We start from the raw sequence: 72,089 nt of genomic DNA, 5'->3' as shown, positions 1-72,089 counted from the left end.
GCAAAGAAAATAATAAAGTTCTGAAGCTGGGAGATTGGGAAGATGATGGCACTATTATCAGTTACAGGGAAGTAAGGGAAAAGAGCAGATTTAGGGGAGAAGATGCAGAATTCCATTTGGAACACATTGATTTGGAGGTGCTGGTAGGACATTTAGATGAAGATATTGGTTAGGCAGTTGGAAATGTGAAACTATATAGATACATATGTATATATCATCTATGTATATATGTGTGTATCTATCTATTATCTATCTATGAAGAGAGAGAGAGATTAGTATTCATACATTCAAAGAGACCTTAATTGCACTAGGGTAAGAGGATAAAGTATGGAGAAAAAGAAATTTTCAGGCTGTGACGTTTAAAATCTAGATGTGTGGTTGCCTTAAATTAGAAGCTTTAGCACCAGTCTTTGGGCATTAAGCATTTATTAAAGCATACCAAGTATTCACGTGGAATTCAGAAAATTAAGAAAACGCCTATCTAGCCTAGAGTTCCAGCCTGGTCTGGTTCTTCCTCAAGTCTTCCACCAGAAGCCTGCTTCAATCATGAGCTCCCCCACAAACTGAGTGTGGAAGCTTTTTATAGGTCTGGAGCATGGGCGGTCCTTACATACTGCTTCAAGCTGATTGGTAGGCATTATCCAAATCCATTGGTTCACTGGACTTGAAGGTGGTCTTGAGTTGAGTTCAAAGTTCTTAGTTTCTGAGAACAATACCTTCTTAAGGGCTAGTCAGGTGTGCTTACAATCTAGTTAACTTGAAGTAGGCTAATCAGCAGTCAATCACTCTCATTTAATTCAATCAGTTTAGATTAATCTCCAGGTGGGCCTTTGAGTATCTGCTAAATCCCATTATTTCATCACAAGGCCTAGATTTTTATTGATTTTGGAGGTATTGGATCCATCCTTATCCTTTCTACCTCCAAATTTTCACTGTAAATTGATTTTGTAATCAAATTTGGTTGTCATATTTCCTTATACATTATATCATTGCCCTATTCCTCAAGTGGCTAATTAGATTTTCCAAAATTAAACAGGCTATTTAGACAAGCCTGAAAATGGAAATGGATAAAAGAAAAGAAAGACATTGCAATGGACTACTACTATTTCCTACTAAATTTTAGACCATGTAAAGTAAATGTCACCTAGAAACCACCTTGGCCAGCAAACACAACTTGATTGCTGAAGTGGTTAACAATAGGAGAAATAGCCAAAAAAGAAAACACTAGTTGCCCTATATATAAACTCATTTGCAAAACCTTACAGAGAGCAATTCTGAATTATGATTATTGACTCATAAAACAGCAGTAAATAGTGAGCGGAAAACAGGTTCAATGAACCTGTTGATTAGACCCAATTTAGTCAGTTCTTCCAAAAAGCACTTAAAGATGATAATGAAATTAGATCAACAAACCAATGAAAATTGGGGGGAAAGGAAACAACATTTTTACAATAAACTATCAATAAACAGAGCCACCACATTTGTATGTCAAGAAAAAGTGGAAATAGCACCAAAAAACAAAACAAACAAAAGATACAGATAAGAAACAAAACTGGACCAAACCAAAAATACATGGAAGAAACCCATGCTGGAGTTGACAAAATTTCAAGGGCATTGAAAGATTGACTTCCTTTGTATATGATAGGGTTGTGTTTTTCTTTTCTTCTATGGTAAAAATTTCTTTCCTTCATTTACTGAGAAAAATATTCAAAGACGGTATTGCTATCCAAAAAAAGTTGATTTATGGAACATCAAAATGCCAACTTTCTCACCTCTACAAAATATGCAAATGATTTATGCACACATTTGAGGACATCCTTGAAAAGATAAGAAAGGAACAGGCAGGCTTTTCTAAATAATATTCCACAGGTTTTGTTTTTTTTTATAGTCACTCAGTTTACTGAAAAGTACAGAAAATTCATTATACCACCGTTTTTTTTTTAATATTTCATTCAGTAGAACAAAATATATACCCTTAAAAGCTCTTCTCCAATAAGGTAGGTGTCATCTGTATGCATGATAAGATCATACAAGATTCTTTGATAAACTCAAAGAAAATGATAAGCTTAATGATATTCTCATTATCAATATCAAGTGAAGCATGAAACAGGGAGATTTTTGCTTGCCAAAAGCAGTTGTCATTGTCAATCTAGAAGACTCCCTATAGAAAATTGATTCCTCTAGATACCCTGGTTTTGGGATGGCACTGTATAGTTTACATGAAGTCCTGAAACATTGAAGAGCTCCCTAAATGTGATCCAAAATCAATAAAAAAGGAAAAGAAGAAAGGAGGGAAAGAAGAGAGAAAGAATGAAAGGAAGGAGGGAAGAGAAAAAGGAGTTCAGTTTATCTACACTGAAAATAAAAGTGGATGAAGCAAGGCTTTTGTCTGGGCTATTATATGAAATTAGATGAACGGCTCATGAAATTGTTGTCAGGATCATATAACTTGGACACATACTAAAGATGGAGAATGAACTGGGCCCAGAATTAAATTAGAGAGAGTAGGCTGCATTTCATTTGGGAGACTATACAGTGGTTTCGATGATCCCATACTTCTCCATGAAACAAAACTCCATATTTTATACTAATACTTTGATGAGAGACAGTCTGGCATAGTAGATATATATATAGAACGTTGGACTTGGAATCAGGAAGACCTGGGGCCAAATTTCCCCTTTGACACTTAATAGCCATGTGACCCTGAGCCACTGACTTTATGTTCCTCAGGCAAATACTTAGGATTTATCTACTAAATTATATATGAAACGTAATCTATATTGGTGGAAAGAATTCCCATGTTGAGAATTTCCACTCTAAGAAAAATCATAGATCCTTTGGGGGAATTCATGTTTTCTTCCAGTGATGCTCTGTGTCTATGAGTCATGGAATACCATAAACACAAAATAATCAAATATATATATATATATATATATATATATATATGTCAATCAAAGATTAAGGGAGAAATTATTGTGGGTGCCAATTTACTAAAATGTATTGCCAAGAAGTGATATGGAAGATATCATCAAAAAAGATGAATGACTGAGAAAAGAGCTAATAAGAATTTCCTTAAGTTGCGGTTCCCTTCCACTTACAACGCTTTAGTAGTTTTGTGACTTCAGCATCTCATTCCGGCAATGCAAATCACAAAGTATTCATACTTCAAAAACATAGAATCATTGAGTTTCAGAATTGGAAGGGTTGTTAGTGGTCATCTAGTCAATATATTCCTGAAAAATAATCCCTTTTATATTATACCTAACAAGTGGCTATCCATGAATGAGCCTTTGCCCAAAGATGTCCAGTGACATTTGCTGCTTGGGGTACCATATTCCACTTTAAGATAGTTCAAATGATTAAAAAGCATTTCCTTACATATAGCTTAAATTTGCCTTCTTGAAAGTACCACCTAGTTCTGTCCTCCAAGGCTGAGCAAAAAAAAAAAGGCCAATTCCTCTTCCAAATGATGGCTCTTTAAATTCTTGAAAACTGCTAAACTTCTTCAGGCTAATCAATCTTATTTCTTTCAACTGATCTTTTTATGACAAAACTTCCCATAAATCCTCTTAAACATGCCAGAAGTAGAATTCTTGCCTACTTTCAGCTCTAACATTCTACAAGCCTATGTTTGCATGAGCTCTTATTCAATTGTCTATATCTAGTTATTAGCTATTATTTAATTTCTATTTCCTTCTTACTCCCTTTTTCTTTTTTTTTTCCCTTTTTCTTTTAGAGACAAGTCTACTACTTCGTCTAGTAAGTTAGTCTTGTGTCTATAAATTTTTTTTTTATATCCTCTGGTCAATGAAGCAGTTTCTGAAATTTACTAAGTAATGCCATTAATAATAAGGAGAACTTGGGGACAGCTAGGTGGCGCAGTGAATAGAGCACCGGCCCTGGAATCAGGAGGACCTGAGTTCAAATCTGACCTCAGACACATGACACTTACTAGTTGTGTGACCCTGGGCAAGTCACTTAACCCCAATTGCCTCATCCAAAAAAAAAATAATAATAATGAAGAGAACTTTACTGATGATGTTATGAAGCCCAAAATGGAATGTTTCCTGTCCGGAAAAAAGGATACCAATGAGATAGTTCCAAGAAAAATTATTGCTTCAGACTTCCTGAGAAATGGGGCAATGATCGGTGCAGCAATTGTTACAGATGGCAATAAATATTAATAAGAATCTTTTCCTTGAATTTTTTTAAAGATGAAAACAAGAGTTTTGGATCTTCCCAATGCTATTTCAATTAATTAATTATTTAATAATCATAATAAACTGTTGATCTAAGTTTTTCTCTTTTCTGTGCACTCATTACTAGTGCTTTCTAGTGTCAAATAGAATAGGTTGAACTGTTTCATTTCTACTTTCATAAATACCATTTTGATAATAAGTGACCTTAACATTCCCAGAAAGTAGAATCTGAAAGTAAAAAGGGTTAACGGTTACTATAAAACTTCTTATTAACTGGAACTCATGTAACTGGAGTTTTGGGGGGAAATTTTTATAACAGAAGCAACTGTTTTATATTGCAGTTTTATTGAACAATATGTGATTGATAACAAATAGTGTCACAGCAAGATTCTGTAATAGTGAACTGGAAGATAAGTTAACATTTTTTGGATGATGGGCTACCAAAAAGGAATTTTCCCCCCAAGAAGAGGAATTTCTACTACAATAGACTTAGTTAGAAAAGGGAAGATAATGAGTCAAAGCTATGTTACCAGTATCTTTGCCAAGAAAACCCCAAATGGGGTCACGAAGAGTTGGACATGACTGAACAACAATACAAGAGAAGTTCTTTATAAATATTCTTGGCAAAGATACTGCATTGATTTGCTATTTCCTTCTCTAAGATTATTGTACAGAGGAGGAAATTGAAGATCTTAGTTCAGATCTTCAATCTGTTACTTACTGAGGGATCTTGGGTAAATCTATTTGGTAAATCTTGGGACTTCAGATTACACATCCATAAAATTGGGAGGGACAGACTAAAGATAGCTAAAGCCCTTTCTAACTCTAAATTTATGTCTATGTTCTAGGAATATAACAATAAAAACAGCTCACATTTATATAGAATTCTATAAAGCCCATTCCTCAAAACAATGCACACTGGCAAGTCGAGCTCCCAGAGAAGGATTTACCACCATGAAGTCACAATTCAAGTTCTCTCAGGTTACTAATAGTAACCTTTTGAGGAAAATCTCCTCCTCTTCCTCTTCTTCCTTCTCCTCACCATCATAGCTCTCAAGCCTCCTCAGCATGCTTCCATTTATACAAAAAGATCACTCACAATAATGATATCGTTATAACTTACACCTAATATATATTTGCCATATTTAACAAATGGCAAAATCAATAATAATCACAATACAACAGGTATAGGGGCAGATGCTTTTGAGATTTCTTGGCTTCTTTCAAGACTTGGCTTAAATGACATATTAATCTCTGTTAGACTATACACTCTCTGAAGCCAGGGCCTGTTTTTGCTTTTTTCTTTGAGTAGCAACTACTCTGGGGTACTTCTCCAACTACCCCTCAAATTGATGGTCAGTGGTCTCAGAGGGTGGCTGACTACTTTTCCCTTTAGGGTTCTAGAGGTAACTTTAAGGCTGGACTTTCTAATACTGTTGCTTATAAGCCCTTAACGTATGCATCCCATTGATTACCAGGTGACCAGATTTCAATAAGATTTCAGAAAAATGTACTTAATAAGGTGATTTTGGGTACAAAGCCTTCCTCTAGAAAGCCTGGGGTATATTCTCCCATAAGGTACATGGGAGAGTGTGATTTAGTACAATGATAGTGAGGCACATATATAGAAAATGGCAAAAGGTAAACTCATAAGTAGGTGGCACAGTGTGGTGGTGTTAGGCTTGGAGAAAAAAAAAAACACCTCTGAATTCAAATCTTCCCTTATACATTTACTAGCTGTGTGATCGTAGGTGACTTCCTTAACCTCTCAGCCTTAGTTTTTTCATCTATAAAGTGAGGGGGTTGGACTCAATGATCTCTGTGGTCCCTCCCATCTCTAAATCTATGATTGAATGGTAATTGGAAGGCATTCTTTTCTAGATGAAGAGGTCAAGTGCTTTGAAGCTGCTTCTTTCCTTGGGCAGCAATTTTTTCTGCCTTCCATCTGTGTACATGTTTGTCAATGTTTGCCCTAGCAATCCCATATACCTGGAATGCACACTGTCTTTACCTCCTCAGACTCCTTCTCTTCCTTTAAGACACAGTTCAAGCAACATCTGCATGAAGCCTTTCTTGACCCTCCTAACAACTAGTTTCATCCCTCCCAAGTTACTATTGTTTGACTATTTTGAATATGTTTGGATTAGATGAACACTATATTTGTGTGGTTATAAATTTACATGTGTACTTATTATCTCCCCCATTGGAATGTAAGCTCCTTAGAGTAAAGATTTTGTCATTTTCTGTACTTGTATCTAGTTCGTAGAACAGTACCTGGCACGTGATAGAGGCATCATATATGCTTGTTGACTGATTGATAGATGGCCCCCTGAGATCCTGTCCAACTCTGACACTCTATGGTTCAGAATATTTTCAAATAGTTAAGATATATGAAATCCTATGTCCTTGATGTGTTGACATGACCCTGGGCAAGTCAATTTCTCAGAGCCTCTGGACCCTTATCTGCATATTGGAGCAAACCTACTTCACAGGATGCCTGAGAGAAAAGCAATTTGAAAACCCTTACATGTTAAAGAAATGCAGGTTTTGATGCTGAGTTATATGAAATCTAAGTTTTGGGGGTTTTCCCCCCTCTAGCCCCTTCTACTGTTGAAGTTGGAAGAGACAGCAGCAGCAGTTTTTGGTGGAGTGTGAACCTTGCCACGACAGTTGTAGGGCTGCTCACACCCATTTTGTTTCTCAAGTAGTGATTAATTAAACTTTTGACTTAATTAAAGTGCCTGGTTGCTGTTTCACTTCTCAGAATTCTTGCATCAGTCAGGAAGTAGGGGCTGATTGTGTGTGTGCTCTTTGCTATGGGGGAAGGGAGGTTACAGTAAGGAGAATACTTCCTCTAAGCTGTCCATCTTCACCACTGGCCATAGACTTGCCTTAAGGGCAAGAGAAGGCTTTAGAGTGGTCTGATCTGGTTTAAAACTTAAGTACAGGTAGGTGGCAAAATGCTTCCCAACCACTCCTAGGCTCATAGCTCCTAACAAGTTTCCCTGGTAGGTGGTTGTGGGCTTGGGGAATTGTTAAATCCCTCTGCTGTACCACACCTCTTCCAGCTCATTGCTAAGCGCTGAATTGTTCCATTTCTATTGTTAACCACAGATCTAATTTCCCACTTTTGAGTAAGATGTGCTTTGTTACTACTGTATTTTGTAGTTTTCAAGTTGGGGAAAGGGCATTGGACTGGGTCCTTGTCTGGGTTCTATTGATTCCTGGCTGTGTCCTTGGTTAAGATGCATGACCTCTCTGGACCTTAGTTTAGGAACATAAATTTACCTCTGGAAAGGACCTTATAGGTTTTCTAATTTAATCTTAGTATTTGAAAGATGAGGAAACTGAGGGCTAAAGTGATTGAGTGACATATTCAAGGTCACATAGCTAGTAAGTAGCAGGGACAAGATTTGAACCCAGATTCTATTATGCTACATTCAGTGTTGAGTATGTTCCTATCATTCCCATACCTTCCTACTTTATCTACAAAATGAGGGAATTGGACCTGATAATATCTAAGATTCTTTCTACTTTCAGAATCCTTTTGTTGTTCAGTCGTGTCTGACTTGTCATGACCCCTTCTGGAGTTTTCTTGGCAAAGATACTGGAGTGGTTTGCTATTTCCTTCTCCAGGTCATATTGCAGATGAGGAAACTAAGAAAAATAGGTTGAAGAGACTTGCCCAGGGTCATATAGCTAGTAAGTGTCTGAGGCCAGATTCGAACTCAGGAACACGAGTCTTCCTGACTCAAGGCCAGGCGCTCTATCCACTGCTACCTAGCTGCCCAAGAATCCTAGGGGACTTAAAATGTTTTCTTTGGCAAGTAGGATTAATAGCCTTATATGTAAAATCACCATTAACTTAGACAAGGGTTTTCTTTTCAGTACTGTGGAAATGGATACCTTCATTTGAGTACCCCAATTATTCAGGTAACCAGAACAACTGTATTGGAACTGGCCTAAAAGTTTCCAAATTTGATTTTATAATAATAGGAAATAATGAGTAAGCTAACTTTCATTATCTGGCCTGGTTATTGGCGAAAAATTTAAAGTTGTGTTAAGATAAATTTTGTAGGAGATTTTTTTAACAGATGAAAAGGATCTCTACAAGTAACCTGAGTCTAAGTTGGGGAAGAACTTCTCTGAGACCACACCAGAACCACAGGACTGTATCAAATGTTTCCAGAGGAACAGGAGACACATCTATGAAATTTATTTTGCTTTTTACTTTTCCCTTTTGCACCTTTTATCTGTAAGGTCTACTTACTAAAGTTAGGACTGCCCCTTGGTGTTCTCAATGTGTCGATCAGTTTCTTCCCTTTCCCCCCTCACATTGTTACCCCTCATAAGCCCCATAATCAAGAACCCTTGGTGAAGAGTTTGTAGTATCAGTCATTCATTGACGGGGCCACCAATGGAACACTCCCAGTGTCAAACTGTCATCCACCAACCTCTGTAGGTGACCAGACCATCTTCTCTTTAAATTTAGACTTTTTTCAATTTGAATCTCTGGCACCTAGTTTTATCTGGTAGGGCCAGACAGAACAAGCTGAAACCCTCTTCCATGTGACCCCTACTTCAGACACTGAAAGTCAGGGATTGTATCTTTTTTCTCCAGGCCAAACATCTCCAGTTCCTTCAACTATTTTTCATTAGGCCAAAATTCATTACCCTGTGTCATTCTGGTTGCCTGCTTCTGGAAGGCAGAAATTCACTTCCATTTAAATTAAAAAGTGAAAAAAACCCCAAACTTCATTTAACAATGACAAGTCCTAAGAGAGAATAAAAGTTCCACAATGGCTGTGGTTTTCATTTAAGGAAGAGGTAAAATTTAGAGGAATGTGGAGAAGGAAAGAAAGGTCAGAAAAGAAATTATAAAGGGAAAAGGGAGGAAGGAGCAGCACTGGAAGATAGGAGAGGAGACAGGGACTGAGAAGTAGGGAGGAGCTAGGAAGCCAAGGGCATAAACAAAGGGGGTTAGTCATACACCAGGGGAAGATAGAAGGAAGAGTAACATAGATGGGAGAAACAACTGGAGATAGGGAAGAGAGAAACAGGGCTGGTGAGAGAAAAAGGCAGAGAGAGCAAATAGAGAGGGGGAAAATTTCGAGGCAGGAGAGAGAAGTAACAAGCTCGGTGGTTCTAAGGCAAGTGTTCAAAATAAACTGCCTTAGTCACTCTTAGTCACTTGAAACCCTGGACTCTAGAATAAAGTGATAACCTATTATGAATCAGTTGATCTAATTAAAGTGATAATTTCTTATCATTTAGTTGATTAACCAGTGAGTTCACAGGTCATTTGTTCTTTATCTTAAACCTCCAGAAGTTCTCCTGTGAGCAAGGTAATAATAGCAACATATTAATATAACATCTCTTACAATAACCCTGTGAAATAGGTCTTGGAAGTACTATTACCCCCACCTGAGAGATGAGGAAAGAAACAGGACACGTCAAGGTTAAGTGACATGCTCATTGTCAGAGAATTAGTAAGTATCATACAGAGCTGGGATTAAAAAACAGATCAGATCTCAAGTCCAGAGGGGTGATTCTGTTGTGTGTGGGGGTGTGTGTGTGTGTGTGTGTGTGTGTGTGTGTGGGTGTGTGTCTCCTCCAGATGTATGAAATTAAGTGGAAGGCTAGAGGTTCCCTTGTTCAGTGTCTAATAGGAAACTTAGGCTACTGATTCACTATCAGTAGGTCATTCACTTTGCACTTTGTTTAGTTGTGATGATTTATATGCATGCATTTATTATTATTCATTACCTATGAGCCCACCACCCTCAACGTGCCTCCAGTATAACTAAAGAGACCAGACTACAAACATGAAGCAATATAATGGGAAAAGTGGATATGTGTTTTCATGACATCAACAACCTTATAAAACCCAAAGTCTCACCATGAGGGCTGAGCCACACTAATTCCATTGGAGTGAGCTAAACCACTTACAGGACAGATCAAGAATCATAATAAAAACTATTTAAATTTATACAGTACTTTAAGGTTTGCAGAGTGCTTAAAGCATTTTATCATTTTGAACCTCACAATTACCCTACACCTACATATATTATTATCCCCATTCAGAGATAAACAAATTGAGGCTCACAGAGGTTGTGTTTGGCCCAAGGTCACACAGCCAGTTAAATGTCAGAGAATAGGATTTTGAAACCAAAGTCTTCCTTACTCCTAGTTTAGTTATCTAATGAGAGAGGAGCTAAATGAAATGACATTGTAGAAAGCAATGGAATGCCTCCCTCAACTGCCTCAGGGGGTGTGCTGGAACCAACTCTTACTGACTCAACAATTTTCCGTGTAAGCATTTACCCCTGGAAATTGGCAAACAGTTATAAATCATGGTTTGATTTATGGTTTTTGTTGATTGTCTAGAAGTAAAAAAAGCTATGGAGAAAATGTTAATCAGCAGATTAAAGTTAAAAGTGTGTCTTGTTTTCTGAGAGTCCATTGTTAAACATTACCAGCACATCACAGACCTGTTATCTTCCTTCATTGGCAGTCATACTGGTAGTGGTCAGCCTCTGGAGGTGGTATGAAAATGTATGCCATTATGCAGATGGAAAATCTCTGTACTTTCTTACTTGCAAATGAAATTTTCTTTTTTAGGAGTATGTATATTAGCTCTCAAGTAACAGAGACTCCACAATAGAATAAAATTCTATTTTTCTGTCTTGGCTACCGTCAAGGATGGCATTGAGCTAACCCTGGGTTCTACAGAGCTATGTAGGGTACTAGATCTGACAGATTTTCCAACCTATATAAACTGAGGACTTATTATGAATGTGCCTTCCTTGCACCAACATATCAAGTGTGAAAGGGCTGCTTGTCAAAAGATGATAAATATCTGGGCCCCAGCTATGACTATTGAGTCACTGTGTTCTCTGGAAATTTTGGAACTTTTCACTTTTTCTATTTTTTTTGGCTTTGATACCAAGGCCCCAGCCTAGGGGTCTTGAATCATCTTTATCATCCCCACCTAAGCTCCAGGGCTATAAAGAAAAGCAAAGACAGTTTCCTTCAAATTCTAATGGAGAAGACAATAAACAAACAACAGTGGAAATACAAGTGTAAATGAGTCTCTGAAGATTGGGTGGGTGGGGGAACTGGAAAGAGCTCTGGCTGGAGGTGCGATTTGAGTGGGTCCCCAAGGAAGCCAGGGAAGGTAGAAGGTGAATTGTGGGGCTGAAGAGAATTGGGGGACAGCCAGGCATAGGGGAGTTGTTGAGTGTAGTATGAGAGAGCAAGGTCAGTGTTGCTGGACATCACATGGAAGGAAATAGAGTGAAAGAAGACTTGAAAGGGAGGCAAAGAACAGATTGTGGACAATTTTTTAAGGCCGGAGGTTTTTGATTCAGTGATAACGGAGACAGTGGAGTTTATGGAGTGAGAGGGTGACATGGTCAGAACCTCACTTGATTTCTAAGTCTTGTTTTTTCTACTACCTCTGATCCTGGATAAAGCACTTTAACCCATGTTTCCTTCATTTGTAAATAATCGTCAAGATCTTTTCAGTTCTAACGTTCTATGAAAGAATGAATGAAAAGTCATTTAAGTTCTTGCTGGGCGCCAGGCCCCACGCTAAGGGCAGAGGATACAAATTCAAAGACAGTCCCTGACCCTATGAGCTTGCATGTTAGCCACTCCCTACCCCCACCCCCCTTTCCAAACGTACAATTGAGGTGGCGAGAGCATGACACTGACAGCTTACAGCACGCGGGATTTAAATCCCGGTTCTTTTGTTAGAGCCTGTGTGACTTCTAGCTCAAAACCTCTTGAGTCTGAGTATCCACTTTTCAACCCAATCACTGGGGCTGGCCCCCAATGAGAACTTTTTTTTTTTTTAAATCAAATCCCTTCCACAACTATGCAAGGTTTAGGGCTGGAAAGGTGAGTAGGTGGGGGAGGTGTGGATCTAGAAGAAGGTGAAGGAGGACTGGAGGAGGATTGGAGAAGGACGAGGAGGAGGAGAGGACCCGGAAGGAGGGGGAGGGGAAAGAGAGGAAGAAAAGGATGGGGAGAGGGAAGAGAAAAGAGGAGGTGGGGGGGCAGGAAAAGGAAGGGGAAGGAGAAAGGGAGGAAGGGGGGGTAGGGAGGAGGAAGGGGAAAGGAAGAGGGGACAAAGAGTGTAAGGCATGCTAAGTGTCACATTCAGAATTTAGGCAGGAGGGCGAGGCTCCCGGGCCCGCCCCCTCCTTTCTCCCCTCCTCCGCCGCGCGGACGTGCTGACGACACGCCTGTGGCGTCACAAGGGGCGGGGCGAGTCGGGTCTGCCTGCCTGGGCCAGCGGCTCGGCGGCAGAATCGGTCAGTCGCTGTCGGGGGCTGGAGCTCAGTGCACACTCTCTTGCTCTGTCTGCCTCCTTCGCACCCCACCCTTGCCACCGACCCCCCCTCCCAGTCTCTCTTCCCGGGTCCCTTAGCACGCGCGCGGACCCGGCGCCCCGGCGCGTGTGTGTGCGTGTGTCTGTGTGTGTGCGCGTGTGTGAGTGAAGCCGCGCCAGGGGCTGGAGGGCCGGCTCGAGAGCCAAGCCGGGCAGCGCGGAGCGCACAGCCTGGTCTCCCGGGCTTTCCCTTTTTTACAAAGCAGGGCGTTTGCAGCGAGCGCTCGCTCCCTTTACTCCCTTCCATTAAGTGGGTAGCTGCGGCCGCGGCCGTGTTGCCCTGAGCCGGGCTGTGTGGTCTCCGTTGCCCCCGCCACTCCCTTTTCGTGTCTCCTTCCATTTTCCTGCTGCTTCGATTCCCCCTTTTTCTTAGGGGGATCCAGGAGGGCGGGTTGATTAGACGCCGACCGTCTGCCCCCCGACTCCCCAGTTCTTCTAAGCTTCCCTGGCTCACCCCAGGTCGAGCCTCTTCTGCCCCCTCCCCCGCCCCCATCTTGCCCCCGAGGGGTGGGATGCTTTGTCCTCTGCTCGGTCACAGTCGTAGCAGCCTCCGACACTGCCCGCCGCCGCACCTGCAGCCGGTCTCAATATGAATGGGGCGAACGACCCGCACTTCTTTATAAAAGATATTAAGCCCGGGCTGAAAAACTTAAATGTCGTCTTTATTGTCCTGGAGATAGGTAAGTAGGGTCCCCGCCGCTGGAGCTACATCCCCCCCCCTCTCCTTCTAGGCTGCTGCAACCCCCCCCTTTCCCCCTCCCCCCGTCCTTGCGCTCCCTCCCCACGAGGAGGTGCTTCACGCGTGTTCACACCCCACTCCCCCGTGGCCTTCTCCTTACGCACGTGGCCGCTTTCCCAGTCCCCACATGTAGACCTGCTCCAGTGTCACTCGTTAGCTTTTCCTTCCCTTCTACTTTGTGAAACCCCCCGTGGGAGGGAAGGGGTGACCTTGCCGTCTCTTCTCCCTTTCGGGGAAAGGAAAAAAAAAAACCTTCCCCTCGAGGACGTGGAGAGCAGCCCTCGCCGAAAGTCTCTTCTTCCTTAAAACTAACATGACCTGAGTCTTATTTTTTTTTTCCCTTTTCTTCCACCTCTCTGGGTATTTTAAATTCTCGCAGGACGAGTGACCAAAACCAAAGACGGCCACGAAGTAAGATCGTGCAAAGTAGCAGATAAGACGGGAAGCATCACTATCTCGGTGTGGGATGAAATCGGAGGTCTTATCCAGCCCGGGGATATAATTCGATTAACCCGAGGGTAGGTGTGCAGAAAGAGAGGAGAGTGCACTACTCCTCTGAGTACACACATCCACGCTAAAGTTTGTGAAGCACTCACAGCCTTCTTCCCTCTGCAGTAAAGCAATAGGTTTCAGTATGATCTGGGGGTTTTAGGTTGTAAGGGGGGGCTGGGGGGTAGTAAATTGGGCTTTTTAATAGATTGACATCCAGTCCTCTCTACATTTGCCCGTAAATGAATAAGGTTATCAATCTCTCTCTGGAGTGAACCACTGCTTCAGAACCTGCCTAAATTTTACGGGGTATATATATATGTTTACCTGGTACCTGGAAGAGGACAAACCTGAATTGGAGAATTTAGTTTCTGTTAGTATGTCAAAGGCAGGCTGTAATCATAAGCTAGCCATTTGTATTCTAGATAGCTAGAAACAATGTCTGGTCTTCCTTTTGTTATGTAAACTTGAGTGTAATCCTATTGTTTTTTTCCTTAGATTTTTATCAGGTAGAATGACATGTAACATTCTGGTCAGGTAAATTGGGGGGAAATAGCATAGTATTGTACTAAGAACTATTTATTTAGATCACAAAGCGAAAATAAATTTAGCACATAGGAGTTATATAGTACAATATATAGTTCCAATTATATAGTACAATTATATAGTTCCAGCATCTGCAGGAGCAAATTAATGAACTTATTGGGAGTAGGTGTGATAGAAGTGTTGATAGACTTTCCAGGGAACTAGGAAGTGGATTTGGAAGTTTTTGCAGTAGATTATTGTAATATTTTTGTGAGTCATAACTGCAGGGAAGTAGGGTGGGGATTGATAATAGTCATAATAGTATAATGTAGTCAGGCATGTTACCTTGATGCTAAGGAACTCAGAACACTTAACAGGCATTATCTTAATATTTTTATAACATCTCCAGGAAGCAAGCCTAAGAGCTTGTATCTTCAAAGCAGGAAGTTGGAGACAGGTTTTATTCTTGGCTGTATATTGACTCATTGACAATGAATCAAAATGACAATGAGACGTTAAGTGGTACCTTTTTCATAGCTAGATAAGAATTCATAAACATAATTCCTATTTTGGAGGAGATGGTGAAGCTTAAATAACATCTAGAATATTAGCATTCCCATTCTTATACCTAGGATTAAAAATACTAGATAACTGATTATTCCTCCAAATTTTCTTTCTCGTATATATGTATTTGAAATCTTGGCTTTTAAGGAATGATTCTTTTGGTAAGATTATAGATGTAGAGTAGGAAGGGACCTTAATAATTATTAAAAATAGTAATAAAAGCTAGCATTTACATAGTGCTTTAAGCTTTGCAAAATGCTATACAAATATTCTCATTTGGTTCTCTAAACAATCCTTGGAGTAAGTACTATTATTTATCCCCATTTTATAGATGAAGAAAGTGAGGCAGAGAGATTTGGTCAATAATAGCCCAGGGTTACATAGCTAGTAAGGCGTCTGAGGCTGCATTTGAACTCAGTCTTCCAGACTCCTAAGTTCTAAACACTGTTATCTTTTGTGCCACTCAGTTGTCCTTGATGACCTTAGAGGCCATGCAGGGCAAAATACCCTGCTTCCCCCCAGTTTCACAGATGAAGAACCTAGTCCTAGAGAAATTGTTATATGCCCTGGGTTACAAAGTAAGTGACAGAGCCAGGGTCTGAGCCAACAAGGTCCATCTACCTACACACCTTTCCACTGTATCAGACCCTTGCCTGTATTAAGGTAGAATTTTTTTTTTTTTAAACACACTGGGGGTTTTGAAGCCAATGTGTAGGACTAGGTGAGCAGAAAACAGGTTAGAGATCAACTCCCTCACTTTTTAGAGAAATGAAAGGGTGAGAAGTCATGTAGAAGAAAAAGGTGCCTTGCTTACCTCAGGTGCTCTGATTCTAAATTCATTTCCCTCTACTTCACGCCTCCTAGTTTAAAGAGATGAGTGATAAAGAATAACAAAAATGCTTTTTCAAATAAGTTTCCTTCTATGTATAGTAGTTTGCATTTTTGTGATATAGTAATTTGTTTTTTTTTCCCAGAAAACACTGCCTACTTGGTATTTTAATTCATAGTCCTCTATTCCAGTCCTAAAGTTACTCTTCAGAGTAATTGTAACATATTCACAATTTGCTTTTGCAAAACCCCGCCTCCCCCCCCAATAAAACCCAAAACTACATTGGTAACTAGAACATGAGTATCAGCATAGTGTGTGTGACCAAGGCAGCACTCAATGATTAAGGAATTTGGTCAAAGGAAAATTAACAGTCTGGTAATGGAGCTGGAATTCCATAGGCATAAACTGTAGTATCAACAGAGACCACAATGTCAACCATTCTCACAGAGAAGGCTTCACAGAAGAGCACTGGTAAAACAGTTTTGAACCAAAGGTCAGGCCTAGTGCTATAAATGTGTTATATGGAAGAATTAATGTTTTAGTTAGATAATTTGACTTTTACAAACTATGTTATAATGTAAACTCAGAAAATTAATACATTCTCTTTTTTGTGTGTGTGTGAGGCAGTTGGGGTTAAGTGACTTGCTCAGGGTCACACAGCTAGTAAGTGTTAAGTGTCTGAGGCCAGATTTGAACTCAGGTCCTCCTGAATGCAGGGCCAGTGCTCTATCCGCTGTGCCATCTAGCTGCCCCAAATTAATACATTCTCAAATATAACTTAATGTATGCTGCAGTAAAAGCAGGTAACAGTGAAGCTTAAGGATTTTCAAAAATACTTTATTTTATGCATTTTCCATAAATTGAAAGCTTTCCCTTCAGATTTTATGCAATGTAGCTTTAAACTATCTGGTACCATACTCCTGCAAAGTGGACAAACCCTAGACAAAATTAATTTAAAATATCTTGATACTCAAATTCAGTGCAGAAAAAAAAACAAACAAAAACATTTAATTGAATATAAAGTTTAGGGCCTTTTGTTCAATCTTTAGACTTAGAATCTAGAAAGGATTTTAGTGTCCTGAATTTTACCAATGAAATACTCAGTATTTCAGGCTCAGTAATTTAATCCTTGCTCAGTTTCTCAAAGGTAGTAAGAGATTTTGAACGGATTCCAGCTTAAGCAGCACTAATTTAGCTATTCTTCTAAACTCTAGTTTTGTTGTATCTAAAAATTTTTTCCCCTGTGTGTGTGTGTCCCACCTTGAATTGAATCCTCCATATTAACAGCAGCAATAACATCAAAAAACAACACACACACACACACACACACACACACACACACACACACATACCCTCCCTTCTAGGACATAGCCGCCTCATAGCTCATATATATTGAGGACTGGAAGGAATCTCAAAGGCCACCAACTCCATTCCCAAATGAAGATGCTGAGGACCAAAGTGCTGAATTTCTTGCATGGATTGAGAACCCATGTTCTTTTTACTGTACTGCACTGCCTCTCCTAGTGTACCTTTCCATAGGCTCTCATGCAAGAAAACATTGTGCGCAAGCTATTAATGTTGTCTTTAATACATTTGCTCTTAAATATTTTATAACTAAGTCATACTACACCTACAAAATGCCATCACCACAGTAAGCCAGTACTAAATGCCAAGCACTGCAGTAGACCTTGGTGATAAAGACAAAAAGAAGAGAGAGTTTACTGTCTTAAAAAAAGCTTATGTTCTATTCAGGAAGATACAATAGACATACCTAAGTATATATATAATAACCTAAATACAAGATAATTGGTTGGGGGAGCAGTGGGGGATTAGAAGAAGTCACTCTCAACTGTGGAGATAGGGAAAGAACTCATGTAAAAGATGGTATTTATCAGTGGCCAGTGTTGAAAGGTACAATAAGTTTCAAGATTTTGTTATTTCACATGTACAGGTTGGAGTGGGGAAAATGAGTTTGAATTCTCAAACAATTGCTAGTTCTGTAGACTTGGGCAAGTTACTTAACCCTCATACCTCAGTTTTTCTGCTTTGTAAAGGGGGGAGATAATAATAGCAACTGCTTTACAGAGTTATTGTGAATATCAAATGAATTAACACATGTAAAGTGCTTTTTATGCTATTATTTTGTAGGCTATTTTGCAAGTGATCAGGAACTAGAATAATATTACCCTAGGTGGCTGGATTCCTAGGCCAGCCCACAAATCCTTTTTAATTCATAATACTCATTTAATATGGTTTTATTTTAGTAGACTCTTTAGAATTTTAACTATTCTATTTAACATTGTTTCTGTGCACAGAGTTCCACCTAGACCCCATTTTGGGATGCTAGTCACACATATCTGATCCTCTCCTTCCTTTCCTACCTCCCACAGCAAAGAAAGAATAAAAGGGAAAAAACGCATACGTTTATCACTTGGTTGTAGGGAGTAGGGAATCCTCTAATCCATTCTTGTGGTAGTTGTATGGTAAGGGAAAAGGGATGAGACTTCTAGAGGTCAAGGTGTGATAGTCAGGAGATTGTGCTAAGGCCTGTGACCTCCTACCAAGAGTCCCTTTATTTTCCATTGCTATTCCAGTTTCTTTGACTAAGGTATCTGACCCAGTGTCTGGCCAATAGAAGGCAGTTCATAGCAAGCCCATAATCCATTTCATGGTTTTCTAAGTTTATTACTCTATAACTAGATTTCTTCCCCTTTTAAGAATCTGTGAGGGAGGGGGGACAGCTATGTGGCACTGTGGATTAAAGCACCTGCCCTGGATTCAGGAGAACCTGAGTTCAAATCCAGCCTCAGATTCTTGACACTCATTAGTTGTGTGAACCTGGGCAAGCCACTTGACCCTCATTGCCTGCCTGGCCCCGCCGCCCCCCCCCCCAAAAAAAAGAATCTGTGAAGGAAGCCTATGGTGTACATATATGATAAGGGGTAGGTGTACTTGGGGATACAAAGGATAGACTTAAACATCTGTGTTTTAATAGCTCAGGAGCTCCCTTTAGTGTCTCAAGGGTATTTCATCACCTGGGCAGAATTGGGCTTTGAGGGTTGGAGGTGGGGTGAGAGGAAGAGGAGGTATGGGATAAAAAGGGTGTTTGGGGGTAGTGAAACAGTAGGCTTTGTTAGTTTCATCCTTTCTTCCCTCCTATTAATTGTAGCCTGCACTAGGCTTGCCTTAGAGAAGGTGGGAAGGAGATGCTCCAGGTTGCAACCTGAGATGAGTGGGGGAAGGGAGTTGGAGAAGGGGAAAGGCCCTAGCAGTTGGAAGGAAAGGAAAGGAGTTCCTGGAGATACCCAGCTGGGTTCCCAGGAGATTATTAGTCTCTTTGGAAACCAGTTAACGCAGAGACCTGCCTGTAATCACTTCTGCATATGGTAAAACAAAACAAAACTTCCATTTTTGGCTGGTGTCATTCACACTAAATAACCTACTTAAAATATTTACTGATTTTAGGTGCAGGCAATGCTTGCCCAAATGAATGACTGCTAGTGTCTACTTGTTTTATGATATGATTATAAGCTGTTCAGTCCTTCTGTCATTCTTGATAAATTCTAGCTTCATTTCTAAAGAATGGCAGATTTTTTCTATGTGAAATCAAATGAGTTTCTCTATTCGGGTGTTTTAATGTAGAGTAATAGTTTGTTATGAGACTAATGGAAACTTTATAAAGCCCTGGAACTATTAAATAGTATTTGTTTTGAGCTTAAGTAGGATGCTTTGTTTTAGCATACCAAGTTATATCAATACCCACTCATCCAGATTAGTGATTAAAATTTCATGTGAAGGAAGGCAGGTGAACCTTCTTCCCACTCATGCCAATTTTTTATTACTTTGATTAAACTCTTATAATAGACATTCACCTTCTGATGTGGAGTACAAAATGTTGACACGTGTCTAGTGTGAGTTAAATAAGTATAGCATTAAGCACAACAATGTGCTTAAGGAAGAAGAGGATCCGACACATTGGGTTGACCCTTTGTGGCAAATTAATGGGGGGGAACTTGTTAATATCCCCTGTAGCAAATTATTGGAAGACATGGAAAGGGGAGAGTTGCATGGATGCATGGAATGAATGAATGGGTGGTGAGTTAGCAACATTAGGGTGAAGAATTGTTTCAATCAGATCAAATCATGCTTCCATTAGAGTAATGGAGTAAAGCTTCTGGACTACCTTCAGAAACATTTTGCATGTAGGTACATACATAATTAACTCTGTTTTTCCTCCTCAGATATGCATCCATGTGGAAAGGATGTCTGACTCTCTATACAGGAAGAGGAGGTGAACTTCAGAAAATTGGGGAGTAAGTATTAAAATATGGAAGCTATGGTATACTTAACATGTTGTAAAAGAAATGGTAGGTATGGAGTACAACTTACCTGGAGGTTTTTAAAAATTAAAAAAAAAGAGAGTTAATGCTATTTGAAAGCTTAATTGTATATGGATGAAATGTTAAATTTGTTCATTTGTTTTAATTGTATACCTACTAAATTTGTTTCTTACATGCTTGCTTGGTCTCAGTTATTCAAGCAAAAAACAGTAAAAAAAAATTCCCTGAATCTCTCCCCAGGACCATTCTTCTAGGCCTATTCTACATGTTTTTTCCAAGAATCATCTATGGGCATTTACTGATATCAGCTGCTGTCTTCTAAAACACAAACAAAAACAAAGCGTACAGTAGTTATCTAGGCATAAGTTATAGGCATAAGTTAAAATTTGATTTTTTTTCTGTTCTTGGTGAATGTGTGCTCATGTTAAAACGACTGGCAGCACTGAAAGATTGAAGCCCTCTATTTATTCACAGTCTAGGTACGGTGCAGGCAGCCGCAATGCGAGCTTCCATACACTGCCCTGGTAATGAGCTCCACCTTGACCTGGAGGGACCATCCTCTCTGGGGGTGTAAAGGTAATCCAGCCTCCATGCTAGCCTAGTCATTGGGATGCATTAATACAAGTATGTATATACAGTGACCCAAGTAATTATTCCATTCAGCTTTTGGTTAGGGCTCAGGGAAAAGAAATTAATTTGAGGCCATACATCATATTGGAGATTAATTTGTTGAAAGAAAAGTCACATGTTACAAAAACCTTTTTTAAAAAAAATTAAATCCACAGTGAGGTTTGCAGAATAAGCTTTGTTCAGGGAAGTTGTCAGTGATGAAAGGAGCATGCCATCAATTTGGTTCAGAACCTGGTAAACTTTATGTGGTTAGGTCAAGGGAAAAGGTGGTTTCTTTATATCTGTCTTCTGTATTAATTTGGCTAATGTTGACTCTTACAGGGAGATAAAAGCGAAGGTATGGGGCACTGGTGATCTCATCTGTTTAGGAATAACTAAAATTAATCTTGTTGAGAATAGTAGAAATAAAAGACCATCGAGGTTAAAAGCTTAAGCCATTCAATTCTGAAATGACTTCAAGGTGGTGTTGCTGTTCTTTGTCAGTTGCAGATATACTTTTCCTTTTTTTTTTCCTTTAAATTAGGCTAAGAAATTATTGGTTATAACAATATTATCTGTATATTTAGGTTATAGTGAGTGAGCATGAATGTGAATTGCAGCCTACACCCCCCTATTAAAGTTGCCGCCTTTATGAATAATATTGTCATTGGGGAGACTAGAGATAGGGAGGATGATTTGACTGATTGGATCCAGATATATCCATCCACAACTGAGAAGAACTCTAAGCATATGCTCTACTAAGGTGTGGGTCAATAGAATCATCTTTTGATCTAAAGAATACCACAGGGATGTTCTAATGTTTCTGATGCTTGATATTGAATAATATAGTTCATTGTAGGTATAAAACATACAACCAAAGTACTAAATAATGGAGGAGTGACATTTACAGGTTGTGTTTAATAAATATTTTAATATGTTTGAGTTTCTTTTATTGTTGAAAGGAGGAGATATATGGCTCTAACAGGGAGGAGTAGGAATTTGACTTACCTTTAAAATTTTTTAGTAATTGTTGAATTTGGAAGCAACCTTATCAGGAAAGAAAATTCTTATTTGATTTCTGATCTAGAAATTCTCCAGTTGCCCCCCCCACCCCTTTTTTTAATGCCAGTGGTCATCTAACTTTTGTTTTATTTTCAGATTTTGTATGGTATACTCAGAAGTGCCAAACTTCAGTGAACCTAACCCAGACTATCTTGGACAACAGAACAAAGTGGTAATTAACTGTTTTATGAGCAAACTGCTGTTTTTTGCTATGTACTACAGTTTTATAGATCAATTATTAACAATCTTGTTTTCTTGACACCTTAGCATATATGTAATTATTTCAAAAGGCAGTATGAAATTCTCAAATCTTAAAGCATTTCTCTTTATATATATACATACATACCCCAAAACTTCATGCATATAAGTGTATGTATGTGATTTGCTATTCTAACGGGTGGGAAAAAGGATTTGAGGAAATTTAGTAATTGTATGTGTGCTTACCTGCATTCATTGTATGAATAGTTTAGGTGGAGATAGTGTTGATTAGAGAATTTTACTTGGGCAAACTTTTAAAACCAGTAAATGGGAATGGATAGAAACTTAAAAACATGTATTTCTGTAAGCTTTTGGTACATTTCATGGTCATCTGGTTTCTTTGATGCTATTTTACTTAAATCTTTTTCTTAACATTTTCCTTAAGGCACATGGTGAACAAAAAAATAATTCTTCAGCAAGTAATATGGGTACAGGTACATTTGGGCCAGTAGGTAAGTCTTTGTGTGTCTACTACATGGGAAGTTGAAGAATATGTATATTTTGTAGAAAGAACTCATGGGTTTGGCTTTTAGGAAAAGGCTGTGTTGCCAGAACTATGTAAACAGACCCTTTTGCCTTGGAATTTATAGAAGTCATTATCCTGGTGATTTCATTTGACATAAACTGTTCTTTTGCTGGTATAGTTAATGGTTTCATGTTTATAACTTAGCTTTTCAAACTTAACTATGTAGTATTCTCCTTTAAAAGTTTATTTGGGGGGGAATAAAATTAACTATTATATTTTTAGTCTTAAAAATAACCAAATAGAAATTTACATTTGGGGAACTTGCATAGTGGTATTTGGAGATCAGGTTTTGATGGAAATTTTATTTTTCTTAATGATCACAAGACTGGTTTTTGGGTGATTGGCCAAACTTTTTTTCCTATTTTGTATCTTTCTTAAACTTCTGTACAAATCAAAATTATTGTGTCTGTCTGTCTTAATGTTTCAATAATTGTGTTTGCTAGGGCTTTTAACTCCTACTGTTTCCCATTTTCTCTGCCTTTATTTTCAGTGTAGAGAAGGGACATCTGTTCTTTTTGTAAGTGTTGCTTTCTGACTCTGGTACCTAAGTTAATCTTCCCTCTTCTCTTCCTCTTGATGACAGAACCAAGTACTGTTTAAAGCTATCATACATGCTTACTGAAAATGATCAATTTGGGGGGAAAAAAGAGGCAGTCACTGGAAATGTTTCCCTAGTCTAAGTGTTTATCCGTGTGTGTGTGTGTGTGTGTGTGTGTGTGTGTGTGTGTGTGTGTGTGTGTGTTTGAAAAGGGGATATCTTTATACAGGTGTCAATGTCAGGATCTGGAACTGGTGATGAATTGTTACTGTCGTTTTAGGAAATGGTGTACAAACTGGACCTGAATCAGGGCGATTCCCATTTTCATATAATCATGCCCACTCCTATGCAGGTACTGGGAGAGCCAATGGACGAGGACCTGTAAACCCACAGCTACCAGCAACAGCTAATGTTCAGCCAGTTGTGACCACAATAAGTAATGGGAGGGACCCCCGGAGAGCCTTTAAAAGATGACCTATGCCAAATGTTTCACATACAGCTTGCCTAAACTACATGATGCCCTACTTGAACACTTATTGCACTTTTATTTATGGTTATCTGTGAAAAGTTTGTCCTTTATTGGTATGTTTTTATGTTTTGGTTTGTTGAGACAAGTGATTTGTTTTATGATGATGCAATTAAGCTGCTTAAATGCCATCTGCAAGAATGGTCTATAAAGGAGGGAAAATAGTTTTGGAACAGCAACAACAACAAAAAAGGCAAAAAGCCCCACCCATCAACTGCACTTCACATGGGTGTATGGGTCAGCTTTAATAGCCTCTATGAGTCTACTGTATCCTCTGTATGAACTGTGTAACTCCTATTTGACTTAATGAGAGGTGGGTTTTTTTTTTTTGTTAAAATCAGAAGTTGCCAATTAAAGCAATAACTTCCAAAAAATTGGTTAAAAGATAGCAGCAAATGGTTGAATGTCTTGTGACTCCAAGAAAGATTGATTTTCTGACATAATTCGTGTTACTGCCATTAAGATATTTCCAGTGATTGAACAATCTTAGGCTGATCTTTTATTACCTGAAACAGGCTAGCAGAATTATGAAATATAGCATATTAATGATATATATTATAGCAGGTAATTTTATTTTTAAAGCTACATTTATTTTATTTTGGGCAGGGCTCTAAAATATTCTTTGGCTTAATATTATTAAAGGAAGATTAAAAATTGTCCCTTAAATATTCTTATTTTTCCAAAGCCATCCCTTTTAAAATGTTTTATAACTTTAAAACCTAAAAAAACCTTTAAGAGCATTAGTGTTTACTTAGTTAAAAGTTATGGGGAAATCAAGCAGAATTCAGGTAGAAATCTGCAAACCTATTCATAAATTAATAAGATGCTTATTGTGAAAGCATGACAGTTTTTACATCAAAAATACCTGACTTGCATTGAAGTTTGTAGAAACTTATTTGAATGAGTTTGTATCAGACAACTTATTTTAAAGATAAGTAGCAGTTTCATCATCAACTTCAAGAGTTTCTGAAGAAAATTCATAATAATTTGTATTATTAGCCAAAGATACTAGAATGCCTCTGGTAGAACTGAGTGTAGCTTTATTCAGAATTGCTTGGGAAGTGGATTTTATTTCACTTGATAAATGATTTCCATTCAGTTCCACATTTCTTGTAGGGTGGATTACTAGTGAGTTTTTCATTTGTTAGACTTATTCTTAAAGTTGACCCCTTGAATAAAACTTGCACTAATATTAAAAAAACCTACCTAATTATTTGTCCAGCCTTAAATGTTATGTTGTAGTGAAAACTTGATCTCTTATTTATGTGATTACATAAAGGTATTTTAAAAAAATTATTCCCTGTGGAACAAACCCCATTTAAGGGATCTAGGTTTGCTCTCTTGACACAGACATTGATAAAGACTATCTTTATTGTAGGTATGTTGCTTTTCCTCTTCTCTTTAAATCACAGTGCTTATCTTTCCTGAAAACTACAGAGCATTTGGATTGGGGAGATTGGTGGCCTGAATTTTTTTTTCCTTTGCCTTGGTTACAGAGCATTTCATATTATTCATTTTTGCTATAGAAATGAGTATTTTTTTGTAGCTTGTTGTTAAGTTCATAAAAGTATCCAAAGCCTGAAACCTGCTGCTTTGGTCCTTAAGATAGTGCTGAAGTTGTTGCCATTGTCACAACTGGTGTTAATATTAGGGTTTGTGTTGACGTTGACGTGATGTCTATGTCTGAAAGATTATTTAATATATGTAATTTCCTGGTATACTTTATGGGAATGGATCTTTTGAAAATGAATTTAATTAATTCCTTCTATATATATGAAATTATAAAAGAAAGAGATTGTTTAATAGACATGCAGGCTTATTTTAAAATCTGTCCCTTTTAATAAGCCAAATAATTCCAACCAGATTCCCCAACCAAACTTTTTTTTTTCAACTTTCCTAAGGTGACTTTGGAGCTGTTCATTTTTTTAATAATTAAAATTGGGTCATCTTGTTTTTATTTTGCCCTTTTCCCAAGAACTTTGCATTTCAGGTGTACTTCAGATGAAGTTAGCAAAAAAGCAAAACCATTTAGTATGAAGCTGTGATTGTAAACCCATCCCCACCCCCCCAAAAAAAAATCTCATTTTTTTCCTTCTTGGAATGAATGGTCTCCAAGTTAATTATCTACTTTTCTAACACAGACACTTGCAAAAAGTTGTTTGGTAGAACATTTTTGTACTTTTAAGTACATTACTTTTAAGTGATGTAACACATGATTCCAAAGGAAAGTAAACGTATTATTCACTTTAAAAAAGAAAATAGAGAAATTAAACACTGTACTGCTTTAATTCCCTTGGGTACATCAGCTTTCATGTAATAGGTATTAAAAAAACGAAGGATGTAAGAGGAAGGCTAAATTTGACAGTATTTGCACACTTGATATAAATGTACTGTGGTTTTTAATTGGAACAACATGTCTATGCTTCTTTTGAGGTTAGTGATATTCTTGTTTCAATATTTTACCTTTGTTCTCTTTTTTTCAGTGCCATTTATTAATGAATCTCTTTTCTCTTAAGGAAAGACCCTCCAATACCAAAGCAAGTGACTTACAATCTATAGTGACCTACATTTATCTAACCAGTCTAGTCTACTTGGGCAACACTCATCAAGAAGTCCGAGGAAGAATATTTTCCTGTTTTCCCCTCATTCCAGTTTTTCACTTTACCAACTTATTTTTTAAAAGAGCACTTAAGATGGAAATATTAACATCTACTGGAAAAGCCACTGGAATTGAGTTCCCCACATAATTTCGACATTATGGTTAATTCTGAAGTGGATTGACGTCTCATCAGAAGAACCAGCTTGTTATGGCTTATGCCTCTGTCTTGGGCATGGGGGGATGGGGAGGGGTGGAGGAATGGGTTGCTGAAATGGAGAGAGTGAAAGATGAACAGAGAAACCCAGATGAAATGTCTTTTCATATAGGTGGTGTACCTAAGGCACTCTAGTGTGATCCTATTGTTTCTCTCTTGTTCCTATTTGTAGCTTTACCACTAAAGGCTTAGAATTCACACATAGGATATAATTTATATGTTAAAGCATTAGAAAAATATGAATGCATGTTCAAAGGAAGAAGAAAACGTTTTTGTTTGCAAGGAATCACGTATATCAGACACATGTAGTTCATAGTTGAGCCCAGTAGTAGTCCCTGGCCATTTGAACAGGTCCATCACTTGTATTTGTAAGGCAACTGGACTATTAAGCCATTGTCATCATTAGTAAGACCATAAGTGACTGCTTGTGGTATGTTTAAAGGAATGCTTTTGAGATACAGATCATTTTCTATATAACTGCAACCACTAATTAGTCCATTGAAGTCTCAGTCATATAGTATACTATGAGAGAACAGTACAAATAGGATAAACAAATCATTTTTGATAATGTACAATTGATTAGCACCTAACATAGTTTTAATGATAATAGGCAAAACAAATCCCAAATTAAGGCTTTGTGACAATGATTACTGTTCTGTAAACGAGGTATAGATCTGGACATATTCTAATTGAAGACTAGATGCTTACCCCAATTTCCACCTATTTTCCCTTCCTGTCATACCACTGTTTTGTTTGTTTGTTTGTTTGTTTTTTAAGTGAGGCAATTGGGGTTAAGTGACTTGCCCAGGGTCACACAGATAGTAAGTGTTAAGTGTCTGAGGCCGGATTTGAATTCAGGTGCTCCTGACTCCAGGGCCGGTGCTCTATCCGATACCACTGTTTATTATTCCATGTCTGATATCCTATCCTTTGGGCTTTACCTTCCCTTTGACACAGCTCAGTCTAATGCTTTTGGAGGTTAGCCTTTGCAGTCATTGTCAACCATGATTGTTTTTCTGCCATTGTGCAAATGAAATTGCCTAATCCCCGTGTCAGGTGTTGAACTTTCAACCCTGTTTTATGGCAAAAAAACCTCAAAGTCCTGAGTTGTGAAAAGTGACTATCCTTGTAGTATGTGCTTAGTAACCTTCACATGTCTGTAGAAATCGGCTTTTTTGAGGCAAATAGGATACCAAGTTTACAAACCATGGCCTCCTTTAGGCCTTGTAATCACTGGTTTTTTTTAAGTTGTACCTAAAACTCTTTCCAATCCATCTCCAAATACCACCTTCAGTCCTGTGACTACACGAGCAAACTAGATGGGAGAGAGTTTAGCTTGAACAGCTTTTGGCCATATTTCATATTTTGTAATTGTGACAGATTTTCAGTGCCTAAGGCCATGAACATAACATGGTAAAAACCTCATTCAGAAAAGAGCAGTCATGATTTGTTAGGAAATCTGGAGATTTTAAAAATGCCTTATGTAAAAGTACAGTTATATTAAAGCTGTGTATGGCTATAAGTGAGTGCCATAAGGTTTTTAGAAGGCTCAGTACATAATGAACCACAAATGGCCTTTATCATATAAATGTTTTTGGATCCACCACAGAGGGTACAAGTGTACTGTTAATATTGTAACCTATAAAAGAGCTTAGAATTCATACTTCAAGTAGCAACCTTGATTTAGCTTTTTTTTTTGGTAGGCAATTGGGGTTAAGTGACTTGCCCAGGGTCACACAGCTAGTATGTTAACTGTCTGAGGCAGGATTTGAACTCAAGTTCTGACTCCAGAGCTGGTGCTCTATCCACTGTGCTACCTAGCTGCCCCAGCTATCCTATTTGTAGGTTACTCATTTTATTGGAATTCTAATTTGGGTAGCATAAATATCAACTGAAAATTTAATGATGTAATTCCCAGGTTAACTGATTACTAATACCATCTGGTTACTGGACAAGAGTTGGCTTATGTCATAAGTAGGCCAGAGTGGTTTATTTTTGATTAAGACCTTTTCCATTTCACTCCCCTTTTTAAAACTGGGCAGATTTGACTTGGGGTTGTGGTGGTGGTGGTAAAATTCACCTTTAGTACAACTTCACTCATGTTACATGGCTTCTGGCACCCTTCAGTTTCAAAATACACCATACAAACTCTAATGGAATATGAAAACTTGTAACTCAAGTTGGCTAGAACATAATTGGAACATGTTAAGTATAAATCTTTATATGTAATTTGCGTAAGATTTTCGTTTAGGTTTCCAAACTACGTAATTTACATTACAACCAAAATATTGACATTTTTTATTTTGCGATTATCCTCTGAATAGAGCAAAGTAGATGATGAAACTGATTTATGTGGCTGAGCTAATGTTAGGATTAGGCTATAACAGATTTTTTGACCTGGCCTCTTTTTTTTGGTGACACTGTGCCCTTTCTCAGTGAATCATTGAAAGACTTACCACATAACCAGCAGTGGAGGCACTTTGCTAAAGCACAGCCTATGAAGTACAAAGTAAGATTAAATACCAAGCTTATACCCCTAAAGAAAAATCAATTTTTGACTTGTTAGAATTTAAATCAAGTTGCTATTTAGGTTGACATTGTTAGTTTTCCATACATCAGCACATTCAACCAGCAGTAAGCCCTTATATGTGCCATTAAAACATAAAATTTAACAGTTCAAGGTGCTAGTTGGGAGAACAAAGTTTAGATAAATCAATCCCTGTCCTAAAAGAGTTTAACTTTCATAAAGCAATTAAGGCACCAAGACTTGTAAAAGACTATTCAAGGCCTGACTAGGAAGATTCGAGAGAAGGTGGTGTTTTGAGATGCACAAGATGGTAGGGATTCAGTAGGTAAAGATCATGGAGGGCAGTCTGAAGGCAAACAGGTAGAAGAGTGAGGTGCATGTTTTTCCACTTGTTTCCCTGAAGTTTGATGGAAATTGGGATGGTGGTGAAGAATGAAAGGATTAAGATTAAGAAGACTAAAATCTCACAATCTGGCCCTCCTGAAAAAGCCACTTATTCTGCAGATCTGGCATGATTTAAAATAAAGTGGTTAAGCAAGGTCTTTAATATTTGATCTACTGGCAAGAAAGTATAAACATCTATTGACATTAGAACCTGTTTTTCCTTGGGGGTAGGGATGAGGTGGTGGTGTAGAAAGGAGAGGAGCCAGATAAAAGGAAGTGCATACCCACTAGGGTTGTTTTGTTTCAGTTATGGGGTTTTCTTGACAAAGATAGTGGTTTGCCATTTCCTTCTCCAGCTCATTTCACAGATGAGGAAACTGAGCCAAACAGGACTAAGTGACTTGTCTAAAGTCACAGCTAGAGTCTGAAGCCAGACTTGAACTCAGGAAGTTGAGTTTTCATGACTATAGGCCTGGTACTCTATCCACTGTGCCACCTAACTGCCCAGTGCCATCTTCTGGGCAGATGATATAAATTGTTTGAAATTCTGAAGCCAAGAAATACATTTAAACTTTAGTTCCCATCTTTGGGGAAAATACTGTCACTCTACTGAGACTTTATGCCTACTCATTTCATCACCATATGAAAACTTTAAATGTCATGAGCTAGTCTTAAGAATCTGTTCAGCCCTTTATATTAAAAAAAGAGAAAAAGATCTGAAATTGTAGCAAAAGCAGTTACCCTTCAAGCTCCAACTGTAGAAACTATCAGGGTTTATGGAATCAGGGTGGAAACTTGCCTTCACAGCAAGTAGCAGTTGCCATTAATACTGGTATAAAGTGTTATGATTAAAAATAGCTTATGATAAGTGATGGTTTTGTAAAAACATGAAGTGGAACATAAACCTGTTCAAAATTGTATCCCTTTAGCCCATTGGTATTTTGTAAAATGCTAGACATGTGAATGTTAGTATTTATGCTGTGCGTATATGAGATTTTACTAAATATGTATTTATACATATTCTATATATCTATAGTTTTGACTTAGATCTGTGATTTTTTTCCCTGTGAGCTCCCAGGTGAGGAAACTTCCAAATGAAGATTAGCACACCTCCTGCAACTGCAGTTGCTGGTGTTGCTGAGAAGTGACTTTCACAGGGTCACACAGACTTTAGATGCCAGACTGACTTAAGTGAAGCTGATTACTACCCTATTGCTGCATCAGTGTGTGTGCATCCTCACCACCACCCCAAACACACAACAATTGTTAGGCATTCGAAATAGCATTAGAAATATGAATTAGCTTGTCTCACTTTGTTTTCTTCAATTGCCTGGTACTGTTGCCTCTAAATTTTTTCCCCCTGAGAAATGTTACTTTAGTGATGATCCATGAATACCGAGTATACATGAATGTAAATTTAGTGTTATCAAAGCTTAAAACTCTTTACAACTTAAGGCACATTGTAGGGCGTCTCTGCTCAGACTTGAAAGATTGGCTGCCCTTTGGTGATGTTCTTATGGATCCTAGATGTAGAGTCCTGAGATCTGTGAATTTGGAATTGATCTTATCATACCATGGAGTAAGGCCCTGGAGAATTGTTTCATAGTAACCAAGCTCACCAGAGTGACTAGTTAAGCAGAACATCATTGTTAATTTAGAATGGAAGAAACATCTTGGTGAGATAACTAGTAGCAATTATTTGCTTAGAAAACTCCCTCCTGGTGCGTAGGTTAAGTCCACTCAGGAGACCAAACTATAGACAAGAGGTTGCTTAGCACAGAATAAGAGCAGAGGGAGATGAATGTTCTGAAGAGAGATATTTCCATCAACCTCCCACACATAGAGATGTTTCTATCTAAATAACCAATATTGACCTTTAGAATCTACCCTCTTTCCTTGGAAAGCACTGGATATAGGCTTCAGGGAGACGAACTGTGAGAGCATTACCTTGGCCATACATTTATTGAGGTCACAACTATTAGAATCTCAGATACCTGGAATAGAAAGGGAACTTAATTTATCTAGTCTTAGACTCAGAGTTTGCATGGAAGGACTATGGCCTCATATTCTCTCACTTTATAGACAAGAAAAGTAACCTGACCTTGACTTGAAGAGAGTTGAAGTAACTTGACCAAGATTGCACAGTTAGGCAAGATGTCAGATTAAAAGAATCAAGAGACCTTGTGTTACATCCTGCCTAACACCACTGATGTGACCTAGCTAAGCCCCTTGATGATTTTGCCTCAGTTTTCCTTATTTATAAAATGGGGATTATCATACCTTTACTGGGCTACCTTTCAGGGTTATAATGAGGCTAAGCACTTTCTAAACCTTAATGTGAACTGCTATTAGTGGCATTTAGACAAGGAATCCAGACCTCATGAATCCAGTTTCAAGACTATTATGCTGCTTTATGATAATGTATAAATGTTCCAATAGTTCATATAAATAACTAGGATAACTTTTATACAGCCAAGTTAAGTTTTTTCTTTTTTTTTTCTTTCTTGTCCTCCAGAATTTATATTAAAAGCATTGATAATGACTGTTTCCCCTAACATATACAGTTGAATTCCCCCATCAAAGACACACTGAACTTATAGAGATAAAACTGAACTTAGTCCGAAGCTCTAATTCTTAGTTACCTGCAAGAAAAGCTTAAGGATCCTGAAACAGTCCTGAAGTTAGAAAGAATCTCAGAAACCATCCTCTGATAAATGAATTGAATGTAATTCCCAAAACTTAATTGTGTTCAGAGTACCATTATAGGCTTGGAAAACATAGTTTAGATGAGGCTAAGTTGCTGCACTCATGAAACTTCTCTACTGGACGGAGAACTTTACACATGTAGATGATTACTATAAGACAAATAATAGATCATAAGTATTTTAGAAAACTGCAAAAGCATTACTGTGAGTACTGCAGGGGGGAAATAGGGAGAGGGGAAAATCTTCTTAGACTTTGGGGATCATAACTCTAAAGCTGAGATGAACCTGTTGGGACCAATTTTTAATTGGGGAGTGTTAGCTAAGCGGCTTGCCGCAATATTGGGGCAAGGAAGGAGACCGGCAGCTCTCCTCAAAACAGAACAGGATTTATTTTAGCAAGAAAGAACTTAAAATAAAAAAAAAAAACACAAACAAACAGGATCAGTAGGATCAAGGGAAAGGAAATAAAATGGGGAAAGGGAAATTATACAACTTGTAAAGATACCACCACCTAGGAATCAGCTGAGAATATGCAGCAGACCTCTGTGGTTCCATTGTCCAGCTAGAATGTCCAATTCTCCTCCCCCAATCCCAGAAAAACCCCACACAGCCCCAGCCAATGGGATGGCCGCTCTGACAGTCACATGACTGCCCTCACTAGGCTTCCAATCATTATAATTTTGCCAGGCCCATGTAGGCATCGGTGAGTGGTGATGTGAGGTGCCAGTGCCATGGCAACGGCTACAACCAGTGGGTGGAGCACTGCAGTTTGCGGAGCCCTAGGCCAGTGCTCGCCAAGGCATAAAAACCTCAAATAACAATGAATTCTTTACAAACCTCAGAGACCATCTAGTCCAACTCTTTGAGATGAGAAAACCAAAGCACAGGGGAGTTAAGTGAATTGTACAAGTTCACACAAGTAATGTCTCAGAGACATTGCTAACTCATATATCTTCTTTCTTCCTCCCCTATATTCCAGATTCTGAGAATACAGAATACATCTCTATATATCCTTCCCCATCAGCCTTGATACACTAGAATCTCTTTTGCTTTGAGTCTTTTGGGAGTTAGGACATGTGAGCTTGTCTTTTGGATGTTGTAAGTAATACCTCCTAAGTAGAGTAGGGGTGGGGGGGATTGGGGAAGGATGGAAAGAGCTTCCATCCTAGGCTGCTAGAAGGGGCAGGGTGTGGAGGAAATACAACAGAAAACTTCATGAGTCATCTCTAAAATCTGTGTGTTTGATGGGAATTTTAAGGACTCTCTTTTTTGTGGGGAACTTTAACGACTTCTTTTTAGAAGACAAAGTTGTTTGAAATTGAATTCAAATTCAACAGACATTTGTTAAATGATAAATATATACAAGGCTTTGTCATAGATACTAGGCACAGGAAAAAAAAAAAAACCAACACAAACAAACCAGTTACTGCCCAGAGGGAACTTACTTTCTATTGGGAAGAGCTGGATTGCAACATGTATTTCCATTCTTTGAGAGATTCTAGATACTTCCTTCTTTGCAACAGATCGCTGGACTCAGTCATATCTTCTTATCCTATATACTTGTCCATATTCTTCAGATGTTTCATAAATCATCAATCCAACATGTTGAGTTTTACATTTTATTGGTATCAATAGAGAATTGCCTATTTCTGAAAGAAGCAGAGCTTTAGAAGCTCTAATGTTAAAACATTTTGATTTTTGGTTTCTACCTTTCTCGGAAAATGCACTACCATTCTATTGGGCAAGACTCTCTGGTTACTGATTTAATTACTATGTGAAAACTTAGTGAAATAATCTCTTGCTCACACTGCATAAATTTTCCATTTGCTTTTTTGGTCATACATCATCATAAAATCAAAAATGGAAAGGACCATAGAGGTATGATGTTTAAAAAGTTTGAGAGACATAATTTCTAAGTAATTAGTACTGTATCTTGTCTGGTCCCCCTGTCCAACCCCACGCTGGCCCCCACACCCCTAACTTTCCAGTCAGTATGATAAGTTTATAAGTAGTCAGTATATAGAAGTGATAGCAGGAAATAAGATTGCAGAGGGGAACCTGGAAGTCATGTACAAACTGTCCCAAAATCAAAGGAGCATAATTTACAAATTGTATCACATATTGACCAAAGTGCCCATCCTAGCAGTATGTGCTGAATCAGCAGAAACTATCTATATGCTACTGTCAAGGTTCTTGGTCCTATGTTATGTAAATCTCAGACAAGTTCCAGACAACAGCAGATCACCAAATGGCATCAATAATTTTGAGATGATGTAGTGATATTAATTGTAAAGTTTTACTGACAACTTTGAGATGACTTAGATATGTTCATGAACTAGCCAAAGTGGCACAGATAAGAATCAGTCTGCTTCTCCAAAACCCTATAAAATCAGAACTCAAAACTCTTGCCCACTAACTCTGCCCAGCCCTCTTCCAACACCATCCTGTCCATATTGCCTAATGCTCCCAATTCTAATCCATTATTACATGAGTGATACTTTTTGCTTCTCCCTTTCCCCATCCTCTTCCCTACCAGTGCTTGCCTTCTTTTATCATTCCATTTTCTGTTCCCAGGCTGTCTACCTCTATACCCCTTTTGCTATTTGTCTCTGTCTTTATGGGCTTTTTTGCCCCCATACCCTATGTGCTTAATTAAAGTGTGATTGCCACTCTATTTCCTGTTACCAGTCATAGTCTTTCTTGGCATGTCCCAAAGAACTGAGTATACCTGCCCCCGTTTCATAATTTCATAAATTAAATATCAATTCAGGTCATCAAATCCAATTATCTCATATTACAGGTGAGGAAAATGAGAAGTCAAGTGACTTGTCCAGCATGTAAAGAATTAATTGTTATTTGAGGTTTTTATGCCTCAGTGAGCACTGGCCTGGGGCTCCTCTGAAAACTGCACGGTGCTCCACCCACTGGTTGTAGCTGTTGCCAGGGCTCTGGCACCTCACGTCATCACCACTTGCCGACGCCTACACGGGCCTGGCAAAATGATCATGATTGGAAGCCTAGTGAGGGCAGTCATGTCAGAGCAGCCATCCCATTGGCTGGGGCTGTGTGGAGTGTTTCTAGGTTTGGGGGAGGAGAATTGGGCTTTCTAGGTGGAAGCAGGAAAGCAACAGGCCTGCTGCTGCGTATTTTCAGCTGATTCCTGGGTGGTGGTATTTTTTCAGGTATTATAATTTCCCTTTCCCCATTTTATTTCCTTTCCCTCAATCCTACTGATCCTGTTTGTGTATTTTTAAAAGTTCATTCTTGTTAAAATAAATCTTGTTCTGTTTTGAAGGAGGCTGCCGGTATCCTTCCTTGCCCCAATATTGCAGCGAGCCGCTTAGCTAGCACTCCCCAATTAAAAATTGGTCCCCACAAGCATTAGGTGGCATAAGTGGGATTTGAATCTGTGACTTTGATTCCAAGTATGCACACTATCCACTATACCAGATGTAACTTCTATCACTTTTGCATCTAAGACATCTTTGGAAATAATCTGTATCTCTTTTGCAGTCATTCCCTTTGAGTTACCTGTGACTTTGATTCCTCAAAGATCATGCTTTCCCAAGACTCATAGCATATTCACAAAAGAGAGTATTTGTGTTGGAAAAAAAGATGGGTCTGAGGCAGCTAGGTAGTGTAGTGGATAGAGCACCAGCCCTGGATTCAGGAGGACCTGAGGTCAAATCCGGCTTCAGACCCTTGACACTTACTAGCTGTGTGACCCTGGGCAAGTCACCTAACCCCAATTGCCTCACCAAAAAAAAAAAAAAGATGGGTCTTTGAATGAAGAAGAAATAAAGAACAATCATCAGAAATTAACATGCTGAAAACTTAAATGAAATGAATGAATATCTACAAAAACAAAATGTTGTCCAAATCAACAACACAGGAATTAAAGGACTTAAAAAACCCAATCTCAAAAAGAGAAATTGAATAAGCCAAGAGAAGAGGAAAACCAACTCCTGGTTTACAAGTGAATTCTAGCAAACATTCAAAGAACAAATAGTCCTTTTTTATATAAATTACTTTAAAAATAGAGAAAGAAGACACTAACAAATTCCTTCTATAAGTTGTGTATATAGTACTAATATTCAACTTAGGAAGGGAAAAGGGGCAAAAAAGAATGATAATCAATATAATTAATAAATATGAATGCAAATCTAGGTAAAATTAATAAAAAGGCTAAAGGAAATATAAAAATATTCATTAAGTTCAAGGGGTATTTATACCAGGAGTTCAAGAAGAATTTACCAGTAATTACCATATATTACAGTATTTGTTACCTATTATCATAATCATATTAGTTATTCCAAATCACAATTATATTACTAATGCAGAAAATGCATTTGAAAAAATACAGCTTTTACTTGTGTTAATAACACTAAAAAGTGTTATAATGAAAAGACCTTTCCTAAATTAAATTAAGAGTATGTATCTAAAACCTAGAGACAGTATTATAAATTATAGAGAAACACAAGAAGCTTTTCCAATAAGATTAGGGATGAATGCCTCTATTGTCATTTGACATTATGCCAGAAATGCTTGCTATATCATAGTTTACTTAGAAAACTCAATAGAGCCAACAAAAATTTAACTAGCCAAGAAAGTAGAACTCTCTTTTTTCTCTTTCACCTACATTTGCAATGCAAGTGGCTAACAGTGGTTTTACCATGATTGCTAGTTTAAGACACAAAGAAGCCATTTAGTTGTGTGTGTGTTTTTTTGTTTTTTTAGTGAGGCAATTGGTGTTAAGTGACTTGCCCAGGGTCACACAGCCAGTAAGTGTCAAGTGCCTGAGGAAGGATTTGAACTTAGTTCCTCCTGACTCCAGGGCTGGTGCTCTATACACTGTGTCAACCAGCTGCCCCTTCAAAGAAGCCATTTAGACAAAAACACTAGATCTCCCTGTCCTGCCCAGGCTGGAAATGCTGGGTCAACTCATGTGCCCAATACCTCTACTGAACAGCACAGGGATTTTTACTTTCTCTGTTTCTGTCCTGGGCTGGTTTAGCTCTTGTTAGACATCCCAGTGGCCCCCTGAAATTGAGGGCTCATCATATTGATGCTGAAATTAGTATGGCTACCTGATCAGCATAGCTCACTGCTACTCAGTACTGAGCTCAAGAGATCTGCCAGTCTTAGTCTCCCTGGTATTTGGGAGAATAGGTATGCACCATGATGCCCAACAATAATTTCAAGTTGTAGTCTCATGATCTGAAGACATCAGGCTTCCACTCTCTCTGAAGAGCAGTGGAAAAGGAAAAAAGGAGAATGAAAGACCATCAGTTTATGATTCAGGAGTCCTGACCAGTTTTAGCAATGTAACCCTTGTCCTGTTCATGCATGATTTGATTACATTCTCTGGGTCCTGGAGTGCTAGTGCCTGTTTTTATTAAAGGTACCCTCTTTTTTTTTATTAGTGAGGCAATTGGGGTTTAGTGACTTGCCCAGGGTCACACAGCTAGTAAGTGTTAAGTGTCTGAGGCCTGATTTGAACTCAGGTACTCCAGGGCCAGTGCTCTATCCACTGTGCCACCTAACTGCCCCCTATAGGTACCCTCTTTTGCTCTTCAAATATACTTCTTTGTGCTCCACTATCATAACTCTTGTGATTTCTTGGATTCTTTCCACACAAATCTGAAAGTAAAGCAGACTGAACCTATTAGTCAAAGTCAGATTATCTGGCACAAGGATCAGGACAAAACTCTCCAGGAGATGGGGAATGGGGAGGGAAGAGGAGGGGAAAATGCTGAGAGACTTCCACCCATAAACTGCAGGTAAGGTATCCACTTTGATCATTCTGATTTCCTTGGCCACACTAAGACAGCACTTCAGAGAGAAGGGGTGGGGGTTGGGGGGGGGAGGGGAAGGACAAGACTATTAAAGAAAATAATGTAAAATAGTAAAAAGCAAAGGGGGTTTGGTGCCACCAGATCTTAATTTATATAAAAATTTAAAAAAAATTATTGAAACTATCTAGTTCCTGGCTAAATACAGAAAAGCAGATTATTAGACTAGATTAGAAAAGCAAAATCTAGAAGCACATACACAATGGTATACAAAAGTCCCAAGAGCACATATGTAGGACAAGTGACTCAAGTAAGAGTAGGAATACTAGAAGGCAGTTTTATGGAAAACAACATCTTATATAACATACCAGAAATCCCAAATAAGATATATGATCTAAACAAAAATGAGAGAAGAATGAAATGTTATAGTTTTCCTAAATGTGGGTAAGGGAAGAATTAGAAATTAGATATTGGACAAGAATATTTATAAAAGACAACATTTACAATCTTTATATAAAAGTAAAATGCTTTTGTACAAACAATCAATGTACCTAGAACTAGAAGAACAATAGGTAGCAAAAAGTAACTTTCCATTAAAAATTTCTGATGAAAATTTTGGTAGTCCAAATCCATAGCAAATTAACACAAATCCAGAAAATTAAGATTTCTAGAAGAGTGAGTTAACAAGTGTTCAATCCTTGTTGAATGAGTTGAATGACTATGGAGAAATAGTTTTCCAGAGAAGAAAGATAAACTATTGACAAACATGAACAATTAATAATTGTTAATAATCAGAAGAATGCAAATTAAAACATATTATACTCATCATATTTGCAGTATTGGAAATTCGGTGTTGGGTGGATCCAGAGAAAAACAGGTATGCTAATTGGTGAAACTTTGAGTTGGTGGTGATGATAACAATGTGACAATGTGATGATGACAATGTGAAATTATTGACTATATGTCAAAGAGGTTAATGATAGCTAGACCATATATATAAAAATATGAATAGCAGGATTATTTGTAATATTAAAAAACTGCAAGCAAAACATTCATCAGTTGGGAAATGGCTAAACAAACTGGTATGTGAATATAATGGAATATTATTGCCTTATAAGGAATGATAAATATGTAGAATTAGGAGAAACTTTGGGAGATTTTATGAAGTAATATTGAATGAAGACAAGCCCCAAATAATTATTTATAATCACTATGTATATGTGTATGTTTATGTATATATTACTATATATGCAATGTCTGTAACAATCTCTCACTTAAATTCTCACTTCTGATATGCTGGCCTCCTTCTCCCATTGGTGGGTTTTTCCTAGAGTCCCAATTTTGAGGGAGGGGCTAGACCAACCAAGCTTCATTGCCCTCCTGGCTGGGCTAATGGTTTTCCAGACTTCTATACCATTTCTTTGGCACTGGATACTTCCTTCCTGCTTCCAGCTATCTTTTATGTGTTGTCTTCCTCCGTTAGATTATACGCTCCTTAAGGGAAAGGATTATCTCAAGTGATTATAAAATTGGAAACTGAGAAAATAATAATCATATATTTAGACAATTTTGTGTCCTTCCAGGCAATGCATATTTTCAGGATTTAAAAAAATGTTTAATCAGAAGCATACATTGTACTAAAACAAATTACATCAATGAAATGGTATAAAGGGAACATGCTAAGTTGTGTTGTTTTGTCGATGTAGGTTATGTGTATCCACATGGGTCTGTCTAGATGTGACTTATAGATAAGCAAGAACATATATATATATATATGAAATATATATGAAATATATATATTATTATTTTTTTCCTCCCCATACTCTGTTCCAAGGGAAAATTTGATTCTTGCCAGGAAGGGAAGCAGGAGGTTGGGAACAGAGGCTGGCTACTCTGCTCTCTTCACAGAGAGAGGTACTGTCAGAATAGAATTATATTGATCTACTCCATATCTTTAGTCCAGGAGAAATAATTTTTAAGTTGAAAATGAACTCCTGATAACTATCCATTAAGATGATTCCAAGCTATGTAACCAAGACTTGATTCCCTTCTAACCAAATGCTAGTTCCAAAATGAACACAAATAGCAAATAGTGAATAAATTCATTTATCTAAGTCAATAGAAAAACAAATACCAAAGAAAGAATACATACGAGAATATAAATCAGGCAATAATTGAGTAAATGAGGTCTACCTTTGGGAGTGAAATAACACAACTCATCAAGAGAGAGGATCTCAGATCTAACTCATTGGGAAATTCCCTGAAGTCTCTAGTGAAGTAAACTGGGAACAAAGTGTTGGCTGTCTATGTGTTGACTTCTTCTCAGAGTCTTTCTCTCCCTTTAGAAACCTAAAGAGAATTTGGAATCCCATGTCTTCTCTCTCAAATCTGGAAATCAGAAGATTAGAATCTCTCTTCTCTTCAGTTCTCACCAACTCCACCCCTGATGCAGGTGTAGAGCACTAAGCAATCAATCTTGACTAATGAAGATAGCTTCATGTAATTTTCTCTCTGAGCAAAGGGTTACAATAGAATTAAAAGATGGGTCTTAGTGCAATGGAACATCTTGAGATTGTTAAAAAGCACTGTGTATTTCACAAATGCAGTCCTACCTCCTGTCTTGGTCCTTTTCACTTCTAGGTTCAAATTGTCCATGTGTAGCTCCTGACTCAAGTATATGTACTGATGTCTCAATTCAATGGACCGGTCTTCCAACCCCATGCCACAGTCATGAATACATAAGATGAAGAGTCATTACCCACTGGAGAAGTAGCCAAGGCATATAAACAAATGGTTTTCAAAGGAAAAATCACAAACCATTAACAAACATCTGACCACAAAGTCAGTAATAAGAGACATGTAAATTGAGTCTGAGGTTTCTCTTTATTATATGCAGCAAACTGGCAAAGATGGCAAAAGATTGAAATAGTGTTACATGGGCTACAGAAAGACAAGTGCATGAATATAACTGAATTGGTCAAGACATTCTGGAAAATTATTTGGAATTATGCTCAGAAAGTGACCAAAATGTCTATACTGTTTGGTCCAGAGATTTCATTTTAGGGATGTGCTTTGGGCAGAGGCATAAAGAAAATGGACCATATGCATCAAAATATTTATAGTAATGCTGTTTGTGGTAAGGAAAACTGAAAACAAAATAGAATGGCTAAAAATAACAAAATGGAATATCATTATACCATAAGGAAAGATGAATATGAAAATTAGAGAAGTGTGGAAAGACATGCAAAATGATACATAATGAAGTAAGCAGAGTCAGGAAGACAGCACCCACAATGACTGCAACCATGAAAATGGGGAAAAGAAATATGTAAAAAGAAATAAAAACTGAACACTGTGGAATCAATGATTAAGAAAGTTGGCATAAACTGTCAGACTTGATTGATCTATTGGTTTCTATACACTACTTTTTCTCTTAAAAAATTCTCTCAAGGAACAACTATGGAAAGAGAGGGCATATTTAGAAATGAAAGATATAAAAACAAAATATATTGGGGTGCAGTGGATAGAGCACAGGCCTTGAAGTCAGGAGGACCTGAGTTCAAATCCAGCTTCAGACACTTGACACTTACTAGCTGTGTGACCCTGGGCAAGTCACTTAACCCCAATTGCCTCACCACTACTACCACCACCACCACCAAAACAAAACAACAAAACAATAAAAAACCCCAAAATATACCAATAAAATATTTTAAAAATAAACATACCATGATTTGGGAAGAGTACTAACAACTGGTTGAAGAAGCAAATGTCTATTCAAGAAGGTGGCTCTCAAGCTGAACCTTAAGGGGAGCACCTAATTTAAACTATCAATATTAGTGCTTTTAATAGATAATAGAAAGGAAAAGAATTTTTAAAAACCAAACAAACCTTGTTTCACTATGTAAAAGTAATATTAGTACTATTAAGAGGAACTACTTACCATTTATGTCTACTTATATATAGTTTAGTCATTAGTATGTCATTAAATATAGAATCTTAGAATTTTAAAGGTTTCAATAGGCATTTATTAAATTCTTACTATGTTCCAGGCACTGTGTTGTGTTGGGAATACAAATACAAGCAGAGAGAAAGTCAGTTCCTGACTTGAAGGAGCTCATATTCTAATTGAGGAAGATGACACCTGGAAAGGATGTCTTCAAAACGTGAGGGTCTTGGACAACCCATCCAGTCATAGGGAGAGGCAGCAGGGGCAAAGGGTACTTCTAATATATGAAATCCCGGGGTTAAGTGAGTTTCTAGGGTGAAGTGGTTTCTATGGCATGGTAGAGAAAGCTGCTATAGTGTGGAGTACAACCTGGAGAGGTAAAAGGGATCTAATAGGTCACCTAGTGTAATTCCGTTAATGTTCCAGGAGTAGAGGGCAAAAGAAAGACCTAAGATGGAAGCTTTCACTAGTGGTTGTAAGATCCAGGGATGTAGATTTTGTTACCATGTAATGCAGTACTTAAAAAAAAAAAAGCTTTAGGGATCATCTGACATTGTATCCCCCAAACCTATGCATAGTGCCTGGTAAATGCTATTCATAGATGCCTCTTAATTGAAAAAAAAAAGTTTTATTGATGTCTTTTGTATTCTTATCTGAATCATTCTCAGAGACATCTCCCCTCTCCAGACCTCTAAATGAGTACCCCTTTGTAACAAAGAAAAATAAGTTGGCAAGACCAATGGATATTGTGACCTCATCTGACAGCATATGTAACACCCCACACCTGTTGACCCCTACCTCTTTATTGAAAGGATTATCCATGTGAGGAGGTAAAGAAGGAGATAGTAACAAAAGGAAGGGAGAAGAGGAAGCTCATGGTGAAAAGCCTCAATTTTTTTTCTGTAAAATATAAGCAAAGTTTTCCGCTGAGAGGGTGGGGGGAGATAGAGCTCTAGGAAGTTTGAGGAGGGATGAAAAGGTTAAGTTACTGTGGATAGTGGGATAGTGAGTTGATAAAGGAAGTATAGTAAGATTACATAGCAGCAGTGAGGGTTCAGTTGAGGTTATGTAACAAATATTTAGTGAATCCAGTCAGAAAGAACAGTTACATGATTTTCTCCATCTTCATTAAGCAGTACTTGTTTAGGAGCAAAGGCAACCAATGGTGGGAGTGATCTAGAGCTGAGGCTTAACTGGGTTTAATCAGTGATGTGATTCAAGAGAGGAGAACAGTATAGACTTGAATTGATTCATCAAGGAGTCAAGAAGGGGAGAACAGGAGAGAGTGGCTAGTGCAGGAGAGATAACCTGAGAGAATATTGAGGGATCAAAGGACTGGAGGTTATGGTGAGGATGAAAAGTAGGGTTTTGTAAGAGAAGGTAGAGGGAGAAGTGAAAAACCAATAAATTATGATTATATAAGTAGATTTCAGAATTCTTGAACATAGAGGGTGGTGCATTTGCTGGTGATGACAAGAGCAAGAGTTGCCTGTCTCTGTGTGTGGCTGAGGTGGGGTGGAAGAATAGGTTATGGGAAGTAAATAGGGTGAGATGCTGGGCTGTTGGGGTGTTTGTGGGACTGTCAACATGTATGTTAAAGTTCCCAAGTATGAGGGCAGGAGTTGAAGAAGAGAGAAATTGCGAGCCAGGTACCAAACTCATTGAGAAAGGAATGGCAGTGACCTGAGGGTTGTAGACAACAACTACAAGGATATTGATCAGGTGATAGATATAAATAGCATGAACTTCAAAGGAAGAGAGGTTACTGAGTGATGGAGGAAGAGGGAGAACCTGAAAGTAGCAAAGAGGAGTAAGGGCAATTCTGATACTCCTACCTTGATGAGGGAGCTGAGGAGAATGAATGAAGATGCAGTCAGTACAGGAAAGGGTGGCCAGAGTCTCAAGGGTATAGGAAGAGTCAGGTTTCAGTGAGAGATAAGAGAGGGAACATAGTTGTCAAACGATGCATTGAATGCTTTGGGAAGTTTCCAACACTGCAAATGTTCAGACAGAGGTTGGAAACTCACTTGCCTAGGATGTTGGAGAAAGGATGAGATGATAGAATGGGTTGGGAAAGGAAAAAATTTAAGACGAAAGGAAGTTTGTTGCCTCTGGAACAGGCATTATAGAGGTCACAGTGGAAGGGGTAGGTGAACTTAGGTTGAAACTTTGGGGTGAGGTGGTTGAGGGGAATAGGAATGAGGGATCAGGTGGTGGGAGGAGTGAGGGATGGGGTTTGGATAATTATCTACAAGAATTCAGAATCACTGGGATGTGAAGGTTATGACCAGGTAAGAGAATGTTCATTATTAAGTGGAGGTCACCAAAGGACAGGTGCAGCAAGAGATGAAAGTCATGAACTCAAAAGGGAGGACTGTTCTTTGTGTGGAAGATTCTCCCTATCCTGTTTGGGAGACTGGACTGGCAGCAGGAAGTGGACATCATCTTGTGGTGGCACAGATAGAAGTGCTTATTTTGAGAGAGATGGAAGATGCCCAGTCCAGGCCTTTGCAGCTTCTCTTTAGATGGCGTGGTCTCACCTGGGTTGGCTAAGGGCGAGGCAGAAGCAAAAATTGATGTATTCCCTGCACAGTGGGAAGTCCTTTGGTGTTAGATTGAACTAAATGACCTTTGAAGTAACTCCTACCTCAGATTCTGAGCTTTTCTGATTTTAGGATTTTAATCACACAAGCATTTTTTTAAAAATAAGAAAATACATCAGAAAATACTCCAGCAAACTTTAAGGGGGACTATGAAAGAAACCTACTTATCTAAGTCTGTGTTCTGTGATCTTCACACAAATCTCCTTAAAGCAAAATCAATATGCAATAAAATGCCTATTTGCTTGGGTTGCTACTCTGTCAGATTTTCTCACTGATAAGTGTTTCAGGTCAAATACATTGTAATTTACTTTTTCCTTTGTCCACTTGCTATTTCTCTGCTATTTTGAAAAAGTGAAAAAAAAGTTTTCTCTGAACCCTCCATTTCTTTTCTTTTCTTTTTTCTTTTGGTGTAGCAGAGGCTATGCTAAGCTAAATGTTTCATCTTTGTCAGGACAAAGGGCTAACTGGGAAAAAATGAAAACTGGCATGTATATAGCTATAGCATTTTAAGGTTTGCAAAGCCCTTGTCTTCACTGGGAGGTAGGTAGGACACATATTATCCCCATGTTATGGATGAGAAAATGGAGGGTTGGAAAGGTTAAGTGACTTCAATGCTCATAAACAGATTGTTAGTGTTTGAGTATGTAAAGTGTCAGGTCTTCTGGCTTGAGGTCTAGTGCTTAATTTCCCATGCCAGAATAGACTCTTCACTTTCTTTTTTGTTTGTTGTTGTTTTTTGCAGGGCAATGAGGGTTAAGTGACTTGCCCAGGGTCACACAAGCTAGTAAGTGTCAAGTGTCTGAGGCTGGATTTGAACTCAGGTCCTCCTGAATCCAGGGCTGGTTCTTTATCCACTGTGCCACCTAGCTGCTCCCCAGAATAGACTCTTAAAGAGAAGCTGGCTGCTTGCTACTAGTTAGGTAGCAAAAGAGAAGAGGAAATAAACCCCCAGCCCTCTATTTCCTACTCCTCCCCCAAATTTCCCTTCCTAGGGTTAGGGTTGAGTGGCTGTTAACATCCCAGTTCATTCTTGTGTCCTGGAGGAGACATATACAGTTAGCTGGTGCTGGAGCAGCTTGCCTGGTCCTTCTATGGTAACAATGATTCTTAACACCCAGCATGACAGCTGAAAGGACATGTATTAATCTTTGTTTTCCTCTTTTCATCTCTCTGTCTCTCTCTGCTTCTATCTCTTTGTCTCTCATCTCTCCCCACTTCCCCCATCACATACATGCCCCTCTGCTTAAAGCAGTGAGAAAATTATAAAAGGAACAGAGAAAAGTTAGGGGATCGAGATTCTAATTAACTTTTCCATTGATTTCTGTGTAAATCTGGATGAGTCATTGCTTGTTAATAAATGGGGGAGAGAATCTTAAAGATTAATGAAGTTGCTGAGGATGAACTGAATTCGACTTAGATACTTATATGTTTCTTTCTCTCACCCCACCCAATAAATAAAGAATAGAGCCAAGTGATGTGCCTTTGTGCAAATAAGTTCTGTTCCCATATGTCATTTCTTATGTATGTTTTTACCCGTATTAGTTGTGAATGTGTCCCTGGGGGGTCACAATGAGGGATCATGAAGCTCACAAGCCCACTGACTTCTGTGTATACCACAGGCTGAAAATGTGAAAAGAACTAAGATCCAATAAAGGCCTAACAGTTTCAACTGATATCTATCCTGGGATTTTCATATGCAAAAACTATTATCAATGATACCCAACCACAAATTGCACCCTACAATGAAGCAGCATGACTCAGTGGATGGCTCGACTTGGAGTTACAAAGACCTGGGTTTGAATCCCACAACAGAGACTAGCTGTGTGCCTCTGGGAAAGTTACTTTCCCAACTGAGCTTCAGTTTCCTCATCTGTAAAATGAGAAGGTTGAGCTTTATTGCCTTTGAGATCTCTCCAGCTCTAAATCTTTGATTCTATGATTCCCATTCTAGTCTCTCTTGCCCTATCTGTGCATTGGCTGTCTATGCCTTACAGAATTACAGAGTTGGAGAATTAGAAGGGACCTCAGTTACCTTCTAGTCCAGCCTTTACAGCAAAGGATTCCTTACTATATAACATAGCCACAAGTGGCCATCCACGACCCTTTGAAGCCATCCATCCCACTTTATTAGCTTTTATTTTTGTTGTGGTTGGGTTTTTTGCTTTTGTTTTTTGGGGGGCAATGAGGGTTAAGTGACTTGCCCAGGGTCACACGGCTAGTAAGTGTCAAGTATCTGAGGCCAGATTTGAACTCAGGTTCTCCTGAATCCAGAGCCGGTGTTTTATTCATTGAGCCATCTAGCTGCCCCCTGGCTTTTATTGTTAGAAAAATTTTGCTGACATCAGGCCTAGAGTTACCCATTACTCCTAAATCTGTCTTCTGGGATCAAACTGCACAAAATGAATTCCTATACTATATGACAGTTTTTCAAATGCTTGAAGACAGTCATCATGTGCTCCATCCCTCACCCATGTCTTCTAAGCATGCTCTGTACCTTCAACTGATACTCATGCATCATGTACTCAAGGCCCTTCACCATCCTGGTTGCCCTGCTCTTGACACTCTCCAACTTATTAATGCCCTTCATAAATCATGGTGCCCAGAACTGAAGATGATATTCCAGATGAAGTCTGATAAGGGTGGAGTATAGCTGGGCTATCCTTCCTTATCTCTAAAAGCTATACTCCTCTTAATGTAACAACAAAAGATATGAAGCCTGGGCAGGAAGATTCTTCCTTTGTCAGCTCTTTTGGAGACCTATTCTTATCCTGACTTGGGCAATTAGTTCTATGTTAGTCCAACTTTGGGCTCTAGCCCTGATTCACGATAATGTTGTATCCGAGGGATCTGGAATAACTTCTATTGCTTCTTACTTTGAGCCAGTATTAATACCTCTCTTTTCCTGAGTCAGGGGTAGAATGGAAATACCTCTGCCACCTGCATATTGGCAAAAGGAGAAATTGGCCCTTGGGCCTTGGTAGCAAAAGTGGGACCACAACGTGTTTTCTCTCCCTAAAGCAGGGGGTTTTAATGTTTTTTGTTTTGTTTTTGCAGGGCAAGTCACTTGCCCAGGGTCACACAGCTAGTTAAGTGTCAAGTGTCTGAGGCTGGATTTGAACACAGGTCCTCCTGAATCCAAGGCCCGTGCTTTACCCACTGCGCCACCTAGCTGCCCCCTAAAGCAGGGGTTTTTAACCTTTTTGTCTGTTACAGAACTTTTTTTCAGAATAATGCTTCTCCTCACCCCCACCCCAGTTTCTAGACCTTTATTTTTTAAATTACATGTAAAAATAGTTTTCAACATTCACTTTTGTAAAAGGTCCAAATTTTTTTCTAGCCTCCCCTCTCCTGAAGCCAATAAGCAATCTGATATAGGTTACACATTACAATAATGTTAAACATATTTCTACATTAGTCATGTTGTAAGAGAAGAATCAGAACAAAAAGAAAAAAACACAAGAAAGAAGAAACAACAACAAAAAAGTAACAAGAAAAGTGAAAATAGTATGCTTCCATCTGCATTCAGACTTCATAGTTCCTTTTCTGTATGTGGAAAGCATTTTCCATCATGAGTCTTTTGGCATTGTCTTGGATCATTGTATTGCTGAGAAGAGCTATCACAGTTGATTATCACACAGTGTTGTTGATATAGTGTACAATGTTCTCTTGGTTCTGCTCATTTCACTCAGCATCAATTCATGTAAATCTTTCCAGGTTTTTCTGAAATTCGTCTACTTATCATTTCTTACAGCACAATAGTATTCCATTACATTCATATTAGCACAACTTGTTTAACCATTCCCAAATTGATGGGCATCCCCCCAATTTCCAATTCTTTGCCACAACAAAAAGAGCAGTTAGAGATATTTTTGTACATATGGGTCCTTTTACATTTTTTATAATTTCTTTAGGATATAGACCTAGTAGTGGTATTGTTGAGTCAAAGGGTATGCACAGTTTTATAGCCTTTTGGGCATGGTTCCGAATTACTCTCCAGAATGGTTGGATCAGTTCAAAAGTCCTCTACCAGTGCATTAGTGTTCCATTTTCTCCACATCTCCTCCAACATTTATAATTTTCTTTTTTTGTCATATTAGTCAATTGGATAGGTTTGAGGTGTTACCTCAAAGTAGTTTTAATTTGCATTTCTCTAATCAGTAGTGACTGAGAACATTTTTTTGTATGGGTTGTAGATACTTTTAATTTCTTCATCTGAAGACTTCCTGTTCCTATCCTTTGACCATTTCTCAATTGGGGAATGGCTTGTATTCTTATATATTTGATTCAGTTGTCTATATATTTTAGATATGAGGCCTTTATCAGAAACTGGCTGTAAAAATTGTTTCCCAGCTTTCTGCTTTCCTTCTAATCTTGCTTGCATTGGTTTTGTTTGTGCAAAATATTTTTAATTTAATGTAATCAAAATAATCCATTTTGGATTTTGTAATGTTCTCTATTTCATCTTTGATCATAAACTCTTCCCCTCTCCATAGGTCTGACAAGTAAACTGTTCCTTACTTTTCTAATTTGCCTATGGTATCACCCTTTATGTCTAGATCATGTGCCCATTTTGACTTTGGTGTATGATATAAGATGTTGGTCTATACCTAGTTTATGCATTGTCTATGGTACCTGTTAGCAAGATGTAGTTTCCTTCCTTATTTCTTTTAATTAGGTCTATATTTGATCTCTCTTTGTCTGAGATAAGGATTGCTACTCCTTCTTTTTTTTACTTCAGCTGAAGCATAATATATTCTGCTCCAGCCTTTTAACTTTACTTTGTGTGTATCTCTCTGCTTCAGATTTGTTTCTTGTAAACAACATATTGTAGGAGTCTGGTTTTTAATCCACTCTGCTATCTGCTTCCATTTTATGGGAGAGTTCATCCCATTCCCATTCCCAGTTATGATTTCTAACTGTGCATTTCCCTGCATGCTATTTTCCCCCTTGTTTCTACTTTGTCCTTTCCCTGTCCCTTCTCACCAGTGTTTTGTTTCTGACCACTATCTCCCTCAATCTCCCCTCCCTTCTATCAGCCCCACCTCCCTTTTTCTTTACCCTTTTGCCTCCTAGTTTTACCCTCCCTTCTATCCACACCCCACCCTTTTCTTTCCCCATTCCCCTCTTATTTCCCTGCAGGGTAAGATAAAATTCTATACACAACTGAGTGTGTATGTTATTCCCTCTTTGAGCCAAACCAGATGAGAGTAAGGCTGAAACAATACTCACCACTCCCTTCTTTCTCTCTATTATAATAAGTCTTTTGTGCTTCTTCATGTGATGTGATTTACTCCATTCTAGCTTCTCTTTACTCTTCTCCCAGTAGAATCCTTTTTGTCACCCCCTTAAGTTTTTTTTTAATACCATCACATCAAAATCAACTTATACCTACATCCTCTGTCTATGTGTGCTCCTCCTATCTGTCTCAACTCTTAAGAGCTACAACTATCTTCTTCCTGTGTAGGGATGTAAACATTTAAACCTTATTGAATAACATGTCCCCCCCACCCAATTTTACCTTTTTATGCTTCTCTTGAGTCTTGTATTTATAGGTTGAATTTTCTGTTCAGTTTTGGGCTTTTCATTAGGAAAGTTTTAAAGTTTCCTATTTCATTGATTACCCATCTTTCCCCCTGAAAGATTATGCTTAATTTTGCTGGGTAGTACATTCTTGGTTGTAATCCAAGTTCCTTTGCTCTCAAGAATATCATATTCCAAGCCTTTTTATCCTTTAATGTTGAAGCTGCCAGGTGCTGTGTAATAGTGATTGTTATTCCTTGATAATAAATTGTTTCTTTATGGCTGCTTGAAGTATTTTCTTCTTTACATGATAACTCTGAAATTTGGCTATAATATTCCTTGGAGTTTTCTTTTTGGGCTCTCTTTTAGGAGGTGATTAGTGGATCATTTCAATGACTATTTTTTCCTCTGGTTCTAAGACATTGGGGCAATTTTCATTGATAATGTCATGAAATATGCTGTCCAGGCTTTTTTTCTTAATTTTTTTTTTTTATCATGGTCCTCAGGCAGTCTAGTTATTCTTGAATTGTCCTTCCTGGATCTATTTTCCAGGTCTGTTATTTTTCTGAAGAGGTATTTTACATTTTCTTCTGCTTTTATATTCTTTTGTTTCTGTTTTCCTTCTTCCTGTTGTCTCATTGAGTCATTAACTTCCATCTGCCCAATTCCGATTCTTTTTTTTTTTTTTTAGTGAGGCAATTGGGGTTAGGTGACTTGCCCAGGGTCACACAGCTAGTAAGTGTTAAGTGTCTGAGACCGGATTTGAACTCAGGTACTCCTGAATCCAGGGCCGGTGCTTTATCCACTGCGCCACCTAGCTGCCCCATCAATTCTGATTCTTAAGGAATTATTTCCCCCAGTCAGCTTTTGCACCTCCTTTTCCATTTGTCCAGTTGTATTTTTTAAGGCATTATTTTCTTTTTTCAATCTATTGACTTTCTCTTGCATAATTCTCATTTCTTTTTCCAATTTTTCTTCTAAATCTCTTATTTCATTTGTAAAATCCTTTTTGAGCTCTTCCAAGAGGGCTTTTTGGTCTTGAGATCAATTCCTCTTCCCCTTTAAGACTTCATGTCTAGGCGTTTTGACACTGTTGTCCTCCTCTGAGTTTATGGTTTTTGTTGTTGTTGTTGTTGTTGTTTTTTTTAGTAAGGCAATTGGGGTTAAGTGACTTGCCCAGGGTCACACAGCTAGTAAATGTTAAGTGTCTGAGGCCGGATTTGAACTCAGGTACTCCTGACTCCAGGGCCGGTGCTCTATCCACTGCGCCACCTAGCTGCCCCTTGAGTTTATGTTTTGATCTTCCCTGTTGCCATAGTAATTTTCTGTGGTGAGGGTTTTTTCTATTTCTTATTCATATTTTAACCTCTTTCATGACTTTTAAAGTTGAGTTCTTCTCCTGGGGAACAGAGTGCACTGTCCCAAGCTTCTTTTGTTGGGTGCCAGAGGCCCAGTCACTGGCTTTCTGCTCTGAGGCATCAGCAGCTTGCAGTTTATTTACTGTACTGGAGTGGCCCAGCATAATTGGGCTGGTTGGGTAGCATATACCCCAGCTGGCAGATTGCCTTATGCATTGGGGTTGGAGGCTTCACAAGTGGCCTGCTGCACCACTGGTTTGACCTCACATACTCATCTGCTGATTTGTGCTATGGCTAAGAGCCTTTTGCTGGATTTCTCAGATATCCTCTACACTGAACTGTGCTTCCCCTTTTACTCAGGTGAGACAGACCTTTCCTGAAGACCTTCTAGGTTAAGTCAGAAGATTGTTTTATTCCATCTTTTTGTAGGTTTTACAGCTCCAGAATCTGTTGATAGGCTTAATTTAACATTTTTCTGAGGGAAATTTGGAAGTGCACTGGCAACTTCCTGGCTTTACTATGCCATCTTGGCTCCACCTCAGAATAAAGCTTTTTTAAAATTAATTTTATTTATGTTTTTGTTACATTTAAAATTTTGAACTGTTTCCCCTCCCTCTGAACCCTGCACTAGAAAAGGCCCTCATTTCACACACGCACACACACGTAGAATAATACTATGCAAATTTCTATTTATCAGTTCTTGCTCTGAAGGTAGATAGCATCTTTCTTTATATGTCCTTTGTAGTTAGTTGATTTGAGTATTTATAATATTCAGAATAACAAGGTTATTTATAGTTGTTCTTCAAACAATATTGGTTACTGTATAAAAGGTTCTCTTGGTTCTACTTATTTCACACAAGTCTTTCCATATTTTTCTAAAATCAGCATTTCTTTTTTTTTACCTTTTAAAAAATTATAAAAGTATTTCATTATTTTCCAGTTACATGTAGAGATAGTTCTCTTTTCATTTTTTTTTTTAGGGAGGCAATTGGGGTTAAGTGACTTGCCCAGGGTCACACAGCTAGTAAGTGTTAAGTGTCTAAGGCCGGACTTGAACTCAGGTACTCCTGACTCCAGGGCCGGTGCTCTATCCACTATGCCACCTAGCTGTCCCTTAGAGATAGTTTTCAACAGTTGTTTTTATAAGATTTCTAGTTTCAAATTTTTCTCCCTTCCTCCCCTCCCCAAGACAGCAAGTAATCTGATATAGGTTATATATGTATAACCACCTTAAACATATTTCTGCATTAGTCTTACTGTGAAAGAAGAATCAGACCAAAAAGGAAAAACCTCAAAAAAGAAAAACAACAGCACCAAAAACAAAAGAAATAGTATGGTTCAATCTGCATCTATATTCCACAGTTTTTTTTTTCTGGATTTGGAAAGCATTTTCCATCATGAGTCCTTTGGAACTTTCTTGTTCTGTTGGATTGGTGAGAAGAATCTAGTCTATCACAGTTGATCAATACATAATGTTGATGATACTGTGTATAATGTTCTTCTGGTTCTGCTCATCTCACTCATCATCAGTTCATGCAAGTCCTTCCAGGTTTCTCTGAAATCCTCCTGCTCATCGTTTCTTATAGTACAGTAGAATTCCATTACATTCATATACCACAACTTGTTCAGCCATTCCCCAATTGATGGACATCCCTTCAATTTCCAATTCCTTGCCACCACAAAAAGAGAAGCTATAAATATTTTTGTATATGTGGGTCCTTTTCCCTTTTTTATGATCTTTTTGGGGAAAAGACCCAAGAGTGGTATTGCTGGGTATAAGGGTATGCACAGCATTATAGCCCTTTGGGCATAATTCCAAATTGCTCTCCAGAATGGTTGGATCAGTTCACAGCTCCACCAACAATGCATTAGTGTTCCAATTTTTCCACAGCTTTTCCAACATTTATTATTTTTCTTTTTTTGTCCTATTATCCAATCTGATAGGTGTCAGGTTATACCTACCTCAAAGTTGTTTTAATTTGTATTTCTCTAATCAATAGTGATTTAGAACATTTTTTCATATGGCAATAGATAGCTTTGATTTCTTCATCAGAAAACTGCCTGTTCAAATCCTTTGACCATTTCTCAATTGGGGAATGACTTGGATTCATATAAATTTGATTTAGTTCCTTATGTATTTTAGAAATGAGGCCTTTATCAGAGGTACTGGCCATAAAAAATTATTTCCCAGCTTTCTGCCTCCCTTCTAATTTTGGATGCATTGCTTCTGTTTGTACAAAACCTTTTTAATTTAATGTAATCAAAGTCATCCATTTTGCATTTCATAATATTCTCTATCTCTTGTTTGGTCATAAACTGCTCTCCTTTCCAAAGATCTGAAAGGTAGACTATTCCTTTTTCTCCTAATTTACCTACAGTATCGCCTCTTATGCTTAAATCATGTATCCATTTTGACCTTATTTTTTTTTTTTTGTTTTTTAGTGAGGCAATTGGGGTTAAGTGACTTGCCCAGGGTCACACAGCTAGTAAGTATTAAGTGTCTGAGGCCGGATTTGAACTCAGGTACTCCTGACTCCAGGGCCGGTGCTCTATCCACTGTGCCATCTAGCTGCCCCGGGCATTTTGACCTTATTTTACTACAAGGTGTCAGATGTTGGTCTATGCCTAATTTCTGCCATGCTATCTTCCAGTTTTCCCATCAATTTTTGTCAAATACTGAATTCCTATCCCAGAAGCTGGGGTCTTTGGGTTTATCAAACAGTACATTACTAATGTCATTTACTACCGTGTCTCTTGTGCCTAGCCTATTCCTTTGGTCCTCCACTTTATTTCTTAGCCAGTACCAAATAGTTTTGATGACTGCTGTTTTATAGTAGAGCTCCAGATTTGGTATAGCTAACCCACCTTCGTGTGCATTTTTTTCATTATTTCCTTTGATATTCTTGACTTTTTGTTTTTCCAGAAGAACTTTGTTACCATTTTTTCTAGCTCTATAAAATAATTTTTAGGTAGTCTTATTGGTGTGGCACTGAATAAGTAAATTAATTTAGGTAGAATTGTCATTTTTTTATATTAGCTCGGCCTATCCATGAGCAATTAATATTTTTCCAATTATTTAGATCTGATTTGATTTGTATGAAAAGTGTTTTGTAACTGTGTTCATAGAGTTCCTGGATTAGTCTTGGCAAGTAGATTCCCAAGTATTTTATATTGTCAACCATTAAACTTTAAATGGAATTTCTCTTTCTATCTCTTGCTGCTGGATAAAATCAGCATTTCTTACAGCACAATAGCATCTTATCATAATCATATACCATAACTTATATTTCCATTCCCCAATTCATGGGCATCCCTTCAATTTCCAATTCTTTTCTACCACAAAGAGAGCTGTTATAAATATTTTAGAACATATAGGTTCTTTTCCTTTTTCCTTGATGACTTTGGGAAATAGACCTAATAGTGGTGTTCCTGAGTCAAAGGTATACACAGTTTTATAACTCTTTGGGCATAATTCCAGATTTCTTTACAACAAAGCTTCTTAAACTCTGAGTTGTGACCCTCATATAAAGGGTTGTGTAACTGAATGTGGGGGTTGCCAAAAATTTGCCAACAGTAAAAAGTTATGTATACCTATTATATATATGTGTGTGTATATATGTATGTATATGTATGTGTGTGTATATACATATACATATACATACATACATACACACACACATATATATACCCAGGGTTATATAAAAATTTCTTGGGAAAAAAGGGGTTATGGATGGAAAAAGTTTAAGAAGCCCTGCTCTACAAAGTGGTTAGATCAGTTCACAGTTTCACCAACAGTATATTAGTTTCCCTTTTTTCCACATCCCTTCCAACATTTGTCATTTCCCCCTTTTATCATTTTAGACAATCTGATAAGTGATAGATGATAGATGATATCTCATTGCCCATTCTAATTCTTTCCATTTCTTTTTATCCTCATTGCTGTTGTTAGCATTTCTAGTACAATATTGAATGATATTGGTGACAATGGGCATCCTTGTTTCACTCCTGATCTTATTGGAAAGACTTTTAGCTTATCCCCATTATAAATCATGCTTGCTGATAATTTTAAGTAGATGCTTCTTAACCTTTTAAGTAAAAATCCAATTATGTCTATGCTTTTAAGTGTTTTTTTTAACTGGGAATGCATGTTGTATTTTGTCAAAAGTTTTTTCTGTATTTATTGATATAATCATGTGATTTTTGTTACTTTTGTTATTGATATAATCAATTGTATTAATAGTTTTCCTTATGTTAATCCATCCCTGTGTTCCTGGCATAAATCCCACTTGGCCACAACATATAATCTTTGTGATATGTCATTGTAGTCTCCTAACTAGTATTTTATTTAGGATTTTTGCATCCATACTCATTAATGAAATTGGTCTATATTTTTCTTTCTCCGTTTTTGCTCTTACTGGTTTAGGTATCAGGACCATATTTGTTTCATAAAAGGAGTTTTGTAGGACTCAGAGTCCTGAAGTCTTCCAAAGTTGTTTTTCCTTATAATTTTTCATTGCATAAACTATTCTCCTAGTTCTGTTCATTTCACTCTTCAACAGTCCATAGAGATTTTCCCAATTTCCTGTGAAACTATCTAGTTTGTCATTTCTTATGGTACAAAAATATTCCATTACACACATACACAAAACCATAAACATATTTGTTTAGCTTATCTCCAGTAGGTGGGGACCCCTTAGTTACACAAATAACTACTATAATTACTTTTGTACATATGAGTTCATTTCCTCTTGGCTCAGTGGAGATATTGCTGAGTTAAACAGAATGCATAATTTAGTGACTTTTTGGACATTCTTTTAATTTGTTCTCCAGAATGGTTTGATCAATTCACAGCTTCACTAACAGTGCATTAGTGTGTCTATTTTTCCAAAGACTGACCAACATTTGTCATTTCCCCTTTTCTACCATTTTTGCTGATCTGAAGGGTATAAAGTAGAAATCTCAAAATGTTTATTTTTCTAATTTTATTAATGATGTTTAGTATTTTTTATGTGGTTGCTTCTAGCTTGGATTTCTTCCTTTGAAGCCTGACATTTATATCCTTTTACCATTTACCAACTGAGGAATGACTCTATATCTTAAAAACTTAAATCAGTTCCTTTTATATAGTGGATATCAGGTCTTTATCAGAGAAACTTGCCACAAATATTTTTTTCTTTCCAGTTGCTAGTCTCCCTACTAATTTTTTTGAACATTCATTTTAAAAATTTTGAGTTCTAAATTCTCTTCCTCCCTTTAGTACTTCCCCCCATTTAGAAGGCAAACAATATGATATTTATTATACATGTAAAGTTATGGAAAAATGTTTCTATGTTAGTCATGTTGCAAAAAAAGCAAGAAATATAAAGAAAGTGAAAAATAATATGCTTCAATCTGCACTCAGAGTTCATCAGTTCTCTCTCTGGAGGTAGATAGTATTTTTCATCATGGGTCCTTTGGAATTGTCTTAGATGTATTGATCAGAGTAGCTAAGTATTTCACAGTTGATCATTATTATAATGTCACTGTTACTAAGTACAATGTTCTGGGTCTGCTCACTTTGCATCAATTCATATGTCTTCTCAGTTTTTTTCTAAAACTATCTCCCTCATCATTTCTTATAGCACAATAGTATTTCATCACAATTATGTACTCAAACTTTTTCAGCCATTCCCTAATTGATGGGAATCCCCTACATTTTAAATTCTTTGCTACCACAAAAAGAGCTGTTATAAATATGTTTTGTACGTATGGGTCTTTTTCCTTTTTCTTAAATCTCTTGGGGACACAGACCTAGTAGTGGTATTTTTCAGTTAAAAAGCATGCATAGTTTTATAACCCTTTGGACACAGTTCCAAATTGTCCTCCAGAATGGTTAGACCACATCACAACTTAGCCAACAGTACATTAGTGTACCTGTTTTTCCATATCCCCTCCAGCATTTGTCATTTCCCTTTTCTGTCATGTTAGCCAATCTGATAGGTGTAAGGTGGTACCTCAGAATTGTTTTAATTTGCATGTCTCTAATTATATGTGATTTAGAGCATTTTTATATGGCTATTGATAACTTTGATCTCTTCTTTGAAAACTGCTTTTCCATATCCTTTTTACCATTTATCAATTGGGGAATGGTTCTTATTTTTACAAATTTGGCTCAATTCCCTATATATTTGAGAAACGAGGGATTTTTCAGAGAGACTTGCTCGATTTTCCTGCTTTCCTTCTAATTTTGCCTGCATTGACTTTGTGCAAAACCTTTTAAATTTCATATAATCAAAATTTTCCATTTTACCTCCAGTGATACTTTCTGTCCCTTGTTTGATCATAAAACTGCTCCCTTATCCATAGATGATGGCCAATTTGTTTTCATACTTCTCTAACAGGCTTATGGTATTACCCTTCTCTCTCTACTAATTTTAACTACAATAGATTTGTTTGTACAAATAACTTTTAAATTTTTTCTAATCAAAATTGTTAATTTTTTAATCCTCTTTATCACTTCTTTCTTCATGAACTTTTCCTGTATCCATAGATCTAAAAGATGATTTCTTCCTTTAACCTCCAATTTGCTTATAATGCCACTTTTTACGTCAAAGCATATATTCATTGGAAGTTTATCTTGGGGCAGGGCAAAGTAGATAAAGCACCAGCCCTGGATTCAGGAAGACCTGAGTTCAAATCTGGCCTCAGACACGTGACACTTACTAGCTGTGTGACCTTGGGCAAGTCACCTATCCCTCATTGTCTCCCCCCCCCCCAAAAAAAAAAGTTTATCTTGGTAAATGATTCAAAAGAATTTGAACAAGTCTTAAATGAGCATTCAAAGGAGGAGGATAGGAACTCCTGGACTTGACAAATTTACAAGTAAATTCTATTCAAAGAATGATTAATTCCACGTTACATAAACTCTTTGCAATAGTAAAAAAAGAAAGAAAAGCATCATTCTAAGATGTAAATATGATCATCATACCTAAACAAAGGAGACACAAAGTAGAAAAAGATTATAGACCAAAATACTTATTGATGATTGGTACAAAAATTTCAAATAAAGAGACTACAACAGTATATTAGAAAAATTAGTAGATTATGTCCATTTAGGATTTATACCAGGAATTCAGAGTTATTTCAAGATAAGAAACAGTATAAATGTGCTGAATCATGTTAAAAATATAAATTAAAAGCCACTAAAATTATATCAATAGATGCTGAAAAGGCTTTTTTAAAAACAATATTCAAAACCTATTTCTTTTGAAAATAACATAGGACTAAATGGTAAGGCAGCTAGGTGGTGCAGTGGATAGAACACTGGCCATGAAGTTGGGAGGACTTGAGTTCAAATTTGACCTTAGACACTTACTAGTTGTGTGACCCTGGGCAAGTCATTTAACTCCAATTGCCTTAAACATCCAGGGTCATCTCTATTCATCTTGATACATTTCTTGCCACTGGACCCAAATGGCTCAGGAGGAAAGAGTGAGGTTGGTGATTTTCCACAGCCCTCTCTCACTTAATTCTACTACACTAGAAGTCATGACATCACCCCAATGTCATGGTCCTCTTTGAGAGTGAAGGACAAACAACAAAAACAAATAACAGGACTAAATGGACTTTCCTTACTATAGTAATAATATCTATCTAAAACCAAGAATAAATATTATATGTGATGAAAAAAAGGTAGAGACCTTTCTAATACAATATGGGATAAAGCAAGAATTCCCATATTAGCACTATTATTTAATATAGCCCTAGAAATGCTAACAGCAAAACAAGAAAGAGAAATTTTGCTGTTTTTCTTTGGGCCTTCTTATAAAGATGGACATACTTTTACATGAACAAAATCCAAATCATAAAAATAAATAAAGATTTTTCAACCATACTTTCAAGAAAAGCAGAGAACAGAGCCTTAGAAATACAAATCAGTAAACTAAAGAAAAAATAAAAGCAGTTTATATACAAATAATTTGCTAGATGATGACTCATTAGTAGTAAAAATGTCAAGTAAACCTGACTCTCTCAAAAATATGCCTTCTTAATTCATAAAAACATAAGGATGAAACAAAAATGTTGTCCTTTAGGAGTTTCACCTAACTTGACAGTTGTGATAATTGTGAGATTTGAAATATATTGTTCAATGTTGTTTGCTGAGTGTTATATATAACACAGAAAGCCAATTTCCCCCACTCCTTTCCCTCCCTCTCTTGTCCCTGAGCAATTATATGAGTTCCATCAGAACCATCAGAGGTTTTACCAGTTACCTAGCATTGCTAGAACTGGCAGTAATTTCCCTAGACCAGCCATGACTAATGGTAGTATCAGACTTGGCAGCTGAGAGATGCAGCAAGGACAAAGTAGACACAATTAGGAAAGACAGCTTTTCTACTCCAGGTAGGACACAGATACTTGGAGTCCAGTAGAGAGCTACTTTTTTCTAAGGAGAACTCAATGAAAGGTGAAAATAACTTCCAGGAACCAGGAACTGTAAGCTTACCCTTTGGCTGCATGGTCTCTGAATTTGAGCCTACCCTTCTGGGGACTTTTTGTGTGCAAGAGGAGTTTCTTCTGTAACAACCATCCTCCTATATTTGCTTAGTAAATGCCCTTTCTAAAAAGGTAATAAATCCCAACCAATAATCTGTAGTACTAGAAACCCTAGTTCTCCTCAAGGTTACCCCTAGAACCTTGAGCAGATCCCCTTTGGGGATCCAGATCACCAAACAAGTTGGAGTTGGGGAAGTAGCCTTGGAGGAAGTATATGTATATGTACATACATATACACACATAAATCTTAATATATTATATAATATATGTACATATATATATTCCTTTCTATATATTATAGTAAATTCATATACTGTAATTCAGAGGTGTAATATTTAGGGCCCCAAACTCCCCAGTGGGCAGGAAAGAAATTAAAATATACTTTGGAATTTTTTTAACAAAACAAATAAAATATAATGCAACATAGACAATGGTAATTTTATAGTTGTTATTATATAAAGATATAGATCTATATTTCTATTTAATCCTAGGATCATATTTAGGTTTAAAATTAGAAGGAAGCTTAGAAGTCACCTCATCCAACCCCTCCATTTTGTAGATGAGAAAAATGAGCCCCAGACAGGCAATGTGTCTCACCTGCTTTCTCCATCTACAAATTCATCACTTTTTTCATTGGATCAAATAACTTGACAAGGGAGTTGACTGTCCCCAATTCCCTCTGCATTGGGAAGTAACAGTCTGGCCATTTTCTCAGACTCAAATCTCTAAGAAATGAGTTTGGCAAGAAAAGAAGGAAGAGATGTTTGTTGTTGTTGTTACTGTTCAGTCATGTCTGACTCTTTGTGATCCCACGGATTATAGCACACCAGGTCCTTCTATCCTTTACTATTTCCTGAAATCTGTTCAAGCTCATGTTTGTTATTTCCATACACTATCTATCCATCTCATGCTCTGCCATCCCCTGTTCCTTTTGCCTTCAATCTTCCCCAACATCAGGGTCTTTTCCAATGAGTCTTGTCTTCTCATTATGTGGCCAAAGCATTTAAGCTTCAGCTTTAGTATTTGACCTTACAGTGAATAATCTTAATTTTTAAAATTATTGACTAATTTGATCTCTTTGCTGTCCAAGGAACTCTAAAAGTTTCTCTAACACCACAATTCAAAACCATTGATTCTGTGGTGCTTGGTTATCTTTAGAGTTCAACTCTCACAGCCATAAGTTGCTACTAGGAAAACCATAGCTTTGACTATACAAATCTTTGTTAGCAAGGTGATGTCTCTGATTTTTAGTTTGTTGTCCAGATTTGCAAATGTCCTTTAATTTTATGGCTGCAGTCACCATCAGCAATGATCTTTGAGTCCAAGAATATAAAATTTGAAACTGTTTCCATTTCTTATCTTTCTATTTGCCAGGAAGTGATGGGACTAGTTGCAAATATTTTAGTTTTTGTTTTTTTTAATGTTAAGCTTCAAGACAGCTTACACTCTTCTCTTTTACCCTCATCAAGAGGCTTCTTAACTCTTTTTTACTTTCTGACATCAGAGTGATATCATCTGCATATCTGAGATTGTTGATATTTCTCCTGACAACCTTAATTTTGACTTTTTTTTTTACCCAGTCTGGCATTTCGCATGATGAACTCTGCATACAAGTTAAATAAATAAGGTGACAATATATAGTCTTATTGTACTCCTTTATCAATTCTAAACCAATCAGTCGTTCCATGTTCGGTTCTAACTGTTGCTTCTTGGCCTGAATACAGGTTTCTCAGGAGAAAAGATGGGTACTCCCATCTCTTTGAGGACTTGCCAAATTTTGTTGTCATTCACACAGTCAAAGACTTCAGTGTAGTCAGTGAAATAGAAGTAGATGTTTCTCCATCATCCAGCGACTGTTGGTAATTTAGTCTTTAGTTTCTCTGCCTTTTTGAAAACCAGCCTGCTTTTCTGGTAATTCTTGGTTCAGATATTGCTGAAACCTAGCTTGCAGAATCTTAAGCATACCTTTGCTGGTGTGTGAAATGAGGACAATTGTTTGATAATGTGACTAGTAAAACTAAATGTGTGTGGTTACCCCATCTGTCCCCTTGTGGGGAAAGCTAACCAGGACAACAGTTTAACAGTTTAGGTATTAAACGTTTATTAAAATATATCAGAGATTAACAAAAAGGTCAACCCACGTTCTCACAGCAGGGGGCCTCTGGGAATAATAATATTCTCACAGTAATTTGAACATGCCTTAGCATTGCCCTTCTTTAGGATTGGGATGTAAATTGATCTTTTCCAAATCAGTGGCCACTTTTGAGTTTTCCAAATTTGCTGGCATATTGAATGCAACACTTTAATAGCATCATCTTTTAGAATTTTAAATAGCTCAGCTAGAATTCCATCCTTATTGTTAGTAATACTTCCCAAGTCCCACTTGAATTCGTTCTCTAGGATATCTGGCTGCAGATCAGTAACTATACCGTAGTGGTTATCAGTGATATTAAAATCTTTCTTGTATAGTTCTTTTATATATTGTTGCCACCTCTTCTTAATCTCTTCTACTTCTGTTAAGTCCCTACCATATTTATCTTTTGTCATACCCATTTTTGCATGAAATTTCTGTTTCCTTAATTTAATCTTAATTTTCTTCAAGAGATCTCATCTTCCCCATTCTATTGTTTTCTTCTATTTCTTTGCATCACTCATTTAAGGAATCAATCTTATTTTTCTTAGCCTATTATTGCAGTTATCTTTTGATTTCCTACTTTAGCATTCCATTCTCCTATTGAAAATTTGACTTTTTTGGGTGTTATTTCTAGAAGGTGTTGTAGGTTTTTATACAGCTGATCATTTTTTATCTCTTTGACATCAGTGGTTGGAGCACAGATTTATATCACTGTCATGTTGAATGGTTTGCCTTGGATTCAAACTGATATCATTCTGTCATTTTTTTTTTTTTTGCGGGACAATGGGGGTTAAGTGACTTGCCCAGGGTCACACAGCTAGTAAGTGTCAAGTGTCTGAGGTCGGATTTGAACTCAGGTACTCCTGAATCCAGGGCCAGTGCTTTATCCACTGCGCCACCTACCGGCCCCCACATTCTGTCATTTTTGAGATTATACCCCAGTACTGATTTTCTCACCCTTTTTTTTGACTATGAGGGATACTCCATTTTTTCTAAGGGATTCATGCTCAAAATAGTATATGTAATGATTACCTGAATGAAATTCACCCGTTGCTGTCTATTTGAGTTCATTGACACTTGATATGTCAATGTTTAAGTTTACTTTGATTCATAGATCTTACATTCTTTGTTCCTATGCAGTGCTGATCTTTACAACATCAGACTTTCCTTTTGTCACCAGATACATCCACAGCTGAGCTTCCTTTTGGCTTTGGCCCAGCCACTTTATTAATACTGGAGCTACTTGTAGTTGTCCTCTGCTCCTCCCTTGTAGTATGTTGGATACCTTCTGGATTGAGGGGCTTATCTTCTGGTATCATATCTTTATCATTTTAATACTGTCCATGGGTTTTTCTTGGCAAAGATACTGGAAAGGCTTGCTATTTCCTTCTCCAGTGGATCACTTTTTGTCAGAACTCTCTACTATTATCTATCTTGAGTAACCCTGCATGGCATAGCTCATTGTTTTGTTTTGGTTTTTGTTTTGGTGAGGCAACTGAGGTTAAGTGACTCGCCCAGGGTCACACAGCTAGTAAGTGTTAAATGTCTGAGGCCGGATTTGAACTCAGGTCCTGTGCCACTGAGCTTCAGAAGCCCCTCTGCTATGACAAGGCAATCATCCAGGAGCTGCCAACTTTTGGAGAAAGTGCTCTCTTTTTAATTTAACTGGAGACACTCTTACTGTCTCCTCATCAGTTTAGACTCCCAACATAATTCTCTGAGAGGGACTCCATTGTTTCCTCTAGGAAGTGAGTAGTCTAGAAGTAAGGGGATGGCAACTTGGTCACTTAACAAATTCTATAATGTTATAACATGTCTTTTAAGTTATTCATTTCTTATTCTAGATTCCTATAAATGTTACCTGGAATTTTCTTGGAGCAACCATTTTGGAGGGCATGAGGAACTATGCTGCCATACATGCCTAGAATTCTCTCACTCCCCATTTCCACCTCCTGGCTTCCTTGGCTTTCCTAAGGCCCAGCTAAAACATCCCCTTCTTTGGAAGTCTTGACTAATACCCTTTAATTCTGGTGCTTTCCCTTTGTTGGTTATTTCCAGTTGATTCAGAGTATATAGCTTGTTTGTACATAGGTGTCTCCTCTATTAGATAGTGAGCTTCTTGAGAATTATCCTCGAGGACTCTCTTTTGCTTTTCCTTGTATCCAAAAGTGCTTAGCACAGTGCCTGGAACAGAAGAAAAATGTTTTTTACTGACTGACATCTCTCTTTTCAAGCTTGAAATCACTTAGATACTTATTGATATTAAAGTAAATAAAATTGCTTCTGGCAGACTGCTTCCTAAATGTCAGAGTAGAGCATCATCATTAACATTTTTCTTTGACATTATATAGAATCGAGGACCTAATTATGGTTAGATGCCACATATTAGTCGTGGATGCAATCAGCAGGATCATGATCTTCTGTAGTAGCATCTAGCTGGTTAGGAGTGAGAGTATGGCAGAGGATGGGGAGATCAAAGTGGTAACTGGGAACATGCAGGCCTAACATGGACAGACCTGAAAGTCCAATTCCAGTGTGTTAAAGGTTTTGAACATTCCCTAGAGGATGTAAATTGTGAGAGCTAAAAATCAATTAATTCAATTCAATCCACTAAACATTTCCTAAATGTCTATTATGTGCCATGTATCATATAGCTTCTGGGTATACAAATATAGGTGCTATGTCTATATCCTTGGCCTCAATGAGTTTACAGTTGAAATAGGATTTAAATGATACAACCAGGTTTTTAATTGGCAACAGCTACAATATTGCCTGAATATTCTACACAGCATTTAATGTATAAATTTCTAGACTTCATTTTTAGACTTCATTTTAAAATGCATTCCAAGGGTTTTTCATTTGTTTTCATTTCCTCTCAGCTGAAGGAAGTGTTATATTTTCAGAAATTTCAAGCTGCCATGTTGAGCAAAATTCATATTAACTGTTTCTAGACTCCATGTAAGAAAATAATGGTTAAGAAATTGCTTATCCTGAATGTAAGAAGGCTGCAGTATCAGCTGAAAAGCCAGCATGTGACATGTTTTGCTCATCATTGAGAAGCATAGCCACATGCTGGGAGATGTGGTGGTCCCTGCTGTGAAATGATGTACTAGGTATTTGTCGGATATTTTGTATTGTTGGGCTCTTTGTGTCTTGTGGTTAAAGCAATAAGCAGCAGAATATGTGAAATGAGGACAAATATATTAAATAGACTTTGTCATTCTGGGTTGTACACAGTTAAACTGCTTAGAAACAGCAGCTTGAGGTGAACATGACTCTGCTCAACAAAGAAAAAAAAAACCACGGATCTTTATTCCCATTATTTGGGTTCATGGGAGATTCATGGGCAACATAGATTGTTTTTTCTTTCCCCTTTCCCTTTGCTTTCCTAGCATATTGGTGTTGTCAGGAGGGAGTTCAGATTTTCTCCTTTACCCTAAACATAGTGGGAAGCAGGTTCAGGGGATAGGAATAACCTCACCCAGTTACTTCTAGGGAAACTTAAAGGTACTTGAACATCTATCAGGGAGAAATTGACATGCTTTGAGGTATTTCTGATCTTATGGGAGAAGCAGGAGATACCCTGCTGGGTGTCTGGGGAAAAAGATTTCAGGATTGGGAGCCCCCATTTCTCAAGCTCTTGTCAGTGACTGATACCTTTTGGGAGATAACATGGTTGGGTACTTTTTATGTTCAGAGTGAATTTCTGGGAGCACAGAGATCAGTGGGAACCATAGCAGAAGGGAAGACAATAGAATAAAGAGTCACAAAATCAGGAAAATGGTGTTTCCGATCAAGGCAGGGAAACTTTAGTGTTCCCTTTGCTTTGGAGTTTTGGGGCCTTTAGCAGAAAAGGAAATGTATTCTCCAGCCTTAGGCTAGTTTACCTGAAGAGCCTCTTGTCCAATAGCTAGAGGAACTGTGGTGGGGTATGCTATATTGCCACATGTTGGAAGTTCTGCGTAATTACAGGAGTTTTGAAGGGGAAGGGCACGAATACCACCTTGTGGGCACTTCACGGAGCTGTAAGGGTAGGAAACATGAGAGGACAAACCTTCTGTGAACTCTAGTGATAGAAGGCTGTTAATAACTGAACCTCCATAGGGTCCTGTGGGAGTGTTATTCATGAATGGATGTTATTTTCCATAATCTTTATTGTGAGCTTTTTGTAATTTTTCAACTTTAAAAAACTTCCTTGGATTTTACTACTTATTTACTAGCTAATCTCTCTGAGCCCCAGTTTCCTCATTTATAAGATGGGGATAATGATAGCGATAGGGTGGTTGTGAGGCTCATATGTGATAATGTATACAAAGGTTTTTTTTTTTTTAAACTTAAAGCATTCTATAAATGATTGCTATTATTATCCCCAGGTAGATTGTAAGATCCTTGAGAGCAGGGACTATTTTTCATAATACTTTTTGTGTTTTCATTGAATAACAGTGTCTTGCATATAGTTTTTTTTTGTTGTTGTTGTTTTTGTTGTTGTTGTTGTTTTTAGTGAGGCAATTGGGGTTAAGTGACTTGCCCAGGGTCACACAGCTAGTAAGTGTCAAGTGTCTGAGGCCAGATTTGAACTCAGGTACTCCTGAATCCAGGGCCTATGCTCTATCCACTGTGCCACCTAGCTGCCCCCTTGCATATAGTTTTAATTAATATTTGTTGAAATGAATGGATTTGAGCCAAAAAGATGAGAACTACCCAAAAAGTCCTCTTGGGGAAAGTCTCTGACACAGAAGTTACATATATGATATTGTCCACTTTCCCCAAAAATGTACTGCTACAACTCTGTTGCTTCTTCATGATTGGAAAGAAGGGCTATAAAGGAAAGCAACTCTGAGGTTCCATCTCACAGCCACCAGATTGGCAAAGCTGATAAAAGAGGAAAATGGCATATATTGGAGGGACTGAGGGAAAACAAGAACACTAATTCCTTATTGGTGGAGCTGTTAATTTATCTGTCTATTCTGGAAAGCAATTTGGATGTGTCCAAAACGCCATTGTGTAATTTAAGATTCTAAATGTGGATTCTAATCTGTTCCCCCAGTTTTGGGGGAAACTGACTAAAATCACTGATAAAATGAGTTTAGGTTTTTAAGGGTTTATTGGAAAATAGAAAGAAAAAGATTGAGAACAGAATTCCAACAGCCTGGCATTCCTATCTTTCCTCAACTTTCCTGTGAAGTCCTTTGCTGCCACCACCATCAAGTCAGGAACCCAAAAGCGCCAGAGCTCTCTGTGCAGGCTCCCTCTCCTCCTTCCTGTTTCCTCCCAGAAAATAGGAGGCTCCTCAAGTTGATTGGCTGGTAGCCTTGATAGACAGCATCCATGAGCAAACGTCATTTCCTGACGCCAAGGAAAAGCCACAATGCCTCTGAGGCATTTTCCTCATGGCAGAGCTTTCCCACAGCAAATCTCCAGTAGGTGGCATCATTCCAATCATTACACCATTAAGCCGTGCATGCTGTTCGACCCCAAAATACCTATCACTATGACTATGCCCAAAGAGAGCAGAGGGAAAATAAAAGGACTCATACCTACAAAAATAATTATAGTAACTCTTGTTGTAGTGGCCCCAAACTGGAAACTACAGGGTTACCCACCTACTGAGGAATGGCTTGGGAAATTTGACATATGAAAGTAATGGAATATTGGAGTGCTATAAAAAATAAAGAAATTGATAGTTTCAGAGGAAAATGGGAAGACCTTTATGAATTGATGCAAATGAAATGAGCAGAGCTAGGAGAACAATTCATGCAATGACAATAAAAGTATAAAGAATTTTATGAAAGACTAGATAACTCTGATCATTGAAATGATGATCCACGAATCCATAGAACTTCAGATGAACCATGGCCCCAACCTCCTCCCAGAGAGCTTATGAACTTAAAATGGAGAGACATACATTTTTGGAAGTAGCCAACAAGGGAATTTATTTTGCTGAACTATGAACATTTATTATGAATGTTTTATTTTTCTTTTAATTGTTCATTTGAGGGGACAGTGGGAAAGATAACAGATGCTTGTAAAATAGATTTTTTTAAAAAAAGAAAGGATATAAGTCTAATTTTTGTCCCCTAAACATAAATATCCAAAAATCCCCCTATTTTTCCTCTTAAATAGAACTTTAATGGAAGTAGAATCTGTATAGCTGGGATATGATTTCAAGGGTAGTCTCTAGGAGTGACTTTGAGATGATGCAGACCAGCAAAGAGTAAAGAATTATTGGTCAGTGGGAGATATGGGATTGAAACGTGGGTCAAGAGCTGTAGATTTCAAGACCCTTGTTCCATGGGACCATCTCTAGGGTATAAGGAATCTGCTGAAAGTCACACTGAGTTTTCCCCAACATACACACACACACACATGTATGTGTATATATACACATACATACACACCTAATTTCATCTATATAGGTGCTATTATATAGATGCGTATGTATATCATCTATATAGGTTAGATTAGTTTAGCATGAACACTGCTGGCAGCATTGAAGGGGAAAATAATTCACAAAATGTCACACTGAAGAGGAAAATATGTGGAGGATAGCATAGGTTCATTTCCTTTACCATTGTGGTATGATGGGTTTCTGTCAGTGGATCCATGAATGTAAAGTCTGATCCATTGCCAGCTAGCAGACAATGCCTTAATGCCTTTTTTTCATCTACCTGCTGAGAGGTTGTTAGCACAGACTAACTCATGGCTGATCATTCTGTTTTGCTGTATCCTAGGGATGCTCAGAGAGTATTTATACCTATGGTAGATAGTGATTGTAATTCTTTGAAACTTGAAAGGTAAAGTAAGGTATAATTTGTGCTGCTTTGACAGAGGGAATTCACCTTTTATTAAGATAAATGAACTCTGTCTCTTCCAGTCCCCTTCTCAAAATTTAATTCTCTTCTGGAAGCCCTGATCTTGGGTCAACAAAAATTTTATTGCTATTGGAGTAGGTGCCACTGGTCATCCATTGTCTGTTGCCACTCATAATCCAATGTGAATGGCTTACCACCTTCTATACTCTGGTATCATCTTATCTCCCAGCTTGACAAACAGGTATAAAAGAGGGCACCAGAGGTGAAGAGAAAATGTTTATCTGGAAGAATAGATGCTCAGTTTTATTTTAAGAAGAGATCATATGTAATCATTTAGGAAAAGACTCAAGAAAATGGAGGCAAAATACAAAGGACAAAAATCCAAGTCTCCAGCCTTTATCACAGATGAATCTGACTGACAGTTATTTACATTTTTGATGCAGTTTAATTTTTTTCTCCTTTCAGCAGAAAGAAGGCAGAAAGAATATAAACAGGAAGTTAAAGGGATAGATGATAAACACCAGTGAAAGTCTGCATGGAAGTTTATAGTGTTTAATAATGGAGCGCCTCAAAAATTGCATCTTGGTTATTCAAAACTAGATTAGGGGCAGCTAGGTGGCGCAGTGGATAGAACACTGGCCCTGGATTCAGGAAGACCTGAGTTCAAATCCAGCCTCAGACACTTAACACTTACTAGCTGTGTGACCCTGGGCAAGTCACTTAACCCCAATTGCCTCACTAATAAATAAATAAATAAATAAATAAAATAAAATTAAATTAAATTAAAAAAACAAAAACAAAAAAAAACTAGATTAAATTTTTTGCTCTCAGATGGTAAGTAGAGCAACCTTTGCAAGACTGTTCTCTGTAGTTGCTTTCAGGGCATTTAGCTGTTTAATACCTTTTTCTTTAATACTTGTGTTTTTATTAGACAAGGCCATGGAAGACATTTAATTCATAAATTTTATAGTTAAACACAGAAGACAGCACAGTGTAGGGGAAGGCTAGCTGGGTTGGAAAATATGAGATTGAGTCTGTAACAATTAGAATGATGCCACCTGCTGGAGACTTACTGTAGAAGAGTTCTGCCCATGAAGTGAAGGTCTTTGAGGACAAGACCAGGAGTCTTTTCTTTGGCGTCAGGAAGTGACGTTGACTAGTGGGAGGAAGAAGGAAGAGACTGGCGCTCTGTCTCTCTCTTTTCCTGGGGACGCTGGTGGAGAAGGGAGCAAGAAATGCACTCTCCCTTTAATAGATAGGAATCTAGGCCTTTTCTTCTCTCTTTACCAAATTCTTATTCTCCTTAATAAATGCTTAAAAGTCTAACTCTTGCTAAAGCTTATAATTTATTGGCCACCACTCATTAGTGATTTTAGACAGTTTAGCTAGAATTTTAGCCCTTAACAAGTCCTACACTTACTACTAACACTGGTAAGTCACTTCTCTAAACCTCAGTTTCCTTAAATGTAAAAGAACACAAATACATGTATCATACTATTTCACAGGGCTCTGATGAAGCTTTGTCAACTAAAGGCTGAATATATGTAAGCTGTTGTAAAAAAAGACTTAGCAACAGGCTACTCTGCTTGATGCTATATTGAAGACCAAAAGGCTCTTCACCCCCAAGAAAATCAGAGTTGAGAAGGGAAAGATCACTATAGTCTGTAAAAAATATGACAGTTATAGATAGGGTTAGTACTAATTTATGCCTGGTTTGAGCAGGCAGATGCCTCTGGCCTATGATTTATTAGGTATGGAGAGATCTCAAGGTCCCCAATCTCTCCTCAGCCTCCTACAATTCCTAGAATTCCAGCCAGTGTAGTCATTTCTTTGAGTTATGATATGCTTTTTTTTTTTTCTCCAGAGAAAAGACTGTGAAAAAAGTAAATAATGCTACCCAACAGGGGTAAGGAATAAAGCCCTCAAAGTTGTTAAAATTTTCATCAGTAAGTTAATGCACATGATTTTTATCAAATTAGCTATGTCAGAGAGATCAAGTGACTTCACTAAGATGTGCAGTTAGCAAATATCAGAGCTAGGATTTGAAACCAAGTCCTTTGATTCCAAATGATTTCTGTTTCCAATACACCACACATGCTAGAGAATTTATAACTCCATGGTGAGTTAGATCTGGTGGCTTACTGTTGTTCAGAGTATGGGAACAAAACACAGCGATTGGTTGAATTAAATGAATTAGAAATGGCACCTCTCATCACCTTTTCTTCTTTCCTTCCCATCTATAATATTACTAGCACTATGTAGAATACAAAATGATTTGAAAGATCACATAATTTTCCTAAGGGGTGTGTGTGTGTATGTGTGAGAGAGAGAGGGAGAGGGAGAGAGAGAGAGAGAGAGAGACAGAGAGACAGAGAGAAGGATCCCATCAAGGTGATTTATCTGTAAGCTAATCTTGGCATTCTGCCTTTGTCCATTCATTTTTTTAAACAATCTTTCAAATTATTTTGTTTTATGGATATTACTCCTAATATTTCAGGTTGCTAATTTCATTTTCCAGATTCTTACTTCATTACCAGACCATTCTTCTTGATACCCTTTTTAAGGAATAATTAAGTTGCCTGAACAGATTACTGGCATCTTTACATAGTATGGCTTCTACCTTTGGGCTTCTGAACCTATTTTGCATGAACTCCATTATGGTATGTATTTTTTGCGGGCATGTGTGAAGAGGAGTATTAGGAAGGGAAGAAGGGTTAGTGAGGAGAGTTGCCAGTTTCTTTTCCATAAGCACTATACCCTGGTACCTTTCCAGAAGTCAGTCTATGAGAAGTGTGAACTAGGAAATGAATAAGGCCTAAAGCCTCTATTGAATCAATTTGCCACATGCTTCATAATAGGTACCAAAACCCTTGATTAATTTCGAAGTCCTTAAAAGCCAATGGAATAACTGAAGTGAAGACAAAGTGTGTTGGGAATGACAGGAAACATGGTCACTCCATCTGTAAAACAGTAAATCAGTTTGGAAGCTGGGGATCTGAGTTTCTGGTAGCTTAGGGGGGCAGCCATACCACCCAGCCCCTGAGAAATAATTGCATGGAGAGAAGAACCCTATGTCTGGCTTAAGCTTGGGCTTCCGTCTCATTCCCCCTGATTTGGACAGAGGAGGCCTGGAGGATTTAGACTAGCAGGATCTCGGGGACAGCAATAGCCGATGGTAATGTCTGCTTAAGGGCATACTGAATATACAATGAGGAACAGTAGATAAAAGGTGCTACAAAGAGATTCAGAAGAGGAGCTACACTGGAGGGACAAGTTTAGGGGGAAAGGTAATAAATGAGCTTTGTCCGGACTCATAGAACTGGGTGAGAGAGGTACGAGTCCTATGGAAGTTTACAAGAGG

At 37.8% G+C, this 72,089-nt stretch overlaps 1 protein-coding gene across 4 annotated transcripts; it reads left to right on the top strand.

Moving 5' to 3' along the window:
* The first annotated feature begins 11,903 nt into the window (after positions 1-11,903).
* Positions 11,904-32,408, top strand: NABP1 (nucleic acid binding protein 1). Of its 4 annotated transcripts, XR_006355576.1 has the most exons (7): positions 12,501-13,274; positions 13,713-13,851; positions 19,982-20,053; positions 21,848-21,923; positions 22,395-22,461; positions 23,354-23,655; positions 26,116-32,408. XR_006355576.1 is itself a non-coding variant. In XM_043992808.1 (6 exons), exons 3-6 carry the CDS (start codon positions 19,992-19,994, stop codon positions 23,545-23,547), a joined length of 399 nt encoding a protein of 132 aa, XP_043848743.1. In that variant the 5' UTR covers positions 11,904-12,101; positions 13,713-13,851; positions 19,982-19,991; the 3' UTR covers positions 23,548-26,104. The 4 variants fall into 4 exon arrangements, 3 of the variants coding, with proteins under 3 accessions (XP_043848743.1, XP_043848742.1, XP_043848741.1); XM_043992808.1 differs by lacking the exons at positions 12,501-13,274; positions 26,116-32,408 and adding an exon at positions 11,904-12,101 and having other exon boundaries at positions 23,354-26,104; XM_043992807.1 differs by lacking the exon at positions 26,116-32,408 and having other exon boundaries at positions 23,426-26,101.
* The last annotated feature ends 39,681 nt before the right edge of the window (positions 32,409-72,089 follow it).

This window comes from Dromiciops gliroides, chromosome 3 (assembly GCF_019393635.1).
Source record: "Dromiciops gliroides isolate mDroGli1 chromosome 3, mDroGli1.pri, whole genome shotgun sequence".
Lineage (NCBI taxonomy): Eukaryota > Metazoa > Chordata > Mammalia > Microbiotheria > Microbiotheriidae > Dromiciops > Dromiciops gliroides.
Note: the sequence above shows the minus strand (reverse complement) of the source record. Positions and strands in the feature narration are given on the sequence as shown.

What these genes read in the sequence shown, in the direction of transcription:
- NABP1 (XM_043992806.1), top strand. Translation starts at nt 13,184, where the DNA reads ATGAATGGGGCGAACGACCCGCACTTCTTTATAAAAGATATTAAGCCC. An exon ending in CTTTATTGTCCTGGAGATAG is followed by an intron (nt 13,275 to 13,712) that starts GTAAGTAGGGTC and finishes AAATTCTCGCAG; the next exon opens with GACGAGTGACCAAAACCAAA. An exon ending in TTGGACAACAGAACAAAGTG is followed by an intron (nt 21,924 to 22,394) that starts GTAATTAACTGT and finishes ATTTTCCTTAAG; the next exon opens with GCACATGGTGAACAAAAAAA.